At 35.3% G+C, this 72089-nt stretch overlaps 4 protein-coding genes across 6 annotated transcripts in view; 2 read left to right on the plus strand and 2 right to left on the minus strand.

Annotated features, from left to right (window-relative positions):
• The window catches only part of LOC132271674 (dihydrofolate synthetase), a 9358-nt gene extending 8066 nt beyond the window's left edge, over positions 1 to 1292 (minus strand). Inside the window, exons 1-3 of one of the 3 annotated variants that reach the window (XM_059773115.1) lie at positions 891 to 1290; positions 207 to 304; positions 1 to 79 (exon numbers count right to left, since the gene is read on the minus strand). The exon at positions 1 to 79 is cut by the window's left edge and continues 92 nt beyond it. In XM_059773115.1, coding sequence (XP_059629098.1) covers positions 1 to 79; positions 207 to 304; positions 891 to 1152 — 439 coding nt within the window. In that variant the 5' untranslated portion in view covers positions 1153 to 1290. Of the gene's footprint in view, positions 80 to 206; positions 305 to 867 lie in introns of all 3 variants that reach the window. The other 2 variants (XM_059773114.1, XM_059773116.1) reach the window with 2 other exon arrangements.
• Positions 1293 to 10825: 9533 nt separating this feature from the next.
• On the plus strand, positions 10826 to 11413 carry LOC132271677 (arabinogalactan protein 41-like). Its single transcript, XM_059773118.1, has 2 exons — positions 10826 to 11065; positions 11195 to 11413. Exons 1-2 carry the CDS (start codon positions 10942 to 10944, stop codon positions 11266 to 11268), a joined length of 198 nt encoding a protein of 65 aa, XP_059629101.1. The 5' UTR covers positions 10826 to 10941; the 3' UTR covers positions 11269 to 11413.
• A 1576-nt stretch (positions 11414 to 12989) lies between these two features.
• Positions 12990 to 43947, minus strand: LOC132271676 (mitochondrial carrier protein MTM1-like). The gene is made up of 11 exons (XM_059773117.1): positions 43686 to 43947; positions 43218 to 43495; positions 36388 to 36477; positions 20844 to 20972; positions 20559 to 20618; positions 20255 to 20425; positions 18611 to 18713; positions 15380 to 15471; positions 15139 to 15288; positions 13917 to 13975; positions 12990 to 13422 (listed from the first exon to the last, which is right to left on the minus strand). The coding sequence occupies exons 2-11, from the start codon at positions 43467 to 43469 to the stop codon at positions 13293 to 13295; spliced, it is 1236 nt and encodes a 411-aa protein (XP_059629100.1). The 5' UTR covers positions 43470 to 43495; positions 43686 to 43947; the 3' UTR covers positions 12990 to 13292.
• A 27779-nt stretch (positions 43948 to 71726) lies between these two features.
• Positions 71727 to 72089, plus strand: part of LOC132268636 (low affinity inorganic phosphate transporter 4) — a 1040-nt gene continuing 677 nt past the window's right edge. The window contains 2 exon segments of the mRNA XM_059769457.1: positions 71727 to 71759; positions 71761 to 72089. The exon segment at positions 71761 to 72089 is cut by the window's right edge and continues 677 nt beyond it. Of these exon segments, the coding sequence (XP_059625440.1) occupies positions 71727 to 71759; positions 71761 to 72089 (362 nt within the window).

Consider the following 72089-nt stretch of genomic DNA (forward strand, 5'->3'; position numbering starts at 1 on the left):
AAAGGGGCTCACCTGATGTTCCAAATGATATACGTTCCCTGATAGTCTGTATATGCGGGCTGCTCAAAGAAAATGAAGCCTGTCGTCATAAAGATAGGAAATGAAAAGGCATTGTCCGTGCAACAACAAATGGCTGAAATTTTTATACCCAGTGAAAATGCTTCAGAAAAATACAGTGAACAAGTAAAAAGATACATAGACCATACCTGGTATAGCAACCTACAGAATACCCTTCTGCACGTAAAATATTGGAGAGAAATGCAGCAGTAGATCCTTTTCCTTTGGTTCCAGCAATGTGAACAGCCTATAAATGATATCAAACTAGTAAGTACGCTTAAACAAAACTAACAGAATCATTACCAAGCAGAACTATGTGAGGACACTAATGGTGTCAAGCTATAAAGAACGGATACTGTAGTATCGGACAAATCCCCAACACGGATATGGCCAGAACAGTGTCCTATTGTGGGCAAACACATTTAAAATTTTTGGGTTTTCACCTTCATCCAAACAATAAGCGCCTATAATCTATAGGCCCTCCAACCCTGATTGATACTTGTGATATATGAGAACAAATTGAATTACAAGTAAACAATTGATGCACAAAATTCATCACTCTTGTTTAACCAGAGTGGAAAATTCAACTTCAGTCCAGACACAGTAACATAAAACTGAAAAATAATTAATTTCCATCCTATTCCTGCAAGCATTTCCTCAAACACAAGCTGTGTTTTCTATATTTGGAACACACACTACATAAAACAAAAGATTCAAAATTTTCTTTTCTTTTCTTTTTATCATCCAACATTTTATCAGAAAACAAACACAACTCAAGAAAATACTGAACTGGAGAAAATTGAATCAAACCTTGAACTTGGATTGAGGGTTACCGAGTAGTTCCATCAACCGTCTCATCCTTCCCAGATCAAACCCATCATTGGAATCCGTTCCTGCGCCTTTGGGGACACCGGACTTCTCGAAGTTCTTGAGATTGCCCAAGTAATCCAGGAACTCTTTCAGTTCCGGATCTTCCGAGTATGTACAGAGGCCTCTGTTTAACCCTAGGTTGTTGAGAAGTGTAGCAGTTGCAGAAACTAGGGTTTTTCTGCTGGTGAGGTTGGTGCGTCGACTAATATCCCTCAAAATTTTCATGTTCTTTTTTGGGTCTTCGTTTACTTCTCCGTTTTGGGATACTTGAGTTTCCTGATCCTCCCTACTCTGTAATCGGGTCTGGTATGTGGTCTTGCTTAACTCAGGTTCAAACTGAGTCTGAGGTTTATGAATAATTTTCAAAAACGAATTTTTAATTTTGTGCCATTTCAAAATAACGTTGCAACCAAAATTATACAACCAATAGGTTAAAATGGTAATTCAACAATTATATGCATAAAATATTCATGGATGTAGCATTATTTTGTACTCCGTAGAACACTATTTATTTATTGTAATGGTACAATAAATAAAGGAATATTTGTAACTATGATTAAGCAAGCACCAAAATTTTTTGTAATACTGTTTAAAAAAAACAATTAAAATAATAGAGAGGATAAAATAGGAAAAGACATACTCAACCCGAAGTAGTTGAAAAGTTGTGAGAGAGTGAGTAAGCCAGAGTGAACTATATTCTTGTAAAATATTTAAGGTCAATTCATGGGATGCCAATTTTAGTTGTCCGGCCAAAAAAAGATTTGATTATAACTTATTGCTCAAATTACACTTAAACTTATGTGTAGTATTATAAAGTGTAAAATATTTTCTCTACATTTTTTTACTTTTTGTCAATAAACACTCTCAATTTATTACCGTCACAAATTATCCTTTTTGACCGACGACATTATAATGTAAAATTACACAAATACAATAAAAATGAAAAATTACATAAATACAATAAAAATGACCTCCTTAGATGTTGTTTTATGTATAGGGATAATTTCATAAAAATGGAGTTTTGAGAGTCAAAAGACAAAAGAATGAAGTCAAAATCCAGTTTTTCAAATTAATGAAATTTTATGAAAGTCTGACGTGAATATGGAAAATTACTATACATCATCTTTTTTATTTCCAAAATACCTTTTTATTATTGTTAAGAAATTATGTTACTACCCCTCTCATATCTAGAGAAGGAAGAGAAACACATTTATGCCAATCCTCTCAAACTCTCCTTGTCCAGCCGCTCTTCTTTTCTCAAACTCATGAAACATAATGTCAAAATTACTGCAAGAAGAATGAAGTCAAAATTCACTTTCTATTCATTTTCTTTATAAATCATGAGTTCTCAATGTAATTCCCTTTCTAACTTTAATTTTCCCCTCTATTTTACTTATTTATTTTTATATATCTATATACTGTGAAGATCTTGAATTTAGCAGTGGTAGTGAGAGAGAATCAAAGACTGTAAGGCGGCTATGTTAGGTGTGAGTGAATGGAATTAAATGAAGATGGAATGAAATGCACTTGTTTCCATTCTATTGTTCGGTATGTCACATTAAAAGTGGAATGGCCATTCCTAGGGAATGTCCATTCCATCAAAAATGTGGAATGCCCATTCCACTTCTTGAGAGGTGGAATGACCATTCCATTCCCACTAAAAATTAATAAAGTAATAAAATAATTTAAGTAGATAATTCACGCATACACACACTATATAAAATATATATATATATATATATATATATATATATATAATATGCATCTATATGCTGTTTGTTCCCCCTCTCTCTATCTCGTTTAGTTTTCTCTTTCTATTATCTCTTTCCCTTTTATTTTTGCAAATTAATTTTTTTAGTTAATTTTTTTTACTAATAATAAAATGTAATTTAAAGAAACAATATAAATTCATTTTTTTCTAACTTTCTTACCAAACATAGGTATGAGAATGAGATTCCATTTTTACACATTCCATATTTACAACCAAACGGTGGAATAAGAATCATTATTCTCATTCAATTCCCACCTCCATTCTCATTCCATTCCAATTCATTTCACCACACCACACCACACCAAACATGCCCAATTTATTAGTGTTGGTTTAAATAGCAATTTTATTTGTTAAATAAATTTATTTTAATAATTGTGAAACTTCATTATTTTAATAAAAAAAATTACATTAAAATAAATAAGTAAAATAGAAATAAATAGAGGGGGAAATCAAAGTTAGAAAGGAAATTATATTGAGAACTTAGAAAGGAAATTAAAAATAAATAAGTAAAATGGAGGAAGAAATCAAAGTTAGAAAGGAAATTACATTGAGAATTGATGATTTATAAAGAAAATGAACAGAAAAGTGGATTTTGACTTCATTCTTTTTACAATGATTTTGATGTTGTGATTCGAGAGTTTGAGGAAAGAGGAGCTGCTAGAGAAGGAGAATTTGAGAAGATTGATATAAATGTGGTTGTATTTTGGGAATAAAAAGATAATATATGGTAATTTTTCATGTCCATGTCAGACTTAGCATAAAATTTCATTAATTTGGAAAACTTGATTTTGACTCCATTCTTTTATTCTTTGACCCCAAAAACCCCATTTTTATGGAATTATTCCTTATGTATAATCAATATGGAATTTCATGGCCTGCCCTTTTCATCCTTCCTTCTTTTTTTATTATTATTTTTTTTCATGATTGTTTGAGGCAGAGTAGTTTTGTGTACTTAGATATAAATAGATTCACAATATAAAAGTATGCAATTTGAGCACCGTTAGCTGATTGTGAAGTGAATGTTAGATATGGTGGTGCATGCATGCTTTGTGGAAGATGAAGGGAATATGGTGAACACGTATATGACATGAAATATGGCATCTAATTGAACATGAACTCCATTCATAAGGTATTGTATTATAGATTTGGATTCATGGGAGAATCACATAACTAATAAAGGGGTGAAAAAATAAAAATAAAAATAAAAATAAAAACATAAATACGATACTCCTAAATATAACATCACATTACATGAGACATAAGCACGCTCTAATTAAAGAGACCAGAGAAAAGCACCCATGGCAAATTTCTTCTTTTGGTCAACGCTGCCGGTAACCGGAAGCCCATATTCGGAGAGAAGGCAATCAAGCTTCCATTCCGGCATGTTCTCGTAGTCTGATTTGGAGTACCTCGGGTAGTGCAATGGCATTTGGAACTGCCCTGCACCACACCTCTCTCCCCCCTTTTGCCCATTCACACCACCACCTCCTCCTACTACTCTCTTTGCTTGTCCTATAATTGATTCCATGCTACTATGCCGCCACCGCCGCCACCACCACCACTCTCTCTCTCTCTCTATATATATATATATATGTATGTATGTATATGTGATATGTTTTGTGTGTAAGTTTCAATCTTCCTGTGTGTGTATTTATATGGAGGGCGGCAATTTATTGCTGAGAAAACAAAGCATCTCCTATTGAAATCTACAAAGATTCCATTTCCCAAAGTTGCATAACAGCTATTTATTTTCTAATAATAGGTAAATAAAAATTATTAGTTTAAGAAATAGCACATTCTTCCAATGAAAAATTAAAATTTTGAACATCGAAATAGAGCGACTATCTATGCTGTTAAGTCATATAAAGAAAATAGTTGTGTTTGTATTATTTTTGTTGTTAATATGCCTAAAATCATATGCATTATTGATTTAATCAAAGACTAAAAAGATAAAGAGAACCAACCAAGGCTAAAGAAATTTGCTTTCCATGATGCAATTTTCTTGAGCTTTGATACCCTCAGAAAAACAATTTTCCATTTTATTTATTCAAAATTTGGTTGGGATGGAGAGAGGGTATTGGCTGTATTGTTGTGCATTTTCTTTTTGCTGTCAAACCTTGTGAGTGTGCAAGGGTTGTTGTGTGTGTTAGTTCACCAACCATCATTTTCTTTTCAATATTTTGGTCATGGATGTGGACCACTAACGGTCCGATCAATGAATAAAATTGACACATTTTTGACACATTTATTTAGGTATTAAATAATTGATTCAGAACCATGAAATAAACTCGAGAGAGTGTATTTTTAAGTATTAAATACTCATTCATTAGTGGTTTATTTGGGCTTGACTTTTGTTGTTTAGGATGTTAGAGATGGCTATTTGGGCTCCCAAATCGACCTCATTCTTTGGTAGGCCTAAGATGTGGTAGTTCAAACCGACCCGGTATACATGCGCAGGCAGGCCTGCGAGACAAAACGGGTGGGCTCTACTAACCAAGCAAAGCCCAGTTCTCACGGATAGGCACTACTCGTAGCTTGCCTTGCCTTGTATGATAGTTGTGGCCATGAAAAGAGCTCTTGTCCCGCTCCACATTGTTTAAGAATTCCCCTCCAATCTTCATCTCCCACCCGTTAAAACTTCTTGCTAAAAATAAAACAAAATCTTGCACGGAATAGTTTTAATGAATTGCATTTCTTTTATCTGGTAAATTATGTAATAAATAAAAAAATGAAACCTCCCACTTAATTATATTTAGTACAAATAATTAATTAAAATTTATTCCAATAATTCAGTGCTAGTACTCAGTGTGAGTGCCACTGAAAAGGGAAAATGAAAAAGTAAAATAGTACGTGTTACAATAAAATACTCCATTTTATCAGTTTCGCACCTTAAGCTTCAAGAGCTCAAACTCAACCATCAACTAAACAATTAACAAGAAATATATATATATATATATATATATATATATATATATATATATATAAACAAATACACACACTCACGTGCTAGAAAGAGCAAGCTAGTGGTGAGATTAGGACCTGTCGGTGAAAGAGGAAGGGAAAGAAAAAAAAAAAGCAACAACTTGAGATGGAAAACAACAATCCACCCCAATAACCTAGGCCATGGAGAGGGTGAGAGACACTGACCAGAGATTGTTTTTTTATTTTTTATTTTTTATTTTATTATTATTACTATTAGTAAGAAACACGCCACATATTTACATTATTATTTTTAGGAGAACTTGAATCCTTAAACTTCTCTTTTAGAAGACAAAAAAATACTCTTAAACTATAATGTCGTACTTGGTACTGACCAGAGAAATTTGGAAAGAAAGATTTAATATTTTCTTCAAGTTACAAAAATAAAATGTATTAATTTCTGTCATAGCCAAACTTAATCATTGATTCAGTAGAATACGCCAAGAGATCCTAATATTATTACTGTGATAAAATTAAGAATCTATAGATGAATTTGACGTACATAATAAAAAACTTCTACATAAAAATATTTATATATAAAAAATAATAAATAAATAAAAACTTGCTGAAGAAATTCTACATGCTAAAATCTTCAAAATTCAAAAAGATATTAAATTTTTTTTTCCAAAATAATATTAAAAAATTTCTTAAATTTAATTATAATTTTAAAACTTCAGCAGTAAAAATTCAGCTTTTACAATTTTTAATACTTTTTTTTCAATTTTATCAAATGGCACCATAATCTCTAAAGTCAGAATTTGTTGAAGAAATTCAAGACGGAAAACAGTTACCAGGCATTGTAGAAAAAATTGTTAAATGATTATCTCAAAAAATAATAATAATAATAATAAATTATTAAATTATTAGATAAATAATACTCCCTCCTCATTTGTAATTTATAACTGAAAAGTTATTAACTTGTCATTTTAAATTATTTTGGGACAAAAAAAAAAAATACTCTCTTTATTCAAAATTAAGTGTTCTAGTTGATAATTGTGATGGAGGAAGTATGACGACACTTATTTTGGGACCATATCAGATAAGGGTTCAAAATTCTAAGTGGGCAGAAAAAGACAAAAATATGACTAGACAATCAAAGAAGAACAAAGCAATATTCAAAAAGCTTATTAATTTCCTAAAAAGGAGACACAATAATTCTAGAAACGGAAGATTTGTACTGGGGATGTGATTTTTATTAAAAAAAAATCTGACAGAAAAGTTTTTGGGAAGAAATGACAATAACTTTAAACTAACGGCATAAATGGAACAAGAGTTGGAAAAAGTCCTATTAGGAAAAGAATTAAAAAAGAAGAATGACTCTATAGATATAATTATGATAATTTTAAGCTAAATGAGCATAAATATGTTATTATAGAAAGAAAAAAAAAAATAGTAGCCATAAAATTATCAATATAAAGATTTCATATGTACTTGGTTGTAAATACACCAGGCTCATTTTTCGGGTACTTGAGATACCAAATACTTACTCCAAGATTAGGAGTGCTGTTGAATTTCAATTTTAGTTGATTTTCTTTTTTGCTCCTCTCCTTAGGCTATGTTTGGTACAAAAATAAAAAATAAAAAAAGAAAAAAAAGAAAAAAGAATCACTCGTGTTTGGTTGATTAATAAAGTAAAAGAAAAAAATAATAATAATCATGGTCGGAAAAAATAAATAAATGAAACTATTTTAATAAATTTGTAAAAATACTCTTTTAATAGAGCTTGTCTTTGATTAAAATAAAGGCAAATTTGATATTAATAAAATTTCATTAAAATATTAGACTTTCCTGCCCCTGTTTTTAGGAAGATAACAAAAGTTATTATTCTCTATTCATGCCTTACTCTATCCTTTATTTTTCTTTTTTCTCAATATTTCCAACCAAACACATTTTTTTATTTTCTTCTATTACCATCCTATTCTTTTCCATTCAACCACGCTGTTCCTTAATACCTTATTTACATTAAATGTACAAAACACCCTTTCTTCGCACTAGATCCTAACTCTTTCGATTGTCATAATACATGAAACTACATCACAATTAGAAAATAAATTACTCCTCCCAAATAATTGTTGGTTTCTTTCTCTGACCCGTTCTTATTTTGATGATTTCTTTTTTAAGAGTTCTTGTTTGGGTTTTCTTCTTTGAGAATAATTATTATTTTAGAATTGTTATTTGAGAGTTGTAGTTTTGTTGATTTATTTTTTGGAAAGTACTGTATTTGTTTTGGAAGATATCTTATGAATATTAAATGTTGAAATTTTTTGATGTTAAAATGACCCACTCTAACTTTGACACTTGGCTACCACCTAGGCTATGTTTGGTACGGTGAAAAAGAAAATAAAAGATAACATTAATTATGAGGGAGGGAAAAAGGAAAGAAAATGATAATTTTAACCTTATATCTTGTTTGGTGATTAATATGGAAAAAGAAAGAAAAAAATAATAATAATGTTTGGAAAAAGGAAAGAAAGGATACTATTTTAATAAATTTACTATTATACCCTTTTATATTTTAAAAGATAAATTTATAGATTTAATTATGTACTATAAAAATAAATAATAATTTGATAAAATCATTATTATTCTTTTGAATTCATGTTATACCTTTAACTTATATGCTAGATAGACAAAAGAAATATATGCTAGATAGGCAAAAGAAATATTACTATTTCAATATAAATGAGTTAAATTAAATGTTACCAATAAAAAATGGACAATTATTTATAAGTTTTAACTATTATTTAGTAAATGAATATTTTAATAAATTATCTATAAAAGAAGCCATTTATTAAAGGAATATCCTTTTACATTTTTTTTCTTCTAAAAAAGCATATTGAACTCAAGTTCAATTTTTATATATTTATTTTATTTTATAATAGAAAAAGGATAGACACGGAAAAGTGCGAAACCAAACTTTATATACAATTATGTGGAAAAGACAAGAACAAAAACAAAAACAAGAAGAGGGGCGCCATGCGTAAACCAATTTCATTTGAAGGTGTGCAGCTCGAGAAATTATTAAATGATCCTGAATCATTAACAATTGGTAGATCAGTTAAATACAGATTCTAAGATTGAGAAAATGGTCCCTCAATTGTTACTAAATTATAAAATTTTATGATCGGAGGGTTTTCATTGAATTAGTCCACCAAGTGTCAAATAGACTAGGACAATCTAATAATTTCTCAGACACCTCCTTCTCTCTCTCCTATACCACATCGTGAACCCACTTCCCCCTTCTCTCTCCTATTTCTTCTTATAGTAGTGAATTTTGGCACCCTAGTTTTCCACAAATTTGCCGCATTTGTTTCCCTCAACTGACTATATGCCCTAAAATCAAGTGTAATCTTGATTTTATGTTAAGGGTAAATTTGACATCAGAAATAATACATCAAGTCTCTCATTCTCTTTCTTTTCATTTTCTTTCATTTTTTGGAGGATAAGAAAGTTACTATTTAAGCCTTATAATATCCTTCCAAAACTATCAATTTTATTTTCTTCCAATCATTTATACTAAACATAAATTTTTTAATCATTCTCCATCACCTTTCCTTTCCTTTCTTCCTTTTCTATTGCACCAAACTAACCACTAAAGTCGGTGAAGTGTGTGTTTATTTGCCGGGCCAAATAGAATGAGTCAAAAATAAATCATAATATCTAACAGAGAAATAAATGGAAATGAAATTCATCACTCCTAAAATTGATAAGAAAAAGGCATTTATGGGACTAAAAGATATTAGAGCTAAGAATTGTAAGTTTTGTGATTTTTTTGTAATTTTATTTTAGAGTAATAATACTTGCACCGATTTGTTACAGTAAATTACCTAATCGAATGTTTCTGATTAATTATTTATACACAATACATGTAAGTGGAAGGTCACACTTCTTTATTTATGGAATTTGTTGTAGTGAAACATTCGGTTAGGTAACTAATTATAATAAATCGATGCAAGTATCATTATTCTTTATTTTAAAATAAAAAGATGGTGGATCAGCGGCCAAATAAAATGGTATAATCAAATGTACAATTTTAGGTAAAAGCATTACTCTCCATAACTAATTAATTTTATTATAAATATTTTTCTTAAATAAAAACACAAATATTTTAATTTGTTGAACTGACTATAATACCCTTTTTATGGTAAGTTTCATATTATTTAAACTATAAAATGATGATTTTTTAAATATATTTTAAAATAATTTTTATACCAAGGAGAATTGAACAAAACTATTTTTTGAACGAAAAGTGAAATTCGTTTGGACCCACGTAATTGTTGCAATTATATTTATTTATCACCAGTATTAGTGTGAGCGTTAATGCAAGCAATTAGTATTTTTACCCAATTTAAATATAAATATATGTATATATTCTTATCATTTTCTGCTGTGCTGCAGTTGGACTTTATTAGGAAGAAATCTACAACTTGAAATTTGAATTGTGGATGTGTTACTTGAAATTTTAAAATAATTTTCCAACCAAATTGATGAAATTACTATTTATGATTCTTTAAAAATAAAACCCATATCATATAATCTTTCTATCACGATTATTATTTATGTAGTAATATATATAGAAGAATAATCGATAAAACAAGCATCAATCCATTCAGTGATGAATCATAAATTGAAGAATCTGTGTTGGCAACAACCATCAGAGAATCACACAGCCAACACACGTAAGTCACACACACACGCACTAGACTTTATTGGGAAGAAATCTAAAACTTGAAATTTAAATTGTGGATGTGTTACTTAAAATTTTAAAATAATTTTCCAACCAAATTGATATTGATTCTTTAAAAATGAAACCCATATCATAATCTTTCTATCTGGATTATTATTTATAATATATATATATATATATATATATATATATATATATATAAAGTGAGAAGAATAATCGATAAAACATCAGTGATGAATCATAAATGGAAGAATCTGTGTTGGCAACAACCATGAGAGAATCACACAGCCAACACACGTAAATCACACACACAACTTAAACAAAGCAAAGCCAGAAAAGAAAGAGAGAGGGGAGACACACATGGGTTGTGGGCCCCACAGAACTTAATGGACCCCACACATTCGAACATTTCACCCATTTTCCTTCTCCCACTCTATCACAACTCGCTATATATATAGGGATTGTATATGTATCAATCAGTGTATCTATCGCCGTCAAGATAACTCCGCCTCCTCTCAGTATCTCTCTATATATCTGCCGTTCCCCTGAAACAACAAATCAAATAGGAGGTGAGAAAATGGAGGTGAGAAGGTGTTCATTCTTGGCGGTTGCGGTTATCGCTCTCATCTTGGCCGTTGGCTTCCCCGCTGCTACAACCCAATCCGCCGCCCCTGCTCCGGCTCCTGCTCCAACCAGCGACGGTATATATATATATATATTTATATTTAATTTTTTTCTCTCTCTCTCTCACACACACACACAAAACTTCTGCTGTTTAATATATTTTGGACTTATATATATGTGTGTGTTATATGTGTGTTTGGTTGCAGGGACATCGATAGATCAGGGAATAGCATATCTGCTAATGCTGGTGGCTTTGCTGCTCACATACCTCATCCACTAATTAGGGAGAGGAGGAGTTCGATTTTATTTTTATTTTTTTATTTTGTTTTTAAATTTTTTTTTTGTGGGTGGTGTATTTGAAATTTGAGGGCATGGACGGTAATGAATTGAAGAGTTGAATGTAATGAATGGCCCCATTCTTGGATGATGATTTTTTTTCTGGTGTGAATCTCTTTTTGCATTGATATGTTGAATTTAATTTCTATCTTCAAACGAAAAGTTTGAAATTTTTGTTTTTGTTTTTTTGTTTTCGTGATTTGAAAATTTTGTTTGCCATACGACAAACAGCGATGTGTAGACACAATCAATAATTGAGCACGAAGCAAAGTATATTCAATGCTTCATGGAATTTAATTTCTATTTACAAATAAATTTTTTATTTATTTTTTAATCTTAATGAAAGTTGGAGGATTTGTGTACTACTATACAACAGAAGTTTTACGGCAACGGCAATCAAAAATTGAAATTATTTATAAATATAGGATTGAAATTTTGGAATTGAAATTGATAAAATTGAAAAAATTTAATTAAAATTTTGAACTAAATTTTTTTTTTTTTTTTCATCAATTTCAATTCTAACTATTCAATTTCTAAGGATTCATGACCCAAACAAAATTTGGTCTACAAAAGGAACTTAAAAAAAATTGGGATTAACATTCGGAAAATCAGAGATTTTGTTTTATAACTTGGGAAGAAATTCTCTGCCCTATAAACCATAAAATGTTACCGGTAGTATTTTTCCATATCATGCAAAGGTAACAATTAATTTAAGGGCATTTTTGGTATTATAATTTTTAAATTGAATAATTGTTCTTATTTGCTCAATTTAAAAAGTATAGGTGCACATTCTGCTTAGGTGTATCTTGGGATTTTTATAGAAAAAAAAAAATGGTCAAAATTAACAATTAAAGGGTATTTTTTGCACATTTTTATATGGAAGGTTTTTATCTTATTTTATTTATTCATGGATTTGGTCTTTCATAGAGGAAAGTTTATTTTTATTTTATTTTATTTTATTTTTTATTTTTTCACTTTGTTTGGTTAGGTGAAAAGAGCTAGAAAAGAAAGAAAAGAGAAAATTTTTATAGTTTAAACTTTTTTTTAGAGTTTGGAGGGTTAAAAAGAGAAATCTAATAAAAAATACGAGAAAATTTTATTTTCGCGTGAAAGAAGCGTCTACTTCTTTTTATTCACTTCACTTTTCTTGAACTTTCTATTTCTTTTCTTTTTTTGGTTATTTCCATCTATTTCTTTTCTTTTTTTGGTTATTTCCATCTAACCAAGCGGAGTTAGTATAAATGATTCAAAGAAAATTCAAAAGCCAAGAGAGACCTTTTTTAACCCCTTCAATAAAAACTAGAATAAGACTTTTCATTGCATTTGTGAATTTGCTCTCATGCAATGTTTTGTCTGAGTCGATAATTTGTGAAATTACTAAAAATAATTTATGGACCCCTCTAGTATTCTGGTTATTGAAAATGATTCTATGCCTAAACGTAAAAGAAAAAATGATTTTGTAAAGTGAACTAATTGCCTGCTGTCTCATGATAATTTGTTTTTCGAATAACGATTCAAGGAAAATTAGTTGATGTCATCATTACATCATATAGTGGGACCCACCACCCCTCCAATTAAAGTCTGCAAACCACCACTATTATTTCTCACATTAAGTATCCCAGAACTCTGATCTTTCTTTCCTCTCTCACTTTTGGAAGATTAATATCAGCAAACTGAGATCAACTCAGCAAAAATTGCTTACTCAAAGTCAGAGATCCAAATATTACAAAATTTCTTTACCTAAAAATCAAATAACTTCTTTAACAGAAAATTGGAATTTTTCCTGCAAAAACAGCCTTGAGAAGAGCATCTACCAATTTCAAAACTGGTCAACTGTGTGCTACCTATCTATCCACATAATAGCCGAGTAAATTTCCTTCAAGCAGTTAGGTAATTATCTTTGCTATGCCAGAACCTGCCTTCCCGCAAAGTAGAAGCAAAAAAGGGATCAACTATGGGCAAGAGCAGCTATCCAGATCTCGTGTCATGAAGAACATACTTCACAACTTCATAAAATGAAACCACAATCCCGACGGAAGGGCCTACACGTCCAACTCGAGGACCGACACCTGTAAACAGTCCCCTCATCCCACCAACCCTGCACAAGACAAATTCCAAGTTCAGGTGCATTCAGCAACTACCATTACATATAGGTACTTGCAAAAACAGATGAACATAAGAGCATGTGAATCACAAAGACGGGACCATCGCTTGCTTGGCCCCAATGTTCTTCCTGCAAATATTACACAAGATAGAATGTTGTTTGTAAAGAACCTCAACACGGGACTCAACTGGTATACTTAACAAAGTATGTGTTTTGGAATCGTATTCGCACATGCAGGAGGCCAGGAAGCCACCAAAGACAGCGAAGCAAAAATGAAAGGAATTATTGGAGTGCTTGGGCATTTTGATCAGATGGTTTGTTGGTACCGTGTCCCCAATATAACCCCAGCAGGCTAAACAATCATATTTATCGATTAATAAGGAATCTACACGTATGCTATGTTCATCTTGATCTCTCATTTCAATTACATAAATGAAATATGGATTAGCTATTAACAGAACGTGCAGTAAAATAAACTAGAAATATACCTCCAAATCTCCTTTAGAGTTTGTCTTGTCGTCATTGTCAACGCCCTGGCAGGATCCTTCTGAAAAATAAAAATAAAAGATCAAAAAAGAGAACTAAAATACTGAAAAGACTTCCTTCAGTATTAAGGAGTATTTTTTTTTCTTTGAAAAATAAAAAATAAAAATCAGATTTTACATGTCATTCAATCTAATTTAGAGCAGCAACATATAAAGGCAAAAATACTCTAGCAAGGGATATCTACCACTGTATTTAGTATGTATAATGGATATTGTTTATGCTGCTGCAACATGGACAACATGCGACGACTATCTATTCATATATTCAACTCTCTCTCTCTCCCTCTTTCTCTCATATATAAATATATACACACACACAAAAATATATTTCTCCCCATCTGATTTGTGTTCGTAAGAGCATGCATGCTCGAGTGAATATCTCATGTGTCTCATCCAGAAAATTACAGAAAGCATAAGTGCTGACAACATGCAGAGAACATGCCAAAATACTAGTACAACCAACTAAACTATTCTCTGAAAATAGCAAAAGCTGACTTGTTGGTTGCAATACCAGCTCCTCAAGAAATCTAAGCCAACTTCCAATTGGCTTCGGCTTAGTAGTAAATGAGAATACTATATAATCGTGTTTTTTTCTTGTTCAACAAATGAACTATCCTAATGATAAGGGCACCGGTCGCTAGTTAGTGAAGGCTTCGAACTCTGAAGGGCAAATTACTGACAAAAACTCAAAACCAACTTTACATGTGTACCGAATTGAAAGAGAAATATACAAATACAAATAGGGAAAAGGCAGGATGAGAGTAGTCTCATTTCTCTCAGTTGCCCTCGAAGTAATCATGCCTTCTAAATGGCATGTGTTGGTGAAATCTCGTACACAAACAAAGGAACTCTATCAACCACCATCCACATAGAAGCATCACCAGCAGTAGAAAAGAAACCTCACATACAGCAGTTAAAGTATACCTTTTTTTTGTCATGCATCATCCTATTTATAATTGAAATAGGGCATGCGATACATACTCTGAAATATCACATGTTATATCCCAAGAAAAAGAATATGAATGAGTTGGCATCCACTTGACAAATAAATTAGGACGCATAAAGGATATCTACAAGTACCACTGACTATTATCCTAATAGAAGTGATAATCATCTACATTCTTCTAATTCAAAAAATGTTTGGTCTTGAGAAAAAAACAAGAACCTCTATCTGCCTTCGAGTTTTCGCAACATCCAGCGGACATGTAACAGCAGCAGCAAGACTTCCTGCAACAAAACCAGCAGAGAAATTTGCCCCAAGGATACTGGCTGCATTGGATTCCTCACCCACCAGACCAAGAAGTCTTCTCCTGGTCTGTTGATTAATTAAAAATTAATATTTGAAACATACAGAATACAAACTCAAATTCAAATCTAGAGAAAGGCCAGAGAGAATAAATTCTCACAGGTTCAAGGGTTGACCAACAGATTGCAGAGAAAGGTACATCACGAGCAAGCTGCGCCCCAAGGCCAGTCCATAGGACACGGCAGTTTTGCACTATAATGAGGAAATACAAGTCAATCACAACAGGAGATGGTAGGATTACTTATAGTACCATGATATGGAAAATGGCATAATGTCAAATAAAGCATGTTAAAGATCAACTAGAAATGGATAACATATATTTTTGAATAATGATTAGTACTTTCTAAAAGTAAACACGACCAATACTTTAGTGGATTTAGAAAGATGTATTTATTCATAATAAACAATAATTAATATTGCTTTGATAAGTAAAAAAGATCTATATTTTTCCGGGATGCTTAGTATCATCCTTGATATATTTCATAATACGCAATTACAAAGACAGCCCAATAAAAACAGCTTGCTAGGTTAGTATCATTCTTGATATATTTTTCTATACATATTACAAAGACAACACAAGAAAATAGTTTGCTAGGGATTCTACGTGAAAGCCTGGCAATTCCATTCCAAATACAGTGTGTAGCTTAAATTTTAAATCAGATTCAACAAAAAAGTTTTGACTTTTGAAGTAAGTTAACTTCAACTTTATGGTAAAGCCAAAACCCAAAACATCTGCATTTAAGTTATTTTTCAAATCTTAATACTTCATGAATAAATCTCTCTTCAGTGATTATCAATAATTGAACCGAAACACCAATATGTCCAAAAACTTTCATCATCATTAACAAATATGACTAAATAGATGATAACTAGAACATAGTAGTCAACAATTGCTTTCTAAACCAATGTTTCGGCTTCTATTTACATGGAGTCGTTGTTGAACCACTTGATTAAAAAGAAAAGAGTAGAAGGAAAGCCAAACTCAATAATCAGATAGGCTAGATAATAGCCACATATGCCAACTAAATGTAAGACAGGCACCCATTCCATTCAATATATAGCTATATAATACAAGCCCACCAAACCAATTACCTTCCAAAGTCAGCCCAAGACAAATAGCTTGTTAGGACTACTACATGAGAGCCTGGCAATTCCCTGTCAAATACAGTGTGTAATATAAGCTACAGAATTGATGTGTGTGAAATATAGTGACCATTACCCAAGGCTCAAATACCAATTGTAGAATGTAGTGGCTGTAACCCAATACTCTGATACATTAGAGCACATGCTGTTAAAAAGACCAAGAGGGCGGATGAATAGGTCTTATGGACAGTAGTTCAAATTTTAACTAATTTTTTAATTACTGTTGATGTGATTTGAATTTCATCCGCACAATCACATTAACATAGAAAGAACAGAGACAAGATTTTTATGTAAACAGGGAAAAATCATGGGAGCAAGTCCAGCCATGAACAATCCACTATAAGAAAGAGATGATTCAACCAGGTTACCAGATTTCAACTCCAGAATTCCCTAATTACCTCTTAACAAAGACACACCAAACTCTCCACTTGAGTTTTCAAGTTGTCCGCTCCATCAACAGGTTCACTCTTCAAGCAATCGGCTTTCCATGGCTTGTTCAATCCTTCCTCTCTTTGTTTGTTCAGTTGACTTGCTCTTTGTAACTAAATATGATGTTCTCCTTGGTGTAAAAGTCTCACCAACACACACACACATGTAATCTCCGTAAAACCCTACATTGAGGAACAAGGGATCTTCTCTCTCTAATATACTTAAAATCTCACATCATTACCTTGACTAACCATAACCCCATATTTATAACCAATAAAGGAGACCTTTGTAGTTTGGTAAATAAAATCCTTTTAGAATCGACAACTATTGGAGGTTCCTCAATCAATTGAGCCATTAATTGAGGGTTTTTAGATTACAAAGAATTTTCAGGAAAAACTTCATTCAATCCACCTATCAATGAAGACACACCAAGTCACGAGGTAGCACTTGATCGACATACCTATCTACCGACACACATTGTTTTCAAATAACACTTAGTTTTGATAGCTTTTCTGAAAACATTAATTTGGGCCTTGTTTTCTTCAGCCCAAGCTGAAGCCCACTGTAATTATTTCATATATATATATATATATATATATATATATATATATAAGATTTGCTTGAACTTCCAAAAAAAAAAAATTAATTTGAAAAACTCAAATTTTAAAAACATGTTCAGAAAAACATTTTAAGCCTCTTTAAGATAAATCTAGCCTTTCTAGGTCACCTTAGATCTTCTATGGTCTCATTTACCTGTATCCTAGATATGTTATTGAGTCTTGCAAAAAATTGCTCCGTGTTCTTCACGAATCTTTATCTCCAGTGTATTCAATGGCTGTAGACTAATGAGGACACGTTGCAACCCAAGTTTTACGAAAAGTGCGAACACATGACTCTAAGTCGTCTCGGTCCAGAGAAGAAAAGAGAAGAGAATAGAATTGGTATTCTGAGTTTCTTTGTAGGAGAAGGGATTCAACCTTAAATTTTCAATCAAATATGACAAAATAATGACTTTTGAAGCAAGTTAACTTCAACTTGATGGCAAAGCTAAAATCCAATACATCTACATTTAAGTAGTTCTTTTCAAAACTTAATAATCAACTCAAATTAACAAAACATTTTCCCAACAACTTGGGGTCATGGTCACACTTAGCGATCTTCTTTGTACATCACCAACGCATCTTTAATCGATTTCCCCTCGATTTATCTCCAATTGGTGCTACTCTAACCATTTCACGAATGTTCTCATCTCTAATTCTATCATTTCTTGTCTTGCCGCACATCAATCACAATATTTGTATTTCTGCCACTCACTTTATGCATATTTTTCTATCACTTAATACCTTTATGATAAATCACTCTTCAGTAATTATCAATCATTTAACCCAAACACCATACATGCCAAAAAAATTTTTATCTTCATTAACAAATCTGACTAAATCGATCATAACTATGACAAGTAGTCAATAATGGTTCTCTAAACCAATGTTTCTGCTTCTATTCACATGGAGTTTTTGTTGAACCACTTGATTAAAAAGAAAAGGGTAGAAGGAAAGCCAAATTCATTAATCAGATGGGCTCGATAATAGGCACATATACCAATTAAATGTAAAATGAGTACCAATGCCATTCAATATATAGCTATACAAAATATGCCCACCAAACTATTTATCCATTCTCATCGTTGGTTTCAAATCTGATACTTTCAGAAATAGATATTGAAGTCCAGTAGAAGTATAAAAACAAATAACCAACTTACAGTAGCTCTGAGGGTTATTTGTGCTCTTGACATTAGAGATGACCTCAATTAAAGTCTTACAGACTCCAGGAGGCTTCGCACCACTGTGGATCTCCTTAAATGCCTGATAAAAATGAAAATTTGAAAAAAGGAATCAAAAAAAGAAGAAGAAAAAAAACGAAGAATGGGTCTACAAGAAGGGGCAGAGCAAGGATTTTTGAGTTGGGGACCCGTTGGGGGGGGGTATAATTTTGGTCTTGGTATATATATTGAGGAAAATATAAAAAAAAAATGAAACCTAAATAAATTTAGATAGAAAATTGATATGAGAAAGAATAAGATATAAAGAAAAGGAAACAATAAGGTGAATGTAAAATGAGAAGTGGCAAAAAAAATTATTGTTAAAAAATTAATTTTTCTAGCGTAATTGTTTATTTTTTTTTTAGAAAAAAAAAAATTTGAGTTCTTTTATTCCACTTTGGGAAAGGTGTTTCATTATTACCTTTGATGAAACATTAATAAAAAGAATTTGTACCATTTTAAATAAACAAAATCTCAGAAGCTTTAGTAAAGTACGATAATTGTGAACAAAATAGAGAAATACTAAAGAATAGCTCTAGAATTTGTCATTTAAAACTAAAAAATATTTAGCATGTATGATATCATTGTTGTTATTGGCATTTTTGCTATCTTAGTATGACAAAACTTTAGTTTTCTTTCTTCTGATTCTCCAAAAATGTGTCAATAAAGGTTCATGTACCTATATTATTAAAAATCATATATAAAAGATATTTATACATGTGTACCTATATTATTAAAAATCGTATATAAAAGATATTATAAATGTGTACATTATATGCAAAAATGTAAATGTGGTAATGATATGTTATAGGAACTACCAAAATAATGGAATTACACTTTTGTTTTAGATGATTTGGACTTCAGAAGTAAAGCTAAAAAGGTTTGATTAAAATTCTACGAAATTCAAAAGAATATAAGTTGTAGTTATTTCCAAACTCACTATAATTGAGGCCAAGAAATAACTCTTTAGAAAAAAATTCAGGAGGCCAATTGAGTTTTTTTATGTGTTTCGGGACCACAAGTGGGATTTAATTACTAAATAAATATTTTAAGGAGTACATGAACAATTTTTTAAAATTTTAATCCCCCACCCCAGCCCTCTCTCCCTCCGCCCCTGTCTAGAAGCTGCCTCTAGAAACAGTCTGAAATCAAATCATTTGTGAAAAAGAGGAATGTCTGATAATATATGGAATAGCTTAATTCTTGAAAAACATTTGTAATTAATTAAGCTTGCAGCATAGCCACGAGGCACAAACAATGAGAACAACATAAAGGAAAATAATTAAAGTGAGGACATTTTTAGTTTGTTATTTTTAGTATCACAGCTTTATTTTTTTATTTTTTACTTGATTAAATTAAGGCAATCCAAGATTGAAATAAGCAACCTCGCCTTCCAAAATCCCCATAAAGAAAGAAAATTTGTCTGAAGAGATGCATAAATGCACTGACCAGTGCCTTCTTAAGCATCTTAAGACAGATCTTTGAATTATGTCGAACAAATTTTCCATTTCCAGTTCTCATGGTGAGATGATGATGATGATGATAATAATAATAATAATAATAATAAATCAATATAAGAAATACCTGCATGCGGGTTCTAGCAAGTTCAATAGGGTAGCAGGTTGTACAAGCTAATGAGCGTGCCAATGAACCTGCTACTAGAGGGGTATAGGGTGTCATGCCAGGAGCATTTTGGGCTGTGAATTCCTCTAACCAGTTGCGGAAAATGTCATAGCATGGAAGGTAGATCCCCACCTGCTTAGAAAACAAGATAGACCAATAATATAAGTTCACAACAAAAATGGTCAAATCATGCACATCCAACTAAATCCTAATAATGCATTCTTCCAATACAAAGGAGTGGACAATGACTCAACAAGGAGCATACAGTTGGTACAGCGAGTGCTAGAGCTGCATTGGTGCCTCTCCATAGCCTTCCAAATCCTTCCTGCAAAAAGTCAAACGCTGTTTAACATTTGTGAAATGTTGAAGTGGATGCAGGACAGAAAGATCAATAATTTAATAGCATATATATATGTATAGCTATAAATACGTATATAAACATAATGCCCACAAGGTTGCACCAAACAGTTGTATCGGATGGATCTGAAACTTCTGACATAAGAAATAAATATATTAATCTGCCCAAAAATGGCTACATAAATCCACAAACCTGTCGAATAATTTTGTAAAAGACATCAAGTGTTCCCTTGTACTGGAAACAATCAGGAGGACATATCGCCACAGTACCATGCATGCCAGCACGGGTGCATGATGGAGAACACCTTAGATCTGCAAACAGCTAAACAGACACATTGCAAAGCCAACATGAAGTAAATATACCGCTATAAAAAACCCAAAAAAAAAAAAAAAAAAAGAGCCATGTCCAACAGAAGACCATAAGAAAGCACACAGGTAAGTAGTTTTTAGCACATACACTGAAAAAATAGTCAGAATGCATATAGAATTTCAACAGTTATATATGAACCTTAAAATGGAGGATAATACAACAAAGTAAAACTAGATAATAATAGAAGAGTATGGAACGGAGTGCTGAAAAATTTGTAAATCAATCTTGACTAATTAGCAAACAGTTACAGGTCCTCAAAATTGTGATAAACAAACCAGGTTTCAAAAATATTATACAAAGCAGCCACAGTTGGAGAAAGAAATGGGGAAAAATTAAATGATAGGCCTTGTAGTACCGCACTTGCACAATATGTACAGAAAATTCTTCTGGACATTCACCCCTCCTCCCAATACACACAAACATACATACTGAACAGAAATCATGAAGAAATACATCCAAGCATCCAACCAATCTTTCCCACTGGCAACATCATTCTGCTAACAAATAATAATAATAGTAACAATAATAATAAAAATAAAAAAAGCACACATGGGGACACACACACACACACAAACATATATACCACAATATCACCATCTTGATTATGATAGAAAAATATTTCTTTAAACAACAAAATATAAATCCAACTCAATAAAGGGATTTTATTTTTTGTTTTATAAGTAAGATTGTATATAAGGAAGCGTTCAAAAGGAGTACGCATCCCTCAAAAGCTACACAAGACCAAATAGGGCCTCTAATCTCTCAAAGAGTCAATAAAGTCCACTATCTCATTAGAGGATTTACAATTTCTCCCAAGCACCCAACAAAAATAGAGCTAATAATGGAGAATTTTAGCACACCAATAGAAGTCTCCTTCCCATTTCGTTCAAGCCATAAACACCACCAGACGCACAAAGGCATGATCCTCCAGAAATCACAAACATGAGCCCCCACTAAACAGCCTCTCCAGACCTCAATCAAGACCCACTGAACTCCAAACAAACCAAACATCAAAGCCCAACAATCCCGAGCCACAGGGCAATGTAAAGGAAGACGATTTATCATTTCCTCGTCTCTCTTGCACATACAACAACAGTTGACCACAACTTGTCTCCTCCTCTTAGGCTCTGTTCGGTAGGAATGAAGAAAATTGGATGGAAGGAAGAGAAGAAAGGAAGGATGAGATACCCCTAGGGAAGAGATTATGAACTTCCCTCATTTTGTTCGATTGGATGGAAGAGAAGAGAAAAACCTACCAAATTCCTTTGTTCGTTAGGAGAGAAAGGAAGAGAGAATTTAAAATTATTTTTACCATTATACCCTTCATTATTTTTTTTCCCGGTAAATGGCCTCATTTGAAAAGTATCATTAATTTCACTCTAATTTGTTGTTTGCTTTATTTTTTTATATGTATATATAATCATATTTCATCATGAATAATAAGAAATAAAAAAATACCCCACTATCTACATACTTAGTTGATAAATATTAAACAAAAAAATAAAATATTGCATTCCAAAGACCATTATCCCTGTAGAGTCATGTCAAACTAAAATTCTTATTTTCGGCCCTATGCATTGTATTTAACTTCTTCTTCAACACATGATTTTTCATACTTTGGAAATAGATTTACACAATCATTTCTCTTTAAGCAGACAACTATCAGTTATCATTTTGGATAAATTAAAGTAGTTACTCGAAATTTATTGAAACAAATACAGCTGATGATTGTCAATTTATAATACGATAAGAACTTCCATCAAGCCCCAGAGGAAGATCATTCCTATCAATGGTTTTTTTTTTTTTTTTTTTTTTTGTTATAACATTCCTATCAATAGTTGCTTACTCAACAACCATAAACTACCAAAAATTCATTTAACAGATCCCTTCCAAAGAGGCCTATCAATCCATTTTGTTATCAATGGCCTGGTAAGCAGTATTGATTCCGGGAAGGTCAGATGAGAACTTGGTTGAAGAATTGAGTCATGAGCGAAACCCAACCTTGCGTCAATAGCAATATATATATATATATATATATATATAGATAACACATGAAACAAATCTATTTGTAAATACTGTCAATCTATGTATATGTACAGACCGAGAAAGAGCAAGAGAGAGCTTCTTACCGGTGTGAGAGAGATCGCTGGAGAGAGCGTTTGATAGAGTTTAATGTGAAGGTGAGTTCTTCTTGATAGGGGTTTTACGTGAGACGAGATGTGTAGGATTTATTTTTTAATATTTGGGAAGGATAATAATGTAATTTAGTATTTTTATAATAACTCCACTTGTTTTCTCTCGTGTCTTCCGCCCAAAATTGGGCGGATGAAAATGTGTAAAGAAGGAGGGATAAACCATCCCTCGTATTATCCTTTCTCTCCGTGTCTCTTTCCTACCGAACGAAGGAATTTTGTTCCTTCCCTCCTATTTTCCTTCCACCCCTCTTCCTTCCTTCCTACCGAACAAAGCATTAAGGTTATCCTGGGTCAATATCTTTCCCAACACAGATGTCCAAACAAAGAAAGCCACCTTGAGGGGGGTCTTATAACGCCAAATAGTCCTCCACGGGAATGCATCTCCTGGAGAAATCATAAGACATCTAAAGAATGAGCGAACCTCAAAATGACCACTAGAAGAGGGGACCCATACCATAGAATCAGGGACTCCACTCACAATCTCTTGATGATACAGCAACTCCTGAAAACCAACTACTTCCTCAATCTCCCAATCTTGAAAATGCCTCGAAAAATGCACATCCCAGGATGATCAAGATATGGAATTGTTCCATTATGTCTTCCATAGTATTAAAAAGGACCAAATACATCCTATGCGATTATCATCACAGATTCACAGTATATGGACCAGTGGATGAATAGCAACAAACAAAAGTAAAAATTGAAAACAGCTTGATTTCATTAATTCATCCTACTAGAGAACCTCATACTAGCAATATATCCGATGACATTACAACGCTACAAGAAACAACATGATTTCTGCTCAATTGCAATGCAGAAAATAGTGATTTTGGTTCAAATGCCATCCAGCACATAGTGAATGCTACCATTTGCATTAAACATCCAAGAGGCCTATAAACTCAACTCACTTAACTCAGCAAGCCTTTTCCCAACTACTTATTGTCTGCTACATGAATCCTATTTTTTTCATTCTGCTTTATCAAAGATCATAGTATCAATCAAACTAATGTTACCATATTTCCTTACTAACTAGATCAACGTTAATTTCGGTCTTTCCCTCCCAATAACATTACCCTCAATATGGACCACGTCACTCTTACTAACTGGTGCATTTAGTGATTTTCCTTTCACATATCCAAACCATCTCTTTTTCTTTCTTTTTTTTACTAAATGAAGAAAAAATTTATAGATAAATAATATCTTGGAGGCTTATCCCCAAGATATCCAAACCATCTAAATCAATTTTTTTCTCATTTTATCTACAATGAGTAGGGCTGCAAACGAACAAATTTGTTCATGAACAGCTCAGGCTCGGCTCGTTAAAAGCTTGGTTCGGACTCATTCGTTGCCTAGCTTGAATATATTTTTTTTAGGCTTGTTTGATAAATGAGCCGAGCTTGAACAATGCTAAGCTCGGCTCGTGAACAATCTCGTATAACAAGCCCATTGTGTTTCTACTCTTATACTCAGGATTCTAGCCCATATAAGATTAGCCAAAGTTACTTATGTTTCAAGCCTACCTTGTTAATGCCCATAAAACTAATACACAATATGAGCCACTGTATTGCAATAAAATCCAATGGTAATTGAGGAGGCCCGAAGTGGCATGGGCCGGATATGACTTGCAAACGCGACATCTGGTCCGTACAGATGGGTCAGGCCCATAGAAAGACACTGCCATATGGGCCGAACGCGAATTAGCCCATCAAAGATGACCAGAACTCATAGAGGAACGGGCCTAGATCCAGCAGTCCATCGACATTTGTAAATATCTATAAATAGGAGAAGTAATGAATAGAGTAGGGGGAGATATTTTTTGGGGGTTGAAATGCAAGAGTTCTAGAGAGAGAAAGAGAGGAGGAATTTCTTGTATCTTCAATTGGCGCCGTCTGTGGGAATCGTGGAAGATTGATTGATCATTGATTAATATCGCGTGGATTCAGACCAATCCGAGGGAACGAAACTCGATCTTTGGGAGTTGGATCCAGATCTGAGTGATTGTGACCTACTCTGGAGGAATTTTAGTTCCTGTTGCTTTGGCAGAAGTGGCTTCAGATCTACGCAACAACGAGTTGTTCGATTGTGGCAGGATCTGACGGATTTAGAATTCGGATAATTCAGATCTCGTCAACCGTGAGCATAATTCGGAGAATTCGAAACCAGATCTGAAAAATTCCCACTCACGAAGCTCGGATCTACTCACGAACTTGAGATTAATGCCTTTACTCCGTTCAGGAATAATGATAGGTGAAAGCTCCAATCCGATGGAGGCTGTCCAGCAAACGAAGCTTGAGGAGTTGATGAACTTGATCGAGGCTCTCAAAAAAGAGAATGCAGAATTGAAAACTGGAATGCAACATCAGCAAATACCCGCGGTTTCGCGTCCACTTCCGGCCGGTGAAGGAGGTGTTCAATCTAATATCGCGCATCAAGGCGAGCAGGACGAGAACAATCAGTCAGCTCTCCACCGTGATGAAAGGAGGATGGATGATTTGCCGCCAAATGCTCGTCGAGTTGAGGATCACGAAGGATCGACTCACGTTGATCCGCGACATGAGCAGATCAGACAGAACGAAGCCATGACCTTTGATCCGCATCGGGAAAGGTTCAACCGAGAGGAGATGATAGAGGTTGATCGCCGCCAAGTTGCGTCGCCTTGGCAAAGAGAGCTCATAGAGGAACGGTCGTTCGATCCGTCCTACCGGCCCTCAATGGCTACAATCACTCATCGCGGTTCGGAGAGCAGAACCGTAGCTCACAGGGCTACCACTGGGCGCCAAAGAGAGAATGAAGCACTCCGATCCGCGGCTCGGACGGTTGATTCACCATTCACTGACGAGATCCTGAATGCCCCGCATCCAAGGAAGTTTGCTATGCCAGTCTTTATTCTGTTTGAAGGAACAACCGATCCGATCGATCATGTGTACCATATCCAGTTGAAGATGGCCCTGAATACGGAAAACGACGCTTTAATGTGCAAATGTTTCCCTACAAGCCTAGCTGGATCAGTGCTCAGCTGGTTCAAGAACTTGCCTAGGAGCTCCATTGGTAGCTTCCGAGACCTGTGCGATCGGTTCATAAGCCAGTACTAAGGGAACAAGCGTCCGCCAAAGGACATCTTAAGCCTATTCACAATGAGACAGCACAAAGATGAACGTCTCCAGGCTTTTCTCACCAAGTTTAATCTCACTAAGAGTATGGTGATCGAATGCCACCCTTCTACAGCGGTTCAAGCCTTCAAGTTAGCCATGACACGTGGCACTCCGTTCCATACCAGTCTGGTAGTGAATACGCCGACGACTATGGATGAACTCAATGAAAGAGCCGACGGCTTTGTGCGCCTAGAAGAAGAGGAGGCAGCCAATGCTCGGACAGCGTCGCTCGTGTCGACCGAGGAAAAGTCCAAGGCAAAGATCAGGCAGAAGCAGGCTCAGCCGCAGCGTCAGACCTCCTGGAAGGCAGAAAAGAGGTCCAGGGAGGAAGAGCTGATCACTCCGCTGAAGGTCACTCTGGCGAGGCTATATCAGGAGAACAAAGATAAGTTTTATCCACCACTGCCAATTAGGCAACCCCTCGAACAGAGGGATCAGACTAAACATTGTGCTTTCCATTCCGATTTCGGTCATCAGACTAATGAATGCAGAAATTTGAGAAGGCAAGTGGAGATGTTGATAGCTAGAGGGGAGTTCGCGAGTTATGTTCAAGGCTCGGCGACAGAGCAGAATCGACCGATGGAACAAGTAAAAAGGAGTCATAAACAAAGCTCCCACAGTTCACAACCAGTTCGTATAATCAATGCTATCCACGGTTGACCTGAGCCCAGTGAAGATTCAGATGAGCTACTCCGAGCGCGCCTACGGCAGGCGCAGATGAAGAAAAGGGTTAGTAGTGTGAATACTCTACACCAGCAGATCACATCGATACAGATAAAGTTCGACAGGACAGACCTGCAGCGTGTTCAAATCCCCCATGAAGACCCGTTGGTAGTCAGTTTGACAGTGGCGGACTGCCTGGTGCGCAGAGTTCTGATCGATCCCGGGAGCAGTGCGAATGTCATGCCGAGGGACACATTTGATCAGCTCGAGATTAAACCAGAGAGGCTCAAGCCCACTGGAAATCCCCTGTTAGGATTCGATGGCAAGAGGGTGGAGCCCGTCGGAATGGTGGAAGTAGAAGTTCAAGCTGCAGAACGAGCTCTTATGGAAACTTTTGTGGTTATAGAGATTCACCCCTCGTACAATCTCCTGATGGGAAGAGGATGGATTCACAGAGTCCAAGGTGTACCCTCAACTTTGCATCAGGTCATGAGGTGCCTCGGACCCGATGGAAAGAAGGTGATAGACATTCGTGGGGATCAGGTTGCAGCCAAAGAGTGTTATTCCGTCACACTAAAGTATGTTGGGAAAGGGAAGGCGCCCGTCCGATCGGCAAGCCCCAGATAGCAATTACAGGAACCTCCGCCCAAGCAGAACAGGGTGGGGGAGTCAGTCGACTTGACCGAAGAGCCCCTTCTGGATGTGCAGATCGATCAATCCAGACCAGAGCGAACTACCAAAGTAGGAATAAGACTGACCAGGGAAGAGCAGCAAGAGCTAGTTGACTTCTTGTCTCACAATGCCGATGTATTTGCATGGAGTCACCTAGACATGCCTGGAATTAATCCCTCCGTATCCTGTCATTCCTTGAATGTCAATCCCAATTTCAAACCAGTAAAACAGAAGCAACGAAGATTTGCTTCAGAACGCAACCAAATCATAGCCGAGGAAGTTGATAGGCTGCTTGATGCGGGATTTATTAGAGAAGTACACTACCTTGATTGGTTGTCCAATGTCGTTGTCGTGCAGAAGAAGAATGGGAAATGGCGAGTATGCATTGATTTCACCAATTTGAACAAAGCCTGTCCGAAGGATAGCTTCCCGCTGCCAAAGATTGATCAAATGGTGGATGCCACCACCGGGTATGAGCGTTTAACCTTTCTGGACGTTTATTCAGGTTATAATCAGATCCCTATGGACCCGGCAGATGAAGAAAAAACTTCTTTTGTAACCGAGCAAGGGACATACTGCTACAAAGTTATGCCTTTCGGACTAAAGAACGCGGGAGCAACTTATCAAAGACTTGTTAGCAAAATTTTTAAGGATCAGATAGGAAAGATTGTGGAAGCCTATATTAATGATATGGTGGTAAAGAGTAGGAAGAAGGATGATCATCTGAAACATCTGCAAGATATATTTGATGTGCTGAGGCGATATGGGATGAGGCTCAATCCAACCAAGTGCTCGTTCGGTGTGAGTTCCGGTCAGTTTTTGGGACATGTGGTCAACCGCAGAGGCATCGAAGTTAGCCCCGCTCAAGCAGAGGCTTTGATTAAGAATGCCGAGCCAAAGACGATCAGAGAGGTGCAAGCCCTCACAGGACGAATAGCTGCATTAAGTCGATTCATTTCTAAGTTGTCAGACCGCTGCAAGCCGTTCTTTGACACGATTCGGAGTCATGGAAGACAGGTCTGGGGGGATGAGCAATGACAAGCATTGACCCATTTGAAGGAATATATGCAGAATCCACCAGTCCTGTCAGCCCCGGATCCAGAAGAAAAGTTATTTTTGTATCTTGGAGTATCTAGTGTTGCGACAAGTGCCGTTCTGATTCGTTGCAAGGAAGGGGTGCAACACTCGGTATTTTATGTCAGTAAAACAATGACCGAGGCAGAACGAAAATACTCGAAGGCCGAACGGGTGATACTTGCACTTGTAAACGCAAAAAGAAAGTTGAGGCATTATTTCGAATCCCACCCTATAACTGTTCTAACAACTTTTCCAATCAGAGTGCTTATGCACAAGCCAGAACTCTCGGGCAGAATGACAAAGTGGGCCATAGAGTAAAGTTCATTTGACATAACATATGAGCCGAGAACAGCTGTCAAAGGACAAGCGGTAGCCGATTTCCTGCTAGAATGGGACTCTGAGGATACGGAAGAAGACCTTAGGTGCGGCGCTTGGAAACTTTATGTAGATGGCTCCTCTAACCAGATGGGGGCTGGAATTGGGGTTAAACTGCAAACCCCAGAGGGTACTTCTTTGAGTCAAGCACTCAGACTTGAGTTCCGAGCCACCAATAATGAAGCGGAATACGAGGCGTTGCTGAATGGATTAAAATTGGCCAGAGAGCTACAGGTCAGAAGTTTGACTGTTTATAGTGACTCACAGTTGATTGTTCGGCAGGTAAATGGTGAGTACGCGACCAAGGATGACATGATGGAGGCATATCGTTCTGCCGTTCTGCATAAAGCCAAGGACTTTGCAAAGATTGAATTCATACAGTTACCGAGGGAACAGAACGCAGATGCGGACCGGTTAGCATGTAGTGCTTCAAGTTCTGGTGAAACATTGGCGAGGGTGATTCCAATAGGAATATTGACCCAGCCATCTATTTTCGAAGAACCTTTGGACTCTGACCCTTGGCAAGTCAATGTCATACCGTATGAACCGAGTTGGATTGACCCCATCATCACTTATATTCGAGATGGCGTTTTGCCTATGCAAAGGGATGAAGCTAGGAAAATAAAAAAGAATGCTGCAAAATACGCCATCGTGCATAACCAGCTGTACAGAAGGTCCTACTCTGGCCCATACTTGAAGTGTCACCCCCGCAGAGTCGCAACAGGTATTGCGAGCTATTCATGAAGGCGTATGTGGCAATCATTCTAAGGGAAGATCGTTACCACATAAAGCAATGACACAAGGGTATTTCTGGCCGAACATGTCAAGAGATGCGGAGGAGTTCTCTCGAAGGTGCGATAAATGCCAACGATATGGACCATTGATCCACCAACCACCTGAGGAATTGCACGTAATGGCCTCGCCATGGCCTTTCGCGCAATGGGGGATGGATGTGGTCGGTCCTCTGCCAACGGCAAGAGCTCAGAACAAGTATGTGTTACTGGCCACGGATTACTTCATTAAGTGGGTGGAAGCAGAACCATATCCAAGCGTGACTCAGACTCATGTGAGACGATTTATTTGGAGCAATATTATCTGCCGTTTCGGCGTTCCAAGGTCAATAGTCATGGATAATGGCACGAACCTCGACAGCAAGCAAGTAAGAGAGCTGCTGGAGGAGTATGGAATTAATCAGAAGTTGGCTGCAGTAAGTCATCCTCAGGCCAATGGACAAGCAGAAATTACAAACAGAACAATTTTCGCCTGCAGTAAGAAGAAGCTGGAGGACCATAAAGGGAAGTGGTTGGATGAGCTCCCGAACGTCCTATGGGCTTACAGGACCACCCCAAGGCAGCCGACTGGGGAGAGCCCGTTTGCAATGGCATATGGTACCGAGGCGGTTATACCGGTTGAGCACTTGGTCCCAACTATCAGAAGCTTAGCATGGAGTCGAGATCAGAACAACAGAATGTTAAGATTGAACCTCGATATGATAGACGAAAGGAGGGACGCTGCAATAATAAGGTTAGCATCATACCAGCAAGTATTGGCGAATAGTCACAACAAAAGAGTGAAACACAGAGATTTTGCCCCTGGCGATCTGGTTCTGAAAAGAAAGGTGGGGATAGTCAAAAAAATGATGCCACCCTGGGAAGGCCCATACAGAATTGCAGAAGTCATAGGCAAGGGAGCATATACGTTAGAGACCATGGCGGGAAGGTTGGTCAGCAAGCCCTGGAATGCCACGTCTCTGAAGGGGTACTACCAATAAAAGCTAAGTTTCAGCTTTATTGAGTGTTGTTTGTTGTCAATCAAGTACGTATGAATGTGCAAATTCCTGAAATTTATAAAAATAACTTTCCTCTTCAATGGGTTTTTAAAAAAAAAAATGAATGAAAAGCCAAGTGGCAAGTGGCATTCTAGCCGAGCGCCAGGCACTTAAGCAAGATAAGTGGCAGCTGGCACCATAAGCCGAACGCCAGGCACTTGCTAAAAAAATGAATGAAAAGCCAAGTGGCAAGTGGCATTCTAGCCGAGCGCCAAGCACTTAAGCAAGATAAGTGGCAGCTGGCACCATAAGCCGAACGCCAGGCACTTACTAAAAAAATGAATGAAAAGCCAAGTGGCAAGTGGCATTCTAGCCGAGCGCCAGGCACTTAAGCAAGATAAGTGGCAGCTGGCACCATAAGCCGAACGCCAGGCACTTACTAAAAAAATGAAAAGCCAAGTGGCAAGTGGCATTCTAGCCGAGCGCCAGGCACTTAAGCAAGATAAGTGGCAGCTGGCACCATAAGCCGAACGCCAGGCACTTGCTAAAAAAATGAAAAGCCAAGTGGCAAGTGGCATTCTAGCCGAGCGCCAGGCACTTAAGCAAGATAAGTGGCAGCTGGCACCATAAGCCGAACGCCAGGCACTTACTAAAAAAATGAAAAGCCAAGTGGCAAGTGGCATTCTAGCCGAGCGCCAGGCACTTAAGCAAGATAAGTGGCAGCTGACACCATAAGCTGAACGCCAGGCACTTGCTAAAAAAAAAAAAAAAAATGAAAAGCCAAGTGACAAGTGGCATTCTAGCTGAGCGCTAGGCACTTAAGCAAGATAAGTGGCAGCTGGCACCATAAGCCGAACGCCAGGCACTTGCTAAAAAAATGAAAAGCCAAGTGGCAAGTGGCATTCTAGCCGAGCGCCAGGCACTTAAGCAAGATAAGTGGCAGCTGGCACCACAAGCCGAACGCCAGGCACTTGCCATAAACACGCACACGACAAAGTTAATATAAAAAAAAAAGAAGAAGAAAAGGTATATATATATTGAAAATGGGTTTGAACAGAGCGTAACACAAAGGAAAAAGAGAAAAAAGAGTTCTGTCATCTCATTCATGATAAGCATTGGAGTTACAAAAAATGAAGTATTCAAGTCACATTGTTACAAAAAAGTATGGAATTGAAGAGTCTGGAGGAGTCCTAGCTAGCTGCCCCAGTACCGACAGCCTCCTGGTTGTGCCGATCCGCCTCCTCGATCCCGTCAGCCATCTCACCCTCACGAGGTGGGGAATCAAGATGAATAACAGAGTCATTCTCCTGGGGGCCAACGTCAGCAGTGACTATGGGAGAGACCACAGTTGACGAATGAGGAGCGGTTAAAGGCTGAACGGTAGGAGGAGCTGTAGTGATCCTAAAGGAAGCAATATCCTGACATTCATCAAATATATGCTCCGCTTCGGTGGGTTCTGGGTCAACATAGACCCCCAGAGGATCAAGCCCTAAATCCTTATCGACCTCATCTGGAGTTGAGCTGGTCTGTCCCTCAGCCGGAACTCGGTCGGAGAAACCTTCTCGGAATCCCTGAGCATATCTAAGAGCTCCGACTCTTGAGAACCGAGCATGAAGAGCCAGCATCCCACCATTCACTCTGCTGATGGTATCAATCAGAGCAGTACGCTCGTCCAGAGCTCTCTTCTCAAAAGCCATCTGAGCAGACTGTTCATCAGCCAGAAGGCGCTGGAGCTCTGCCTTTTCGTCTCTGATTGAATCACGTTCAGTCTGCTAGACACTTTTCTCAAGCTGGAGGGCATCCTTCTCATCCTGAAGAGAGTCGTTTTCCTTCTTCAAGACATCTCTTTCTTGTTCGGTTTTTTCAAGCCGAGCCAATACCTCGGTATTCTTGCTGGCGAGAAGGTCGTTTTCCTTATTAGCCACCTCCAGGCTATCAGAGAACTTACGGGCACTGGCGTTCCCTATTTCCACCTGCTTCTGCATAGCCATCATTCCGAACAAAGTCTGTATAGATATACATTAATAATGGTTAAACCGATAGTCTAGTCGGACGAAGGCAAGACCAAATAATATGAGAGGATTCATGAGTTGGAAAATAAAAGTCACCTCCATGGCAGATTGGGGAAAGCGGCTGAACACATCCTTCTGGGATAGACCTTTCGCCGCCTTAAGGTCTTTCAGAGTCCACATGCTCCTATAATACGCCATGGCGGTCTGGCCATCCTTTAGCATGGTCTCGTTCGGCTTCACGAACGTCCCATCCGTTCGGGTGTACCGAGGAGCCCATGGCGGTAAAGTGGGAAGAGAAGGGGAGGCTGAAGCAAAAGCAGAGGCACCAGCTGCAACAGGCCCGGAGGGGGCAGGAGCTCTGACTGGGCGATGCAAGAGAGCACCCGGCCCAGAGACCCGGGTCCTTCTTATAAGAGGTTCCTCCTCAGGGTCGACTCCACCGTCAGGATGAGGCCTTTTGCCTCGTTCTTTGTCCCGAGCGCCCCCAGCGGCAGCAGGGGCAGTAGTGATTTGTGGAGACGCGCTCGGGTTGGTAGCAGGGGTGCTGACAACAGAATCAATAGCCACCGTGCTCGGGATGGTGTCAGAGATGGTGGCTGAGGAAGAGGCTGATGCAGGAGAGGAGATTGCCCCAGCAGCAAAAGTGGCTGGGGGAGTATTTTTCTTCCTGCCAAAGGATGGAATCTGAAGCCTGCTCATGGTATAGCCGAGGGATGAGAGCGCTAGAAGGTTGTCTGAAGTGAGGAGGTCTGAGCAAGAAGGAGTATCGTTCAGAACGTATTTCTTCAAGTAATTACTCCTATCCCTGCAAACACTGTAGCTCAAGTCATCACAAGGTATGCCTAAGGAGCGACATAAGAAAGTACAAAAGCGAGAAACACATGTTTCGCAGGGACAATCGTTTTTATGAGATTTGAATTTCTTATATGAGGAAACAGAACAGACGCCAAAGGCGCTCGGGATTGGGTAATCCTCTGCAGCCGGCGAAGACCAGGCCCCACTAATGCCCACGATGTTATCCCTCCAACCCTTTTCAGATTTGATTGTGTCCGTACATATGGACATCTTGTCGATCAGGTAGAGGTGGTAGAAGGGCTCGTTAGTTCGGATCTTACTGACCTTATAACACAGAAGAAGATCTATGAGGTCAAGGTCCAGACTTCTGTCACGAATCAACAGTAGCATAACGGATATGATTCTAAAGAAATTGGGGTTTACCTGCAGGGGGGATATCCCCAGTCTATTGAAGACATAATTAAAGAAGGGGTGCAGAGGGAACCTAACGACATTCAGTTGAAGGTTTGAAAATAAAACTTCGCCGGGAAGGAGGCCGGCACCGGTCATAATATTAACATCCTTAGGGCAAACCCTAACTTGGATGTTGTCAGGAAGTCTAAGTCTCATACGAAGAACATCTAGATCTACAACCATGGTGGAAGTGTTTGAAGGATCTAAAAGGGTAAAAAGAAGCCTGCCGAAAGTAAAAAAGAACAAAACTAACCTCTGAGGTAGAAAGCAACAAAGAGCACTGCAAGACCGCTGGAAGAATAACTCTTGAAGGATTTCACCGGAAGAAGTTTAGCACTGTTCTAAAAAGATGAACGAGAGATTTGACTGATGATGGAGACGGTAAAAAGGCATGAAGTGGTATTCTAGAGCCTTATAAAGGCGAGGGGGACCCGAGGGCCGAAGCGTCAAGAAGGCGAGAAATTCATCGAGCCCCGGAACATTGATTCTGGATCTGACCATCCGTTCCCCCATGTGGGTTTCTCGAGCCGTCAACGTCATGATGAGACGCCTTCAATAATTACCCCCTTATTAAACAAGGGGTAATTATGGGGGCAGTTGAGGAGGCCCGAAGTGGCATGGGCCGGATATGACTTGCAAATGCGACATCTGGTCCGTACAGATGGGTCAGGCCCATAGAAAGACACTGCCATATGGGCCGAACGCGAATTAGCCCATCAAAGATGACCAGAACTCATAGAGGAACGGGCCTAGATCCAGCAGTCCATCGACATTTGTAAATATCTATAAATAGGAGAAGTAATGAATAGAGTAGGGGGAGATATTTTTTGGGGGTTGAAATGCAAGAGTTCTAGAGAGAGAAAGAGAGGAGGAATTTCTTGCATCTTCAGTAATAAACAAACACTACCAAAACAGAGAGGCCACTTCAATTGAAACCCTAATAGCCGATACCCACACTAAGCCAACTCTATCGTTTCTCTCAAATCTCGGTTTCTCAAAGCACATTCTAGTGCTACAGAGTTCCGTCTTTCTTCTTTAAACTTTCTCCTCTGTCCTCTCAATACCCTCACAACGGTTGATTGAGTTTTTTCTCATCTCTATTATATCTCTCATATTTTCTAACTCTTTCCCTCTCATCTTTGCCGCGACTTTGAAGAAGACCAAAAAGTGCCACACATCCCAGGCCCGAACATAGACAACAATGTGGTTGAGAAATTAGGGGCTGACGGAGATCGACAACCACGGGGTAAGATATGTTACATCTTCAATGTATGTTTTTGTGTATATACTCAACCATGTATAAACAGATCAAGATTTTTTTTCCGTGTATATATATAAATATATATAGATATTTCTATATAAACGAGCTTAAGCTGAGTCGAGCCCGAGCTTGACCGAACAATGACAAGCCGAGCTTGAACATAGCCTAACCAAGCTCGCCCGGACACGAGCCGAGCCCAAACAACCCCAAGCTCAGTTTGGTTCATTTGCAGCCCTAACAATGAGTGCTACTTCAACCATTTCACAAATGTGTTAATTTCTAATTCTATCTTTTATTGTCTTCGTGCACATTAATCTCAATATTCACATTTTCCTTACCTTATATATATCTTGTTTCTTAACCACCCAAGATTTTGTCCCAAAAATTATGGCTGGTCTAATAGTTGTTTTAGGACCATTAAGCCAGTATGGATGAAATGGAGGAGTGTGCCTAGTGTGATCAGCATATCCCTCTAAAGATTGAAAGGGAAGTTAGATGAATGCAAGAAATCAAGTTACTTAAAAGTAGATTCTATTTCTATTAATTTTTATTTACTTAACTTCATTAGTTTCAAAAACCAAATGAAGGGTTGCATTTTCAACAAATTCAATTAATTAAACAACTACAAAGTGTATACTAATGGTTGGTTTAACATCACTGTAGGAGTTCAAAGCTTAACCTCACATATCTAACATATATTTTGATTCGTTCCGTGTACAATCTCGATAAGTTGAGAGATTAAATTGGTGAACCCAATTGCCCAACAGAGAGGTGAGGCAAAGTCTTTAGTTATCAGTTGTTAAAATCCTAGTCAATTATTTGAACCAGTTTCTCATAAAATCTTTATTAATACAAATAAAAAAAACAAAAAGAAACAATACTGTGCAGAATTACAGCACAAAGGATCTCCTAGATCCGGGTAACAAAGAGCATTATAGACATACCATGTTTGGTCCAAAATACGCCATGCGACTCGTAATGTTACTTAGTGGATGCGAGTAAGGAACCCCAGCAGCCTGTGCTTGCAACCTCGTCTGCAAATAGGGTAAATTGAATTTTTTCATCAGATACTTGGATTCTACAATCTGATTACATTACTAGAAGTGCAGGGAATTCACAAAAAATAATAAAATACTAAAAACTAAAATAAAAGTTCAAACAATGAATGTGATGTCCCGAGGTTTTAATAAGCTACTTTGTTATGTCTTCTAGATTAATTAAGTTTCATTATGTAGATTAAACTAGAAATCATTTTGTTCTTTAATTGAGTAAAGGAATTTAAGTTAGAAGAGTTAGTGCAGAAACATTTTTGCTAATAGATTGTCAAAATGTTTTGGTAGGCGTTTTTTTTTGTATATGGATTGATTATATTTGATGAAAATCTATTAATGTAAATAGATAATAATTTTATTTAAAGGAATTTCGGATGGAAGAAAAAAATAAAGATAAAAGTTGAATTTGAATTTGAATTTGAAGGAAAAAGATGAAAGTTTGTAATTGAATTTTAGAATATAAAATTTAAATGGCAAAATATTTTGAAGGTAGATGGATAATAGTTAATAAAGGTTGAAAATATAAGACATAGCAGCTTAAGAACATAAAGTAAGAATTTGTAAATAAGGAAATTAATGGGTAGTAAAGAAAAAATAAATAAATTAAAGGTACTAGAAGTCTCCTTAACACACGCACGAGAACCACAAGACACTTGTTTACACACACACACATATATATATTCCAAGACACTTGTTTACATATATATATATATTCATGCACAAGACACTTGTTTGCATATATATTAATGCACAACCACCACCAGACACGTGTGCACATATATAAATTGGTAGCAAGAGTAAAGCTTCCTTTGGAAGTTTTCTTATAAATGAATCTTACTGTACATATAAGATTGATGTGTTAAAATTAAGGGAGAAGAGAGTATAACAGAGAGAGGGAGAGAGGACTAAACTAGGAAGCTGGGTGAGTTCACCACCATACAGTACATAATCATATATTGTATGAGTGGTGAGAGAGAGAGTGTGTGACCTATAGAGCAAGGAGGAGGAAGATAGAAGTAGAGAATTTTCGCGGTGGAGAATCCCACCCATAAATGCATTCCTCAAAGATTTGGGTTAGAAAATATTGTTTTGAGGTAGGGAACTTCCAACTTTCACTCACTTTGGGTGTGTTTTCTCTTCCTTGTGAAAATGGAATTAACTTACAAAAATGTCTCTATTTTCTGATATCTTCATTTCATGTCTTCTAAATGAGGTTGAAAGCATGATTATTTGTGGGTCTGCACTTGAACATTTTCTATAGTGAATTTTGAAAGTATGAACATCTCCAGAAACTTGTTATAAACTATTATAGACCGACTCTCCATGCTTTAACACTTAATTTGTTCTTAAATTGTGAAATTGCTACTGTATCTTACAGTAGAATTTTAAACTGAAATTGTCATATGAAAAACTCTTGAGCCATTCCTGGGATTTTGTTAATTGCTACATTACAAAACCAAAAATGTCTAGTAATGAGGTCTGGGGCCATGCTGGTGTAAAGGTTGGCCGGTGGATTCCTCTCAGAGGACCTCAATTTGAATTGTTTGAATAACTGAGAGTTGGGGCCACGTCAGTGTAAAGGTTGGTTGGTGGATTCACCGTGCTGGACCACCATTTGCTTGGTTGAATAGTTGAGGGATGGGGCCACACCGGTGCAAAAGTTGGCCAGTGAATTTCTTTCGAAATTTCACCATGGATTGAAAGACACTATATTCATCTCATGGAAATGAAAATTTGGAAATCGGGCTGTGTTATTTTGAGAAACTAAATGAATCTTTATTTTATAAAATTATTGAAGTGGCATATATTTTACAAAAATGATCTTTGAAACTTGAATATTTCATTCTAAAACCTCATTGTGGTAATTGTTAGTTTTCTCTACTGGGCGTCGTCATCTCATTCTTTACTATTTCAGGTTATGATACCCAAGGTGGGGCAAATTTTGATGCTTAATGAAGAAGAACCCCTTTTTTTTCTTTTGATAAGTAAAAAAGTCATTAAAAGTGTTCAAAAGGGGAACGGGTCCCTCAAAAACAGCACAAGGCCACATAGGGCATCTAAACCCTCAACAAATCCAAAAACTCTACAAGCCCATCCAAGGATTTACAATTTCTTCATAGGACCCAACAAAAAAGAGTGCTAAAAATGGAGAATTTCAACGACCCAACATGATTTTCCTTTCCTTCAAAGGATCTCTTATTTCTTTCAAGCCTAGACACCACCAAATGCACAAAGGAGTAACCCTCCAAAAGTCACGAGTTTGGCCCCCCACTATGCATCCTCTCCAGGCCATAATCAACCCTCTGGTAGACCGTGGCATAACCCAATGAATCCCAAACAAACCCAAAAGCAAAAGCCAACAATCTCGGGCCACTGGACAGTGTAAAAGAAGATGATCAGCCGTTTCCTTGCCATTTTTGCACGTAAAACACCAATTCACCACGATGTCTTCTTATCTAAAGGTTGTCCTGATTCAAGGTCTTTCCCAATACGGATGTCCACGCAAAAAAAAAAAAAAAAAAACCTACTTTGAGAGGCGCTTTTGTTCTCCAAACGGCCCTCTTCAAGGAAAAGACAGTCCAAAAACATCCACAAAACAATGATAAAATGACCGAACATCAAAACGCCCAAGTGAAGATGGAGCCCAAACGCATATATCAAAAGTCTCCTTAACCATCCTCTTGGTGTTATAACATATCCAAAAAGTTCATAGCATCCTCCTCATCTCCCAAACCTGAAACAACCTCACAAAACGTACATCCCACACCGTTCTTCCACTATCAAGGCGATAGTGGTCGATCACCATGGCATGTCTATCAGAAGCAATCCTAAAGAGTCTAAGGAAAGCTCTAGCAAGGGAACGCTCCCCGCACCAGATGCCATCCCAAAAATGTATCCACCTGCCATCTCTGACACGAAATCTGATGTGCTTAGAGAATTCGTCCCACCCCTTCTAAATGTGTTTCCAAACCCCAACCCCATATGGCAATCTCACCTCAAGGGAGTGCCACCCTCCTCTCGCCCAGTGTTATTAAAAGTACAAAATGGAAACTAAAAGTACAAAAGGGAAAATTTGTCTTCTTGTGAGTTGTGAGTTGGGAGGCAACCCAATGGGTCCCAATAGTCAACAAAAAAAATCAATCAAGAGCAAAAGCTGCAGAAGAAAGAAAGACGTGAGGGAGTGGGAAAGAGAAAAGAGAGAGAGAGAAAGAAAGAGAAGAGAAGAGAAGAGAAGAGAAGAGAGAGAAGAAAGGGCTATCAGTTGCCTCCATCCGACGAAGATGAAGTCAGGAATCAACCTACCAGGTCAGTTCAGTTATTTTTTCCTCCATCTCCTCTTCTCTCTCTCTTCATTTGCTTATTCTCTATATCTCGGTCTTTTTTTTTTTTTTTTGCTGGGTCTCTCTTTTTCTTCATCTCTGACTCTCTGGTTTTGTTTTTTTCTAAGTCTATGTTTTTCTTCTTTCTTTTTCTAGGTCTCTGGTATATTTTTTCTCTGGGTCTCTTTTATTTTATTTTTCTTCTTTCTTTTTCTCCAGTCTCTGTTTTTTTTTCTTCTGGGTCTCAGCTTTTTTTTCCTTCTTTCTTTTTCTTCATCTACTCCTCTCCCGTCTGTCTCTCTATATTTTTTTCTCGTGAACATTTTTTTTTTCCCTTCATCTACTCCTCTCTCAGTCTTCTCTCTGGCCTTCATTTTTTTTTTCCTTTATCTACTCCTCTGTTTTTTCTTTCTTTTTTTTTTCTTTTTTTTTTTTCTTTTTTTTTTTTTTTTTCCCTCAATCTCTTACCTTTTCTTCCTTTTTCTTCCTCTAATCTCTATCTCTCATTTTTTTCTCCCTTCTTCTTTGAAGGCTGTCTGTCTCTTTTTTGTTGTTGTTGTTGTGTTCTGTTTTTTTTTTTTTTCTTTTGAATGCAATTTGTTGAATTTTGCTACATGTTGTTTGCTAGATTATTTAAATTTTGAATGCATCTTTCTGAATGTTGTTTGCTGAATAGTCTGAATGTTGTTTGCTGAATGTTTGTTAGCTGAATTTAACTTGGTCCATCACTCCATTGACTCCATTCTATTTCTCATTGTAAATAGATAGTCTATTTTACAGGTTGCTTTATTGGTTTAATTGTAATATATTTTGTGTTTTTATTATTGGATGTTCATTATTTAATTGTGTTATTTTTGCTGAGAATTATTGTTTTAAAATTTTACTTGTGCGCCTCACATCACTCAGGCCCGCACCTCGTCATGCGCCTCGCGCCTAGGCTCCAAGGGACCTTTAGCGCCTCGGTGCGCCTTGGGCTTTTTAATAACACTGCTCTCGCCTCCCCGTGTCTACTCACAATCTCCCTCCTCCAGAGTCTGTTTCTCTCTATCCCAAATCTCCAAACCCATTTTCCCAATAAAGCCTTATTAAAAGGCACTAATCTTCTGATTCTCAACCCACCTTGCTGAATTGGAGTGCAGACCCTCTCCCACTGTACCAAATGATACTTGAACTCGTCCCCTTTACCACCCCACAGAAAATTCATTTGCAACCTCTCGAACCTTTCAACCACTGAAGAGGGAATCTAGAAGACCAAAAGAAAGTACGTTGGAAGACTCGACAAAGTGCTCTTCAAAAGAGTGACCCTCCCCCTTTTGGATAGGTACTGTTTCTTCCACACAACAAGCCATTTCTCAAACCTCTCCACTACTAGATCCCAACTACCCACACTCCTGGCTGAAGCTCCAAGAGGTAGACCTAAATAAGAAATGGGTAACGAACCAGTGTTGCAACCCAAAACAAGAGCCAAAGTAGAGATATCTGGACCTCTCCAACCGTTACTAAGACACTTTTGCCCACATTAACTTTCAAACCAGAAACGACTTGAAACCAAATCAGAATGCATCTCAAATATCTCATCTAAGACACATCTGCATCACAAAAAACCAAGGTGTCATCCACAAACATCAAATGGGAAATCTCCAGTTGACTAGCAACATCCCTACCCTGAAAGCCTCTCAACAAACCCAAATCAACTACCCTTGACATCATACTGTTGAAAGCCTCCATCACAATAAGGAAAAGAAAAGGAGATAACGGGTCCCCTTGTTGTAACCTTCTCGAGCTACCAAAAAAGTCTGTCGGTGCTCCATTCACATGGATCGAGAATCGAGCACTATAGATACAAAATTCAATCCATTTCCTCCATCTCTCACCAAACCCCATCCTCTCCAAGAGGTAGATGAGAAAGCTCCAGCTAACATGATCATAAGCTTTCTCGATATCCAATTTGCATAGAACACCCAGAACCCCACAATTGAGTCTGGAATCTACACACTCGCCAGCAATAAGGACAGAATCGAGAATCTGACGGCCTCCAACAAAAGCATTTTGAGAATCCGAGATGACATTATCCAAGACACCCCTCAATCTCAATGCTAGAACCTTAGTAATCAATTTATAAATGCTCATATTAAAAACCCATGTTTTGTATATTAGGGAAAAGTGGAAAACATGTAATATTGCAATTATCTGTATAGTGTTTGACAAGCTTTGTTCAAATGTCTAGAACATGTTAGCTTTTATTTTCTGTGCTTGAATATGCTGAGAATCAACTTGTAGGAAATTAAATTAAACATGTTTATGCCTAAAAGCATGTTTTTTAGGGTGCCAACATGAGATTTGGTTTATTTTCGTGGATCATTAGAGGTTTTGAAGCTAAAATTCTTACAAAGGCGTGACAATGAAAACAAATGAAATGATCAAATTTGATATTTAATTCAACTCAACAAAACCTATGACAGTTACTTCGGTTAGCTACATGCACCTGTTTCACTACTCAACCCTATCTAAGGATACAACTTCAGTTTAACTACATGCAACCACATTCTTTTTAATAACTAAAAACAAGAATATATTAAACTGATGTCAAAGAGGTGCAACTGAACTACACATAAAGTATCTAGAAGCTCAACCAAAAGAAAAACAAAAAAGTAAACAACCTGACCTCCAATTTTCCTACGAAATCCAAAATAAGTGCCAAGGAGGGGTTCACTCTCCCAAACGCCCAGTTGTACAACAACCTCAAAATAATATTGCTTCAGCTTAAGAGTTGACATCTCCTCCCCGTCAGTGGGATGGAGATCGGCATGTCTTTCCTTAACATGGCCATCTCAACCCACATTAAATATCAAAATTGATGACTCAAGTATAATGATGTAGATGGTCTCCGATGAAAATCCAGTGACCAAATAATTGAAACTGAAACCAAACTCATAGTATGCAGAATATATTTAAAGAGTGCCAAAATAAGTTAAACCAGAACCAATTCAACCTTATTCTATAAAATGAATGAAGGAAACACAATAAAAAACGAAGACAAAAGAAATATATGACTATGCACTTCCACTAATCACAATGAATTTAAAATGGAGAAAAATAACATGAAGGGCTAGCCTAGCGCACAAGGCTATGCTATTGCAGGGTCTGGGAAGGGTCAAATGTGCGCAACCTTATCTTCGCCATGGAAATGTTGTTTCTGGTTTCGAATGCATGACCTCCAGTTGACAAGAAAAAGAACATATTTCTTGTAGAAATTTGAAAGCATATGTTACATATTAATAGCAGTACCACTTCTCCAATAATAAATAGCAAGCACTGTATCTACTAAAAAATAAATAAACACAACACCCATCAATCCCAGAGCGTGAAGAATACTAGGAAACTGGAATCCCCAATAAATACCTTGGCAACATCAAGAGGATTGACAAGGATAGCGGAGAGGAAGGCGGCACCAGCAGCGGAGATGGCTCGCTCCAGGAAACCCAATTTGTCATCAGATGTATTATTGGAACGGTGAGGTTCAGAATGCGAAGCTTCAATTCCTTCCGTGACCATCGATTCGGACATCAATGAGACGTTGGTGTCAACCTCAATTCTCGAGGATTGCTCTGTACTCACCCATGGATTTTGGGTATGATTCGTTTCCACTACCATCGCTTTCGGTCCTCTGATGGATCAAACTGAAATGGGTGGGCGGAAAATGCTTATAAATTAGGGTTTTTCGAAGCAGAAACATTCATATAAACTATATAATCTGACATTCCTAAACAGAATCAATCAATAAATAAAGAAAGCGGAGCTTTGATAGAAATAACATAAATTCGGAAACAAATTAACACAAAAGATAGAGAAACGTAAAATATCAAATACCTGCTTGATCCAACCCTTGAGAGTTGATGAACAGTTTCTGAAGTAGTAAATCAAAGCTTTCTTTCGACTTCCTTGTAGAACAAGAAAGGAAAGAGGAGATACACTCGCCGAAGGAGTGAAAAAATTGAAAAACAGTGACCTCTCGACTTAAGGCTTCGTTTGGAATTCCCTACTTTCATTTTTCACCGCCTTTTCGATGCAAAACATATAACACCGCATTTTTTGATGCAACGTGTCACACCACAAGGTTGTGAAAAGAAGTAGAAGACGAAGCAAAATTGGTTTACCAAAGGTGGTCTTGGTTAATTATGAATTAATTAACACAATTTGAATCCGACACAGTTTGTTCCCTGCTTAAACCAAACTCAAATTGACCCCAAGTTCCTTCAATGGGCTAAACAGGAACTGGCCCACCCTCGAATAGCTATTGAAAAGTGAACGGTTAAATTACCTTCTGTGTAAAAAAAACCTTCGTTTTGTAAATTGGCAATATTGACATTTAGTCAAATTTAAATATCTAAAAAGGAAAAAAAAAAATTAATATCTAAAATATCTTTAAGATAAAATAAAAAAAAATATCTAAGGGTTATTTTATCTTAAATATCTACAAATATTTTTAAGATAAAATTAAAATAAAAAACGCTGATTATAGTACTTTAGAATTTTAGTAAAAAAAATTGGTTACAGTTGACAGTAAATGAGCAATTTGCACATATTTTCAAATCTTAGGAATTTTTCTTTCCTGATATGTTAGAATTTTATAGGAGGCAATTTGTAAATATTTTCAAATGTTAGAGATGAATGTATTAAATTTTATATTATTGTTAAGAGTTTCACACACACAATTTGGCAAATATAACAAATAAAAGTACACACACAAGCAAAATGAGAATTATGTGGTTCGCCAAATTGCCTAATCCACAGGTGAATAATGACTAACTTTATTTCAAAACTTGATTACACATTTTTCTCTTCTCACAAATTCAACTCACTTTTCCTCTATACAATTATTTCTCTCTCTACACTAATCGCTCACACACATCTCTATTTATAGTTTTCACATCAATTCCTTGTTAGACAAAAGTTCACAATTTGTCTACCAAATAATTTCCATATCAATTTTTCTCAACAACTTCCCAAATTGGAAAAGAAAACTAATTCATGCACAAACGCAACCGGTTCTGCATCTTTAGCTCACGTACCGTTCTAACTCTTCTGCCCAATCTCAACCAGTTCTGTTTGTTCATAATATAATTCTCACTAGAATTTTAAGCCATTACTCTAACAATCTCTACCTTGGTTCAAAATTCTATCTTCAAGTGCTCTTCCACGGCTCCACCTTGACTGAAAAAAAAAAAAAAAAAAAAAAAACCCCTTCACCTTGAACCTAGCATTTTCTTCCTTTTTACATAGTATTTCCTAACAAAATATAGAGATTGTTGACCTTTCTTTCTAAAAGCATAATACATGGCCCCCTTCTAATCTTGATCAATCCATTCTTCACTTCACACCAACAACCCTTAGAATCCAATGCTCCCACAAAGATCACATTCCTTTTAACACTTGGAATATGGTGTATATTTGTTAGAGTTCATACAAAACTATTCATTGTCTTGATTTTGATTGTTCCAATTTTATTAACATTGCAAGAAGCATTATTACCCATAAATACCTTACCACCTATGGGTTTGTAGGTAGCATACTATTCTTTATGAGAACACACATGAAAGGAACAAGCAGAATCAAGTATCCATTCCTTAGTTTCTTTCTTATAATCAATTATTGATAATGCCTCATCATTATCACTTTCTTCTTTCATATTCTTAGACACAACAACAACAACAACGGATGCACTCTTATTTCTTTCTGGACAATACCACTGAATACGACACTTTTTTTCACACTTGTTGCATCTTTTCTCTGATAATGACACAAAGTTTCTTGAAGCTCCAAATCTTTTCTTCTCTTAAGCAATAAGAACTTGAGCTCCAGCATCACGACTCTCTTCATCATTCAATTTTTCATTAGAGAACAAATCGCTCTTAACTCATTCCACTGAGATAGTATCTCTCCCATAAAACAAAGTATTGAATAAATGTTTATGGGTAGAGCATACCGATGCTAATAAAATAATTGTTTTATCCTTATCACTTAACTTGACATTGTGAGATATAATTTTTGTAATTGGAAAATTTCGATGTCAAAACAAATCTGATCAAGTTGTAATTTCAAGTTACCATATCAAGATTAAGATCGACTACGGAATTGGTAGGTTGTTCGAAGATGATATACTGAGATCGTCGAAACAAGAAAGAACAACACTTTAGGAAGTTATTTCCCACTTAGGACACTATACCTAAATGGTATATTCTTCAAGTTACCAAAATAGAGTTTTCCAAGTTGGTTTCAAATCCTTCTTTAGGATTTTGTCAAGTAGGAACCGGTACCAAGCTTGGGAATCGATTCAAGAACCATAGTTTGGAAGAAACTATTCTGTCCTTTGGGAACCGGTTCCAAAGGTTGGCTACCGGTACCACTGCTGATACAGTTTAAGGTAACTTGTTTCCTGTTTTGTTTCAAACTTCCTAGTTGGTTTAGAATACTACCAAAAGTCCTATGCCTTTATTTTATGCATGATTAGGTCTTTGAATATTCTATATAAACCTTGATATTCATCTAGGTTTGTACGGCTTTTGTATTACAACTTCATAGTTCATAAAAGCCTTAGAGAGATATTTTTGCAGTAAATCAAAGTTGATTTCTCTGTCATTCTTTCTAGAACACACACATAAACACAAGAGTGAGTTTAAAGTGTTGTTCAAATCCTGATCGTGATCAAAGTCTTGCATCTACAACGATCAGATAAAAGCATATCTACTTCTACATCGAATTCAGATATTGAAGAACAAAAGTAAAAGCGATCACACTTTGAAAGAATCAAAGCATTCGAAGAGTGTTGTTTGATTTACCAGCAATTCTTCTACAAAGATTAAGAGTAAGCCTGAGGTTAAGTGCTGTTAGACGTGACATTGCAAAATCAGAAGATTGTCAGCGATTGGTGTTTGGTAGAATGATAGGGTGTAAGCCTGAGTCAAAATTCAGTGTACTTTGTTTTAAATATAGTGGATCGATTTACTTTGAACTACACAGTCCATGAGGTTTTTTCCACGCAAACAGTTGGTCTATCTTATCAATTGGGGTTTACTCGCTAAAAATCCTAGTGTCATTTCTAACTCTATTAATTTACTTTATTTTATCTTGCATGAGATTAATTGATTAATTGCTAAAATAAGTAAAGTTAGAAAGACATAGATCTGTTTTTAAAAATATAAAACTTTCTAAATCTTCCACTGTATAAAACTCACAGACATTAATATTAGATAAATCACAAATAATTTTGTTAAACTCACCAAGATTTTTTTGTAGGCTTACCCCTTCTTTTCTCCTGAAGGAATACAACTCTTGCTTTAAAACTAACCGGTTTGTGAGATTCTCTCCCATATACAGATTCTCTAACTTCTTCTACATATCTACTGTTGAATCTTCATTTATCACATCATACACAATATCATTCACCAACGTTAATCGAATCACACTTCTTACCTTTAAGTTAATCTTCCCCCAATCTGCATTTTCCATCTTTTTCGGTTTCTTACCCAAAGCCTCTCATAAACCATGTTGAATCAATAAATGCTATATCCGAACTTGCCAACGACTGAAGTTCCTTCTTATATTAAACTTCTCGACCATGTACTTTCTATTTGTAATAGTTGTCAGCATGGCTCTGATACCAGTTATTAGGATTGCACACATACAATTGACAAAAATAATAGATAAAAGCATATACATATGTTGCAAGATAAATAAAAGTTACCAACAGGCCTGTGGCTTAATGGTATAAGGCTCCTACTACCCAAAGGAAGGTCAGGGGTTCGAACCTCAGTGAAGGCAGTGTGTATGAGTCCCAACTAGGAAAAAAAAAATAAAGATAAATAAAAGTTGAAGAGATAAATTAAAATATGAAAAACAAATAGATATAATGAGGTTTAGCCACTAGGGCTTACATTCACAACACACAAAGCCCAATGGGTTACATCTCTTTCATTACATTCTTTCTTGATTTTATTTACAATAACCAGTTTTATTTATAGGTGAATTGGGGAAGACTTGTAGCTATAATAAAGAAATTACACAAAAAGTCAAATACAAATATGAAAACAACTTGTTGCCCAAGTATAACAACTTAATTTTCAGTCAAGGAGTGATTTAAGGGCTTAAATCACTCATGTAATTATTTTCCAACCCCCCCCCCCCCCTCTCAAGTTGGTATATGGATATTTAAGTCAAGTGTTCAACTTGAAATTAAATATGAAGTTGTCGAGAGTCCGATACGAGTTGATCCAGGGATCTGAGACGAGTTGATCCAAAAATCCAAGACGAGTTAATCCGAACGTCCGAAACAAGTAAAGTATAGAGTAGGGTATTATAAACCTGCTCTGATACCATGTTGAAAGATAAATAAAAGTTGAAGAGAGAGATTAAAATATGAAGAACAAATAAATATAATGAGGTTCAGCCACTAGGAGTTACATCCACAACACGAAGTCCAAAAGGCTACATCTCTTTTATTACATTCTCTCTTGATTTTGTTTACAATAACTACCTCTATTTATAGGTGAATTGGGGAAGACTTGTACCTATAATAAAGGAATTACACAAAGTCAAATACAAATATGGCAACAACTTGTTACCCAAGTATAGCAACTTAAATTTCTGTCAAGGAGTGATTTAAGGGCTTAAATCACTCATATAACTGTTCTCCTACATGCAATAAGCAAAATGAGATTTACATAGGTTAGAAAATTGCCTAGTCCATGGGTGAAGAAGGACTAACTTTACTTCGAAACTTGATTACACACTCTTTCTCTTCTCACAAACTCAACTCACTTTTCCTCTCTACAATTATTTCTCTCTCTACATTAATCTCTCCCACCTATCTCTATTTATAGAGTCTTCACACCAATTCCTTGTTGGACAAGAGTTCACAATTTGCTTATCAAGGATTTTCCATATCAATTATACTCAACAACTTCCTAGATTGGAATAGGAAACTAATTCAAGCACAAAAGCGGTTTTGTGGTTCCGTTAAGCAAAAACGGTTCCGCATATTTGGGTCACATATTGTTCCAACTATTACGTCGAAGTACAACCAGTTCTGCTTGTCTAGAATAGAATTCTTACTAGAATTTTAATCCACAACTCTAACAATTATTGTTGTTCAAGGTCGTTCCCTCTCATACAATTCTCTGGGTTTGTCATCGCATACAGATGAAAAATTTTCTCCCAATTATTTCAGTGCAAATCCTCGAATTTAAACAGGAGAGAAAAGAGAAGATCTAAATGGTAACATTAGTTATGAAGTGAAAAGAAATGATAACAATAACCTCTATTTATATTTGGATAAATTAAGAAGGAAAAGAAATTATTGGCACAAGTGCCCTTAATTCACTTCTTATTATTTTGATAATTACAAACAAAGATAAAAAGTACTTTTAACATATCTCCATTTGAGATGCAGTAAAACAAGAGCACCAATAAAGAACAAGGCATGGAAACATCAAAAAATGGATGACAAAATGGAAAGCCCACATTTCATCAACAGGGGTAGTTTAAAAATGGTGAGAATAGATTTAATGTTAGGCATAATGGTTTATAGCCTTTGGTTTAAAACTCATCTTGCATTCATTCATACATCATGCAAACTTTATATTTGTCACTTGAACTAACCAATCAGATATACAATGTGATCGATCAAATGGCTATGTAAAATGGGAAATTATGACTGATGTAACCGATCACTTCAGTAATGTGATCGATCAGATTGATCCAAGTGATCGATCAGATCATTTCATATTATCGATAGGATGTAAAAAAACAGTAAAGTTTCATTTTTCTAAAAAACATCATGTGACCGATCACTTCACCCATGTAGCCGATTAGATGACATAAAGTGATCAATCATATCACTTTATACTATCGATAGGATAAAGAAAATAGTTCGCCAAGAAAAATTATAACTTCTTCATGTGATCGATCAGATCATTGATGTAACCGGTTAGATGCTTTAAAACTTGAAAGTGCGGGGAAAAAGGATCTTATCCTACAGATCACTTCACTGGTGTAACTGATCAGATGCTCCAACTGTACGAACAGATGAAGCATGTGTCCAATCACTTGACTTCAAGTGATCACATAGATGACTCATGTGATCGGTCAGATGAGCAAAAAGTCAGACTCCTTTTTAACTATAATGGTATTCTTGGAAAGTTTTAAACCTTATCTAAATGCCAACTGAGTCTCTATTTAAACAGATCAATGTTTTCATTGCAAAGTGTGAATTATATTAAGAGAGAAAAACCTTGTGATCAAAAAGAAACTTGCATTAATCATTGTCTCATTCATATCGTTTGAGATTTAAACCTTTTACTCTATTCTGTATTGGCCATAGGCTTGTGAGCTTTGATCTGCGTATCAATTTAGAGAGTTTCTTCGTTCTTCAATTGTATTCTTCAAAACCAATGTAAAGGTTGGTGTTACCCAGAAGAAGTCTAAGAGAGGTCTATTATCTTTGCAAAAAGATTTAGAAGTGGTGTGCTTCTTGTATCGGTTTACTTTCCACCTTTAAGGAGAAGCCTTATTGGGTTTTGGAAAGTCTCAAAAGGGATCTTGAGTCGAGGAGTTAGAGTTTTCGAACCTCACTAAATCTTGGTGTTTTGAGTTTGTTTTTCTTTCTCTTTGCTTTATTATACAATTATTATTGCTTGTGTTATTTATTTATAATTGTGCTTATAAAGATCATTTATTGTCATACTTAAATAAACATTCAAAACTGATTATTTGGTATCATTTTATTAAGACTCTATTCACCCCCCTCTAGAGTCATTTACTGGGTAACATAAATGATGTTGTGTTTCGTGCAGGAATGGAATGGAATAGAAATGCCACACTACAAGGAAAAAAAAAAAAAAAAAAAAAAAAAAAAAAAAAAAAAAAAAAAAAAAAAAAAAAGAAGAAATTATAGCCGACATTTAGGAGTAGACATGTAAAAATGCTGCAAAAAATTCTTTTTTTGGCAGCATATTTTTTTGTCTGCCACTGAATATTTAGATAACAGATGCAAAATTATTAATTTTTAAGATAACACAGGGGTGATATTGTAAAACTATGCACGCAATATGATTTACCTTATGTGACTCACACGGAATTTATTCTTTCTCAATCTCAACCATCACTGAGCAGTTCAGATCCAGCTAATGTGACCCACGAAATTTCTTTTCTCTTTTTGCCATCAGTATATACCAGTATACGATGCAGCAGCTAGCGAAATTTCTTCTCTCTCTTCCATCACTGATCAGTACACATTCACTTGTAGTGTCTCTCCAACACACCGAAATTGTAACGATCCGAACCCGGGGTCTGAATCATTATCCAAGTCCTTAACCGAATGTGAGGTCACCTAAGGGCAATACCGTTATTTCTAAAGTCAATACATGTGTAACACATCATTCTAAGGTTTATAGTGCTTATTGGCATCATTAAGTGACTCAGGATTGGTCACGGGAGAAGAAGATGCAAGGTTAAGGGAAATGCAGGAACCGTTCGACCTATGCAAGGTACACGTCGACTGGTTTGGCTAAACCGGTTGACGTGTACCTCTTCACGTTGACTGGTTTGGCCTTTGCGCCCCAAAAGCTGCAACTGAGAGGAAACCGATTGACGTCCAGCCTGCAACACGTTGACCGGTTTGTACTACATTGGCCTTTCAGGCCTGCAGTAACTGATTTAAGTTTCTTTCATCCATTTATGACATTAATGAGATTTAAATCTGTCCCGGGATCATACATATAACCATATACAAAGTAAATAAACATCTATTTATATGCAAGGCTATTAAATAACTTAGTACATGATACAAGGTCAACATAGTTAGGTTACAAAATTACATGGCCATAACAAAAATTTACACTGGTTACAAAATGTAATAAAGTCCTTCTAAGTCCTGTTTATACTTGTGGGGGAATGTCTTCCGCCACTTCCTTTCCGTGACCTGAAAAATGATAATAAGGGGTGAGCACAACGGCTCAGTAGGTGGTGCCTAAACCGCACTCCTTAATAATTCCGTGAATCCAAACAATGAATAGTTAATAGAAGAAGGTTTATGCTTAGTTTGGGGAAACAATCATCATACAATATAAGTTCCGGAAAGTGCAATGAAATGCAATGCCAATGTCTCTTACCATTTCTCCAAAAATCCTTTACCATAATCATCAAACATTTAATGTAACCCGGCTCAAGGTAACTTCACGGCACCACGAGAGGAGAATTGGCTAACTATCCCTAACCTAAGGTAACTCCTTAGCGTCATTTGGGACCTAGGTAACTCAACCACGTGTAAAGTAGTTTCCCTACATTCCTTCTAGGTCCCATTAATAACACGGACACAAAGTAACTCCTTGCCGCCCAGTTTTCGCAAACATTCTTTCAAAACTTTTCCCCAAATCAGTTTTCTTTATTTTCAAAACACTTCCCTTTTTGTACCCAATGTGAATGCATGAGTGTACATGCTTGTTGATGCTAACATAGAATTGTTTACATTTCAACTGCTAATATAGAGCATTTTTTGAATTGGACATTGACATAATAATTCCCATATAACCAACATTGCAAATTATACAACTAATCAACATCATAGATGGTAATGTTCACGTAAAAAGCATATGTTGGTTCAAACATTCAAACATGTTTACAATCATTCAACAAAGCATGTGTATAGCATGTTAAGCACATATCATAAGAGGAATTTTAGATTTAGGCATGCTATTATACAAATTCAAACAAGGTAATTCACCAAAACCAAAGGAATTGAGGCTTAAAAACCTCTACCTGAAAATCAAGCCAAAACTTCTTCCTTAGCCCCCAAATTTTGAAATCCTAAGGTGGCTGAATAGAGTTATTCTTGATGTTAATTGATAACTCTAATCAAGAGGAGTAATTTCATCTTCTACGTTATATCCAAATACCTACTAAAAGAAGTTCAAAAACAAGCTTCAAGGAAGCAAAAAATGGAAGAGAAATGGTGAAAGAAGAAAAAGAAAGAAGTGGAAAGAGGAAGAAGATTCCGGAAAATGAAGAGGGTCTGCAGATGTAAGGACATATATTGTCTTCACATGCTTGGTCAAACCTTGACCAAGTGAAATGACCTTTTTACCCCTCATTTAACCACTAAATTACAAACATGCCATTACCAAGCCAAATACCAAATCTGCCCTCACATATAAGACAAACAATATGTAAAAGATTTAAATAAAGTTAGAAAATAATTTCGGATAATACAGATCTCGGCGTGGGGCCCACTCGGGACCTCCCGAACCGAAAATTCGAAAAATGTCTAAATGGTCCGAAATGTATTTCTAAGAGTTCTAAATTCAAAGAAATACTCAAAATCACTCTCGGAACTCACACAGCATATCGAATGGTGCTCGACATGCAAAACGAGGCACAAAATAAATAAATCCAAAAAATTCAAAAAATGCCAAAAAATTAGAAAATTGAGAAACATCATAGAAATGCTACTCGTCATTCTCTCTCTCACCGGAATTCACGAGACAAGTTACCGATGGATTGGAGCAGCATATCTCAAATTATTAAATTCAAATCCTAGTTCTGAAGGTACAATATCCATATTTTTTGTATTTCAGTTCTCTCTTTCTCGAATCTCTTATTAATCATTACTCTTTTTTGTTTAGATATTACTTTGATTCGAAAATTTTGTATAATTTTTTTTGTATTCTATACTCTGTTGATATTACAATCTCATTCAATTATTTATTTATTTATTTAATTGTTAACTCATTAGGCATTTGTTCTTTCTTTCTTTCTGTGTTAGTTTTTTTACAGATTCAATAGATATATCTAAAAACTCTAGTTTTTAATCTTGTGTTTGAATCAAAAGATTTGTTTTGCTGTTTACAATTTTTTTTATTTGCTGTTTTGGTTTTATTTTTTATATCTTATTTTTCTTCTTCATCGTCTTCTTTTTTATTTTTTGCTCTTTTCCCGCAAGTTGCCCTGCTCGGGCACAAAGAGTAGGTCACAACACTCTGGACTCTCTGACCCTATAATCCAATCCTAGTTATGAATTTGTTTTTTGTTGATTAATTTTTAGAACTCTGTTTGTTTGATTTAGTTTGTTGTTCTCTGTTTTCTGCTTTCATTTTATGAGTTTCTTATTATTGTTGTTTTTGGTTGCTAGTTCCCAATCTACTTTAATTGTTTGGAATTTCAGACATAAATGGTTGAATGGTATATTATTCATTTTCTTAAGTTATTGAATTATTTCAAGTGTTGCACTTGATTGTAGTTTAGCATACGTAATTTCTTGAATTATGAGAAATTATATCCCTAATGTATGAATGATGGATCTTCAGATTGTTGGGAAGATGATTTTATTTGATTCTAGTATGTTTAATATCTTAAACATTAAAATGTAGACAAATTATTTTGTTGTTATGGTAGAAATAAGATGACATGTATGACATAATAGCCGTATTTAAGAAATTTGTTACTTTATTTTCAGTTCAGCCATAAAATATATTTGTTTATGTGTTTGTTTCTTATTTTTAAAATTTATTTTTTTGTACATTGGTTAAGAAGGGTGATGGTTGACTCTAGCTATGGCACTTGAAGATAGTATTACAGAGGAATAAGTTGAGAGTCCCTACTTGTGAAAACATGTTTAACCATGCGTAGGTGGCTAGATCTCAGGATCAATAATTAAACTGAAAACTGAACTATAATGAACCACTTTAACTCCTAAATAAGCTACACTACAAGAAAAATGCTTATTAACAACCTAATATTTACATGATACATACTTATATGTTGTTAAATACTTACTTTTTACAACAATTACTTTTTATCTTAATCTACAACATTTTCAAAACCTTGTTAATATGCTTTCAAAATTTTCTTAAATTTTAGCGCGACATTTCCCTCTCTCTATTTGTTTTTCACTCCCCAACTTCTCCCTCATGACTTTTTCTCCGTCACTTGTTTCCTGCGATACAGATTCCCCCCAGGTAATTGTATTGCCTTAAATAATCGATTTCCTTACAAAACCTAGTAATTGAAATTGGATAGGGATTTACCATGGCACGAATAATCTTCGTCCTCTTTACACCATTGTTCGAATTTTGAGAATTTTTTCTTAAAGTGACTTAGAAAATGAAGAAGCTGATGAAGAATTCCGTGTTTACTTCGATTTTCTCCTCTAATTCAGTTCCTTGTAACCTTCAATAGAGCTCAAACATTCTTCGTCTTCTTCGTATCAATTCCGTTGGTGAACATAGAGTAAAGAAATCCAACGATTCGGCCTCCAGGTAAGATCGGTTGTTTCGCCTTCTTCAAATTGTTAGAGTTAGGCCAAAGGAGTTCAATTTTTGAAGAGAATGTCATCCCTACGAACAGGTTAGTGATTTCAATTTTGTTGATGTATTTACGAAATTAGGGTTGGGGCTTTGATATGTACTACGAAATTAGGGTTTGGGTTTTTAGTTTATATCTGAATCTACACTTATTGGGTAGTCTTCAACTCTTCATGCGCTTGCAGTGGTGTTTCTGGGTTGGGTTCTTATTGGTCTGCCATCTTTGATATAAAAACAAAAGCTTTTAGTTTCCAGTTATTTAGGCCCCAGCTTAGATAAGAAACACCGAGGTAAGGCTACTCTGAATAACTCCTAACAGAGTGGGCTAAATGGTTTAGATGAAATGATGAATTGGGTAGAGAATAGTTTAAAATTTGAATTTATCTCATGGCTATGTTTATTATTTTTTATTCTTTTACTGATCATTTATATTAAATTTCATAGTAGTTGATAATGGTGTTAAATATATGAATGGGGTTTTGATCAGATTGATTGTGTTTAATGATCTTAGTTATGTTGACTTTTATGTAGGCTTTTTTGCTAGTGATCTCCATGATAGAACTTTTTTTAACTCTATTTTTCAAAAACCCATGATAAAAAATTTAAAACCCTGCTTTTCTTTTGAATGGATGTAATGTAGTACATCAATTCTTTATGCATAAGTTTCAGGGACTGACTCATAAGATTAGATTTTTGATAGATTAAGGTTTACCAGTTATACAAAGGAAAAAAAGATAAATAAAAATTTGGTGATTCAATTAATACGTATATTGAATTAGTACTATATCATTGCACTTTGTTCCTTTTCTTTTTCCTCTTGTGTTTTTGTACATTCTTCATCCTGTTTTTGTTTTTGATGAATAATTATGAAAAGAAAAATTGATGACTAATTAAACACGTTCATAGAAATAAAGAGGAGGAGGTGTAGTCCCAAAGTTGCCAATTATTGCAATTCATAACCTATGCTAGGTGATCATATATTGTAGTTTTTAGTTGTGAGACAGCTTAGAAGGTGACGTTGGAATTCAAACATCATAGTTTCCTAACCAAATCTATAGTTTTCTTAAGGTATAAGAATGCACCCCTACATATGAGCCAAAATAATAATAATAAAAAAAACTGAAACTATAAAAGTTCATATAGTTAACCTATAGAATGAGAAACAAATATTATTATAATATATAATTTCAATTGATTCTACAATCCTGTTGTATGTCTTAAGCACCACTGTACAACTAGGGACACATTTGCCACAATGGGCATGACATTTCCATTGCTGTTACATTGATGATGAGTAAAACACATGTTTGTAAGCTATCTAAATAAATGAAAAATAAGAAATGATTTTTTTACATAAATGAACAAATTTGTTGTTGTCGTACTATATTGTAAGGATATATTCATTTTTATTTCTTTTTCTTTGTCTTATATCATATTCCAACTAATGAAGACATTTCAAAAGTGTTTCTTTCATGGCTTTTGACATAGTTAAATTGGATAGTAAAAATTTAACCTAGTAAGTAGACATCGAACTCCAACAACTTCATTGGCTTGATTCTTTATATGGGAATTAATAGATTGCCTTGTATTCTATGATTTGGTGGTATGAACCTATGTGTCCAACATGTATAATCACTATCAAAAATTTTGGCAGAGAAAGTGGTTTTATACAAAATTTACCATTTGCCTAATTGATGGTAAGTTAAAATAGTATCAATCAATAGTATGTTTCTATTAATTCTCTTAAAGGAAACTTCAGTCATTTAAAAAAATTGTAATTTTAATTAGGTTATCAATCATTTAAAAATTTGTAATTTTAATTAGATTAACTTCAGTCCTGTTTTATTGGAACTGCTCAAATATTGAAAAGGGTAAATGGGGATAACCCAATATCTAATTTGAGGTTTCTCATATATTATCTAAAATGTGGAGCCGGTTATTGGCAGGAAGTGAGACACTGGAGAAGGCTCTCAAGAAGACAATCTGCTAGTTATGCAAAGGATCTAGATACTTTATCCAGTGTCTTTCTAAAGAAAGGAAGCTATTATACTTTTGTGGACCTGCACATAGAGTGCTTTTTTTTTTTTTTTTTTTTTTTTTTTTTTTTTTTTTTTTATCTTCTTACTGTGTTTGAACATCCATTTTTTTTTTTAAAAAAATATTTATATTCAAACTGATTCATTTTCCAATCCAAGTGTTTATATTGGTATTGTGACTGTAATTGCTGCTCCTGTAAGCATTAAAGTTGATTTTGAAGGCAGTGGAGGCCATGCAGGCACTGTCATAATGCTATCAAAATTTAACATTGTTAATCTGGTTTAACCATAGCCATAAACCTTGGTGTCAATCTATCAGAATCCATTGGCCCTTTATGATGAATCAATAATCAAAGCAATGGAAGTTGTATCCCAAGAGCTAAACCTGACTCATAAGTTGATGATTAGCAGAGCTTATCACGACTCACTGTTCGTGGCAAGGTAAGTGAGTAATAGAAAACTCTAAATTAATAAAATCTCTGTTAGAGAATCAAAAGCTGGGAAAGGAGGGGGAATAAGGGAGGATCTTAAATCCTTAAAACTTGGTCCCATTGAGGCACGCCAATTTTTGTTTTAAGTGTCTTGTATATATAAAAGTCGGTCCAATATCTATGAAATATACAGGCATAATTTCAAAATTTTGGACTTAATAAATAGCCTTTAGATATTATTGTTTTTGAAAAAAAGAGTAAAGGAAATAAAATGCTTAGATCTAATACCTAGGCTAAGTCGGTCATTACCCTTTAAAAAGTTGAAAGGTGTTACATGTTTCCCCAAGTTTGGCTTGAATTTTCTGATATTGAAAAAAAGTTTTTGCTTGGATAAAATAGTAAGGGGTCATTGCTTGGTGCACTAGTATTCCGGTGGTTAAAATCCTGAGAATAGTCACTTTGTGTAAATTAATTATACCAAAAGTTAGATCTGTAACTAATCTGTCACTCCCAACACCCTTTGATTATGTGTACCACACTAGATAATTAACCTTTTTTATATAGTTGCTGACCATGCAATATCACATCCTTGCAGAATATCTCCGATGAGCATGATATGATATTCATTCAATGTTACAGATGCATTCTAGATTCATAATCCTTTGACAACACTAACAAGAACCAATGCACATAATGAACATACATCAATACATAATGCAAACAAAAAAATGCACACTGAATTTAATTCTATAATTTGGCAAGGGTAGCTAACTAGACCCAGTGCCAAAGATAAACACCCCTACATAAACCATCAGGTAACAGTAATTGCACATTTATTAAGTTTTTTGTAGCTTTACAAAATTAAGGCTTTAGAAGTTACTTGTATATTTGCATCCATTTGGTTTTGCAGGATATAGCCATAAACCTTAAGAATTTTCCTCCATTGATTGAGGATATTGCAAATGGGGTCAAGGTACTGGCTCTAACGCTTGCCAAGTTAGATAGCCTCTTTAAGTTGGATTGTTTATCCTTTGCAACAAACTTTTGTATTGTAGCAAGGAGAGTAAGGTATTGTCATTCCCCTTGGAGTATATCTACTAACATGAAAAAAGTAGATGAATCGAGAGTGAAACTCCTTTCTTCCATTTGTTCCGAAAGTATCATAGGTATTAACAGTGGGTTGTAGCCCCTTAGAAGAAAGAGCTTTCTATATTTTCACAGCCCACTAAGGACGATGTACTTTAAATAGTAAGATCAGGATAAAAACCATTACTCAATTTACTCACCATAACAAGAAACAATGACAATGCTGAGTACTATACCGGTTCATGAACAAACCATCCAACTAGATGAAACATCCTAGTGATTGAGTAACTCTTTTTGGTACTTGGATTGATAAATTTGTTATGCCAGACATCAGTTGAAGTATATCCTCTGCAGTATTTTTTTTTATTTTTTTATTTTCTATGTTACAAGCACTGCTATTTGTGTTCAATGGTATAGACTATTTACATTGTAATATTTCTATGTTTTTTTGTGAAAATTGTTAGTTACTAATCATAATCTTTGGGTTTTGTTGCGAATTCAGCTGTTCCTATCACGATCTGCAATCCTTGTGCGTATAAGCCTTATATCAAAAAATTCATCAGATATATTTGTATAATTATATCAAGTTAGTCTAATTACTATCTCATTTCCATTGCATGAACAAGACCACTCATTTTGAAGCTTAGGATCGTGGTTGAATTTGGAGATCAACTATATAGAATCACTCGATATGATTTAGCTTACTATCTGTAATTGGTTTTTTATTTATTTATTTTTTTTTTATGCTTTGAGATATTAAATTTTATTATAACTGATTTTGAACTAGATCTTAGAATTTTTAACTTTTGCATTAATGTTAGTTTTATTTTGACGAAAGTTTTTTTTATTTATTTTTACTTATCATCTATTTTATTGTTTGTTATACTTTTGGATAATTATATTGTTGTAATTTTTTTTTTATTATTATTATTTTTTTTATCATTATTAGTATGTTAAGATAAAAGTCCTTGTGGGAACGCAAGTGACAAAAAAGAAGTTTTACTAGTATATATATATATATTTTCAAATAAAGGTTTTTACAAGGTGCAAGTGAACCTTGTAAATATTCAACTAAGATAATAACAAGGTGAAATAAAACCTTGCATATTGTGCAATTACAACAAACGGAGGACCCTTGTAATTTTTATTTAGTTATTCACAACATTGTTTAAAACTTGCTGAAGCTATTATTTAAAACACGTAAAACACCTTGTTAATCTAACACTAATTTACAATGAACTATGTGTGTCTTGTAGATATTACTTTCACAACGTGTATGCTTCTCCTTTTACAAGGTGTCTTGAACGTTGTAAAAAATGAGGTGCTTTTACAACATGGGATTCAACAACATGCCACAATACATTGTAAATTACTTTTTTCAAGTGTTACGCTTGATTGTAGTTTAGCATACATAATTTCTTGAATTATGAGAAATTATATCCCTAATATATGAGTGATGGATCTTCAGATTGTTGGGAAAATGATTTTATTTGATTCTAGTATGCTTAATATCTCAAACATTAAAATGTAGACAAATTGTTTTGTTGTTATGGTAGAAACAAGATGACATGCATGACATAATAGCCGTATTTAAGAAATTTGTTACTTTGTTTTTAGTTCAGCTATAAAATTTCTTTGTTTATGTGTTTGTTTCTTATTTTTAAAATTCATTTTTTTGTACATTGGTTAAGAAGGGTGATGGTTGACTCTAGCTATGGTAATTGAAGATGGTATTACAGTGAGGAGGAAAGAATTGAGAGTCCCCACTCGTGAAAGCATGTTTAACCATGCGTAGGTGGCTATATCTAAGGATCAATAATTAAACTAAAAACTGAACTATAATGAACCACGTTAACTCCTAAATAAGCTAGTTCTCCGGTTCAATGATCAACCTGCATAGTGACCAATAGTAAACATTCAATATTTATTATTATTATTATTATTATTATTATATTTCAATCTGATCCTAGTTATGAAGTTGTCTTTTGTTAATTAATTTTTAGAACCTTCTCTATTTGATTTAGTTTGTTGATCTCTGTTTTCTTTTTTCTTTTTTTGAGTTTCGCATTCTAACTATTTGAACATGAAGATGAGTAGATTTCTTATACATAAACTTTGGAGGCATATTTACAATTTTGTATTTCTAAATCACATGAGAAAAGTTCTAGTTTGTCTTACATTAGAAGGGATCAATGTAATTTATCAGTATTTAAAAATGAATCATTAGACAAGGGTGTCCAATCAAAGACCACTCATAACTTACTAAATTGAAATTATGATATATAAAAATTCCTACTATTCAAGTGTTTGATAAAATGTTTATTTGAGTTGAACTTCAAAATGTTTGAATCATTGCATGGGTTAACAAAACTATGATGGGCTTTGCGTAGAACAAATTATAAACAAGATCTTTTTAGGCAGTTGGAAAGTGTTATTTTGTATAAAAAAAAAATTGTTTCAAAACCAAATAGAGCATATGGTAATTAAATATACCCTTTCTCTTTAAGGATGGAAATAAAAAAGCCACTTCAATGAGACAAATACGAAATTTTTTGGATACATAAATTAAGGTACCTATTGTAAAATGCTTATCCTTTTGACAAAAATAAAGCTTATGAGTAAAAAATGAGCTAATGAGTTAACATTTTTTGTGCTTGATAAATAGAGTGAGCAAACAATACCAAGGAGTTAAAATCTTTTTGGATTTTGCATTTGCTAATGTAGCCAAAGATTGGATGATACTGTGCCTATGTGTTAAGTGTTGCAATTGCTTGTGAAAGTGTCTGATGAGCGCTGAAAAGTACGCATTTAAAACCCTTAAGATTAGGTATTTTAGAACCTTTATCTATCTTACTTTCCCGTTTTAGACTAATTTCATATTATTGTTCTTTTTAGGTGCTTATCCCCAATATAAGCAAATTCAGCCAAATAAGAGCTTAAAAGAAGCTAACTCAAGCTGGATGGAAGAAAGGAGCAAAGTGGAAGTAGAATGAAGCAAAGTGTGGAAATCAACATGTTCGATCGATCTCAAGAATACTTCGATCGATCAAAAGTTCATCGATCTAGACTCTCCAAGATGGATCCAAGCCCTGTTGTCCCTATCCAAAGATCCCACAAAGTTCGATCGATCCAACAATTCTCAGATCGATCGAAAAGATTCCATCTTATCCTTTTGTACCACCCTACCTACCACTTTTGTCTCTTTTCCCAAAATATCTCAAATTTGTCCTTATCCAAAAAGGCGCCGCCACGAGAGGATCGATCCAGCCTAAGTTTGATAGATCTTAGCCATGTTCGATCAATCACAGCACAGGTTCGATCTATCGAACCCTCTTACATGCGAATTAAATTAATTTCCAACTCATTAAAAGTTGTCTCATTGTGCAATATACGAGCCTAGACCATTGGGTGTGACATTTGAGCTACCTATATAAGGAATATGAGCCACTTTTACACATAGTCTTGGATATGCTTTTTAGAGTAGAAATATACAATTCTTAGAGAGGGAGAAAAGAGAAGAGGAGGCCAGAGACATATTTTAAAGAGGTTTTCCATCTTCTTCAAGAAGAAGAGCACTTCTACCATGGAGATAGCCCTTGAGGGTTGGAGGACACCATTCATGAGTGGCTAGACATCCTCTTGGGGATAGAGTTAGCCCTAAGCATGCTTTCTTTACCTTGGTTTATGTATTTTTGAGGGGATTTGTGTTGTAATACATGTTTTGACATATTTATTTACATAGATCTTATTTATTAAATGATTTGTGTGGTTTAATTCTTCCAATTGATCATTTCATTCTATCCATATGTTTATGTATGCTAGAATAGATGTTCATATGTTTATCTCTATCTCTTGTGTTATTGATGCATGTCTATGTGTGTTGATGCTATAGATCTAGAGATTGTCAAGATATAGTGCTTAATAGAATGCTCTTATGGTTTATTTGATGGTTCATACTCATTTCTTGATGGATTGTATCTCTCCCTTAGTTTAATTAGTTTAATTTCCATGTCATTAGTTTAGATGTAGTGTAGTTACCTTAGTTGTTAAATGGGAGGACAATTCATGCTTGTTGTTTGATGTTCCATACTTATGAATGCAAGTAGTATATTTCTTTAATTATGTGATGTGTTTGGATTGTGAGGTTAAAGAAGGATTAATGACTTAATTTGATGTATTGTGCTATTCATTGTATTGTTTAGACAATATATACTTAATTGGTCATCTATACTTGTTAAAACAACCACACACACTCATTATTGTTGCAACATATGTTTTCCCCCTCATTAATTGTGAATTGAGTATATAGAAAAGTGATACTTAGTGGTGATCTCTAAGTCCCAAAATCTCTCTCTGTTATTTTCTTTATCCTTTAATTACTTGTTTTACATTGAGTTTGCTTAATCTTAATTGTAGTTTAATCAACCAAACAATCTACCTTTGATCACTCGACTTACTAACCCTAAGCATTGTTTCCATTACTAGTAGCCCTCTAATCCCTTGGGACGATCCCTACTCACTCTTGCTACGTTAGTAGTAGTGGTAGTAGTGATTTTTATAAATTTAAACTTGACCCAAAAGATTTTTCTTGAACCTACATTCACTGCATTATTTTGGCGTATAGAAACGGCCGAGACACCTTCAGTGTCGTCAAGGTGCACTAGATGATATTATTATTGAAGGTTTTTTTTTTTTTTTTTTTTTTTTTTTTTTTTTTTTTTTTTTGTTTGCAGAATTACGCACATTGGGTGAATCATGAGAAAAGAAAATCTTTTGCAGTTACTAATCAAACAGTAGAGAATGAGGACTTAAATCAATAAGATGACATGCATGAGATGTTGCATGAAGCATTGGGAGTAAGAAGGACTGAAGATGAGATGTATGATTTGAGGCATGAAACTAAAGAGAGGCCTAATATTGAGGCTAAAAGGTTTTTCAAATTGGTAGAAGATGTGAGTATGAATTGTACCCTGGATGTAAAAAGTTCACAAAGTTATCTTTCATTGTTCAACTGTTTTGTTTAAAATGTCATGGTGGATGGAGTAACAAGACATTCACAATGTTACTCGAGATGTTAAAAGACGCATTTTAAAGGCTTAACTACCGAAATCATTTTATGAAACTAAAAAGCTAATTGGAAAATTGTGCTAGAGTTACAACAAAATTGATGTGTGTACCAATGACTGCATGTTGTATTGGAATGAGGCTACCAATGATGAGTCATATGCCATATACGGTACATTTAAATGAAAAGGCATGTCTGATGGGGAGTCCTTCTCTTCCTTTAAAAAAAGTGCATAAAGTCCCTATAAAAGTACTAAGTCACTTCCCTTTGATACCACAATTGTAAAGGTCGTTTATGTCATCAAAGATTGCATCCTTAATAAGCTGGCATGCAGAAAGGCGTATAAATGATGGATTTTAAGGCATCATGCTGATTCTTGTGCATGTAAATTTTTTGACTATGATCACCCTAAGTTCTTTCACGAATTTAGTAATGTAAGACTTGGGTTATCAAGTAACGGATTTAATCCTTTTAAAACTATGAGTACTTTCTACAGTAGATGGTCTATTCTCGTAATGCCATACAACTTGCCCTATTTGATTTGCATGAAACAATCAAAATTTATAATATCGTTACTTATTCCCGGACCCAAAGGGCCCGATGATGATATTGATGTGTATTTGTAATCATTGATAGACGAGTTAAAAGAATTTTAGGAGGTTTATGTGGTCACATTTGATGCATTAAGTAACACCATGTTTCAAATGAAAGCAGGATTGCTTTGGACTTTTAGTGATTTTTTAACTTTTCAATATTTGTCCGGGTGGGGCACTAAAGGGAATTTGGTGTGTCCATCCTATAACAAGCACAAATGCTCCCAATGGTTGGAAAACTGTCATAAGTATTATTTTTTGGGTCATCGTTGCTTCATTGAGCCAAATCATAAGTTTCGAGGTAATAAATACTCATTCGATTGTAACCAAGAACGAAGAGATCCCTTTAAACCACCTAGTGGGACCGATGCATTAGAACAATTGCAAGGTCAAAACATTACATTTGGCAACTTAGATCGTCATAGGGTGAGAAAAGTGGTGTAAAAAATGATGAGGGGAATCTTATACTCAATTGAAAAAAGAGAAGCATCTTTTTTGAGTTAGAGTACTCGAAGACCAATTTAATTCGATATAATTTGGATGTCATGCACATTGAAGATAATGTTTGTGATAGTTTGGTTTAAACACTTCTAAATATGATAGAAAAAGCAAAGACATATGAAGGCCCATCTTGACTTACAAAACATTGGTATTAGATCATCTCTCTACCCAGTGCAAACTGAAGGAAACATAATATTTTTGCCTCCCACATGTTTCTCTTTATCATGGGATGAGAACGAATGATGTGTGAAGTTTTGAAGAATGTAAAAGTCCTAGATGGATATGCTGCATCAAATATTTCTCAATGTGTGAATTTAAAAAGTGCAAGATATCGGAGCTCGATCAAGAGCCTTGATTGCCACATTTTATTGCAACAGCTACTTCCATTGGCTATACGAAAGGTCCTACCTAAAGATATCGTTACTGTACTAATTGAATTTGTGGGTTATTTAGGGGATTATAGTCAAAAGTTGCACATCCTAAAGACTTTTAAGTTGTTGAAGTTGGCTCGATTTTTCTTCGTACTTTGTCACTTGAAAATGATCTTTTTACCCTCCTCTTTTGACATTATGGTGCATTTGACCATTCATATTACACTAGAAGCAAGACTTGGTGGACCGGTACACTATCGTAACATTTATCCTATTAAGAGGCATGTATAAATTCTTTGAAAGTTAATAAATTTAAATATGGTATGCAATACATTGCAATGAAACTTAAATGTTAAAATGAATTAATATTTTTGTTGATAGGTATTTATGTCGGCTAAATGATTATACGCGTAATAGAAGTCGGAGGGTTCAATTGCTAAAGGGTACCTAGCAGATCAATGTTTGACATTTTGTTCACGGTATTTAGACGGTGTTAAGACAAGGCTTAACTGACCATTAGAAATTTTGTGGATTATAATTTTGATTCTTACAGAGGATCTTCAGTATTTTCATTAATATGTAGTCCTTTTGTTAATATTGAGATATTTAGTTTGGATCGGATAACATTAACACAAGTAGATCAATACGTGTTATTCAATTGTGAAACTACTATCCCATTTCAAATGTAAGTTAAGTATTTAAGTATTTGAAAGGTGTTTTCAATACAATTTTATTGTATAACTTATGGATTTTACATCAAATTAGGAAGTATCAATATGAAATTAAGGCACAAAATCGTAGAGCACGACGAATGGATTTACAACACCTTCATAATGAAACATTTCACAAACAGTTTAATACTCATGTAAGTATTCAATACCATTCACAGTGTTTTTTTTTATGTTATGTTGATTGTATTAACTTTACACATAGATGTAGAGTAACATTTTTCAAACTAAACAGGTCTATCAATTATTGGATGTCGAAGATAAACATATTTAAGAAGAAGTTAGATGGATAACTCATGGTCCTGATCCTGTAACAAAAAGATATAGGGGCTATATAGGGAATGGATACCGATTTTACATAAAAAAAAAAAAGTGAGAAGAAAAGAAAAAGACAAAATAGCGGGGTCATTGTCATTGTAAAGACATCGAGTTAAGAGATAGAAACCCCGTTGATGGAGATGCCAGCTACTACAATATTTTGACTGACATAATTAAATTAACATATTTTGCACGGTTGAAGGTTGTCTTATTTAGGTGTGACTGAGTTGATGTTTTGAATCTGGGTAGGGGTTAAGAAAGACCCATTTGATTCTATATTGGTGAATCTATGCAGGCTCAATAACTGTCCTATATAAATAATCAGTTAAGCTTCATTCAACAATGACCTAGTTCATCTAATGATCACTCTAGTGTGGGTAGTATAGGTATATCCTAACTTCCACTAAGAAATAATAAGTATATACAAAATAAGTAGGTCTCAGGAGTACCTAGAACAACAGGCTCATCAATATACCTGTTCTATGCATACTCAACAATTGTTACCTACAAACAACCGGTCAAGCTCTACTCAACAACATAATCAATACATCAACTATGTACAAACTCAGCAGTAGAATCAACGCACTTCCTCTACAAACAATCAATTAAGGTCCACTCAACAACAACCTAGTTCTTCTCATGATATTCATTTTTTTTTTTTACTAGTTGGGGACACACACACTGCCTTCACTGAAATTCGAACTCCTGACTTCCCTTTGAAAAGTAGAAGTCTTGTACCAACTAATCGATGCTTACTTACTAGTATATAGTTAGTGGTTTCTCATAAACATTTTGACCACCTTAACTGAACCGATTGGAACTTTATAGTTTAACAAAATTATTTTTTTTATTTTTTTTTATTTTTTTATTTTTATTTTTTATTTTTTAATTACATTTACATCATACCCTCAAAAAATCAATTGATTCATTATGCATGGTGCATCGTTACATTAATTCACTCAAGAAGCTTTTATAAGCAAAGTCTTTACTTTTTCATTCAGTGCATAGTCTACTGTAACCGTTGTTGTTACCTGAAGTTATATAATGTGTCTGGATTTGGTTCATAAATTTGTTACCTGAAGTCAGTAGGATTTGCTATGGTATATTTGGATCTGGTTCATGAATTCTCTTCTTGTTATCATGCGACTAATTTCTAAATTTTTAGTTAACCCGACATAAATCAAAAGAAAACATGATATGAATTCATATTATGTTCAAATGTCTTAAGTTTCCTTTGACTGTTTTATTATGGTATCCAAGTAGTGTTGAGCCTGGTGATCTCTTAATAAGATGTTCAATAAAGTATATCAAAAGTACCTGAGTAGCATTGTAGAAATTTTCTAACATTTGCTAGTATTCTTCGTACTTAGTTTTATTAAGCACCTAAAGTATGTAGATTTCTCTATTTACCTAAGTTAGTAAAGTGGCATTTTTCTCTTATTGTAGGTACTTGTTGGTGACATTGACGTAGATACCACGCTACATAATTTTTGCTTCATTAAAAATGAAGAAGAACCATATTAATGCAAACTATTATATACATTGATAGAGAGTTGAAAAAGTGTTTATTTATTCTTTTTGTTTAAATTGCTCCATGTGGACATATGATTTACTAAAAAATCAAATATCATGTTTCATTAGGCATAAACACAAGCACAAAATAGACAGTTATAAAAGGGTCTTTGGCAGCACATATTATTGTTGCAAAAGGTAGAATAGGCAACCATCATAACTATTGCCTATTGTCCCTAAGGTATCAGTCATGACTGTTGTTATTGAGTGCAAAGTTCTCCCAATGGTCCATTTGGTTGCAGACAGTTTGGCAGCTAATATCAGCATGTTAAAGGGCTATGACAGCTATTTTTATCATGTTTAACAGTATGTATATCTACTTTTATTTTATGTTTTTGTTATAGTGCACATTTTAACCATTCATATGTTTAGTATGAAATTTAAAGTGGGAATGACCATTCTTTTGGAATAAAAATATTTCAAGAAATAAAATCTATTTCACAACTAAACTTATGGAATGACAATTCCATTCCCAAGTAAATTTTTTTAAAAAATCAAGTTTCCAAAAAACCCTAATATTCCTAGTCCAAAAGCCACCACCACTACCATAACTACCTTCCATTACTGCCATTTCCACCATTACCATTGCCACTGCCACCACTGTCGTCACCTTCCACCACCATTGTCGCTGCAGTCACCACTACTGCCACCTCCAATGCCTTCCATCACAACCAACTTTACTGCTTTCCACTACCGTCAACATTACTGCCACCGCCTTTCACCTAGACTGTCGCCGCCATCACCTCAACTACCTTCTACCACCTCCATTACCTTCCACCACCACCATCGCACTACCATTGCTGTCACCACCACTGCCATCACTACTGCCTTCCACCACCACGACCACCTTCCACTGCCATCACCTACATCACAGCAACCTTCCATCACTGCCACTACCTTCTACCACCACTACCACTATTGCTTTTTGGCCGCCACCGCCTTCCTCCATCACCGCTTACCAATTCCACCACCAACACCTACAACATCGTCTTCCACCTCCACCACCATCACAAGTTCTTTTTTAAAAATTATAACATAATGTTATTTTAATAATTTAATTTATATCACTGAGAAGGGTATTTTGGAGAATTTAATTTGAAAGTCACTACATTTTAGGTTTTAAATTGATCCAATTAAACATTAGAATGATTATTACCATTCCATTCCTACATCATTTTGTAGTTGCAACTAAATAGTAGAATGTGAATGACCATTCCATTTGATTCTCATTCTCATTTGCATTCCATTCTATTTCTTTTCTGCACACTAAATGCAACATGAAATGATAGTATTCGTGTTTGGAAAAAGGTAAAGTTGAGAAAATAATAGAAATGATAACAACCAAATTACCTTTATAAGACTGGATTTTTTTTTTCCTAGGTTCACTTGTTGGGAAAAGAAAAATCAATGGCATGCGTTGGGTCGAAAAAAGATAAGTATGTTTTCTGGAATGCTCTTTTGTTAATTTTGGAATCATAAAAGTGCTACTTAACTCACTATCACTTCTTTCCAAATCTTTCAATTTTTGAGAGGATAGCACGAAGGATTTGGAGGGAAAAAATCAATGGCATGAATTGGGTCGGAAAAAGATAGGTATGTTTTCCGGACTATTCTTTCGTTAATTTTGGAAGCATGAAAGTGTTACTTACTTTACTATCATTTATTTCCAAATCTTTCCTTTTTTGGAAAGATAGCATATGAAGGATTTGGAGAGATAGCTATCCAAATCTCTCTCAAACCTTTCTTTTCTCTCCATAAAAAGCAACCCAAACACAAGCCTCACTATAATTTCTTTTTTATTTATTTTTTTCCCCAACTTTTCTTTTCTTTTCTCTTTAAATCCCTTCAGATCATTCAATCCCAACCAACCATAATCGTCCTCCAGCGAAGCCACCTGATCAAGCCAACTGAAGAGACGATTTGACGGAGTCCGTCTTCTTCATCACCCGACTGTGGGTAAAGACCAGGTCTTTGCATTTGAATTGTGGGATTGGGTATTGGGCCTCTTGTATGGGCTTCAATATCTTAGGCTCTTGTATCATGGGTTGTTTGAGTCCTTTGGGCTAGCTCTTCATGTTCCATTGGTTAGCTATTGCTAGCCTTCTACTGTTCCCATTCCTTTAATTGAAATTTAACTTTCAAAAAAAAAAAAAAAAAACTAAGCCTAAAAGTATTTTTCGAAAGTAATTCGTTTGCTTGATTCAATTATTGATCAATCAATTGAATGAACATGGAGACATTTCTTCTTTAACCTCTCAGTTGAATAAATAGAGAAACACATTCGGGATGTTGCAACTGTCAAAAGCTAGAAAGTCACATAGGATTTGTGGGTTAGTGTAAATACAATCGGTCGATACACTACGTATCGGTCGGTTCGAAATTCTTTTTCAAGAGTTGGATACCATTATACATTATCAATTTACACCAATAATATATATATAGTACAGTAGTATTTTTTTCATTAAAAAAATACAATTATATATATATTAAAATATAAACAAGGAATATTTACTAGCAAACTGATTTTTTTCGATACCATATATATCACACACAACTCAAATAGTATATACAATAAATCATAAGAATTACCCACCTAATTAGATAGATAAGTCAAAATATTTTTTTATTATTTAATCATTAACAGATCGAGACCTGATAATAATAATAATAATAAAAAGAAACCAATGACAATTGGAGGGAGACAAAGTACTTAATTTCAAACCACCAAGATATGAACAAAGTACTGAAAGAATGAAACAAATCTAATGACCGCTTACGGCTGATGAAACCTAGAATACAAAGAATAAACCATATCAAGTCACAATCAAATGTATATTTGCTACCCAAAAGAAAAATTCTTTAAATTAATACTCCATTATTACTTTTACAATATGTGTCTAATTAAGTAGAATTACTATATGTGTCTAATTAAAATTTGAAATACATAAAACTCTTTTTAGTATTAGTCTTCGTAGCTCGTCCTCCACCACTCCCTCCTGATCAGTGAACAGAGGTGAAGCATCAGGGGGCTGGAAGCTTAGTTACCGGAATTGTTAGGACATACATTTCTAACGGTTAACGCCGTTAGCAACGGCTATCCTCCATATTGTTGCTGAGGATTCTCTTCCTCGTTGTTGTTCCCCTCTTTTGGGTTTGGCTACTATGTATCTTCTTTAATTTGGTTGGCCTTTTCCTGTTTGGGTTAGCTTTTTGTGTTCCTTTTCCCTCTGGGCCTCTCTTGGGCCCTTTGTATCTCTTTATTATTATTAATATATTTGCTTAACCATTCCAAAAAAAAAAACATTGCAAAGCAATGAAACTGACTTTGTGCTTAATTCTTCTATGCTAAGTCACACCATTTTTAACAGGTGTTGCTTTCACATTCCGAGCGAACTCCCGCTTTTCTGTGAGCGCTCTTGTTCAAATTTTCATTGTTTATAATTTAATTTTGCCGCTCTCACGCTTTCGCTTTTGAATTTGATCTCGCTTCCGATTTATGTGACTTAACTTCTCTGTCTAATTTAAACTATTTCTTTTTCTTTTTCAATTTTTCCCTTTTTTTTTTTTTTTTTTTGAAAAAAACTCTGAGCTAGGCATATGCTTAATTTTTCAAAGCAGAATAAAGAATATACTGAGATATCCTCTCCCTAAATTCCTTGTTGACACCCCCCAGAACCTAGTTTTTGACGAGTCTTAATTTATACTTGATCCCTAGTATTGCTTCCCGCCAAAACTCCAACTATTTAATGTGCCATAGACTTCAAGAAATTTTCAGCAACACAATTAATCCCATTGACAGCAAAAATGTCTTCAAACAATCTTGCAGTGCTCAATGCCCTTGACTCTGCACGTACCCAATGGTACCATGTCACGGCCATCGTCATTGCCGGAATGGGCTTCTTCACAGATGCTTATGATCTTTTCTGTATCTCCACTGTCTCCAAGCTCTTGGGTCGCCTTTATTACTATGACCCTCACTCCCTCAAGCCCGGGAAGCTCCCTCAGCAAGTTAACAACTGTGTTGTTGGTGTTGCCCTAGTCGGAACCCTAACCGGTCAGCTCGTCTTTGGCTGGCTTGGGGACAAGCTAGGCCGGAAAAAAATCTACGGTGTCACCCTCATTCTCATGGTCATCTGTGCCATTTGCTCCGGCCTATCTTTTGGCACCTCGCCTAAATCTGTCATTGCAACCCTATGTTTCTTCAGGTTTTGGCTAGGGTT

This window comes from Cornus florida, unplaced genomic scaffold, assembly GCF_030987335.1.
Source record: "Cornus florida cultivar Cherokee Brave unplaced genomic scaffold, ASM3098733v1 CherokeeBrave_3.0.0_Hap2_Chr08, whole genome shotgun sequence".
NCBI classification, from domain to species: domain Eukaryota; kingdom Viridiplantae; phylum Streptophyta; class Magnoliopsida; order Cornales; family Cornaceae; genus Cornus; species Cornus florida.

Bases quoted from the DNA above. Each gene is read 5' to 3' on its own strand.
- LOC132271677 (XM_059773118.1), top strand. From the start codon at position 10,942: ATGGAGGTGAGAAGGTGTTCATTCTTGGCGGTTGCGGTTATCGCTCTC. The intron at 11,066-11,194 runs GTATATATATAT...GTTTGGTTGCAG, and splicing joins TCCTGCTCCAACCAGCGACG to GGACATCGATAGATCAGGGA.
- LOC132271676 (XM_059773117.1), bottom strand. From the start codon at position 43,469: ATGGTAGTGGAAACGAATCATACCCAAAATCCATGGGTGAGTACAGAG. The intron at 20,426-20,558 runs GTATGCTCCTTG...TTTTCTAAGCAG, and splicing joins TAGCACTCGCTGTACCAACT to GTGGGGATCTACCTTCCATG. The intron at 13,423-13,916 runs GTATATTTCTAG...TGTCTTGTGCAG, and splicing joins ACTCTAAAGGAGATTTGGAG to GGTTGGTGGGATGAGGGGAC.